Below are 72,089 nucleotides of genomic sequence, written 5' to 3'. Positions count from 1 at the left end.
ATCAAGGCATGGAGAAGGTGAAGACTGCAAAGTTGCAGATGTTGATGAGAGACTTTGAAACACTCAACATGAAGGAATCTGATACAATAGATTCATTCTTCACTCAGGTTATTGGGTTGATAACCCAGATAAGAACTCATGGTGAGATTCTTGAAGACATAAGGATTGTAGAGAAGATCTTGAGAATTTTACCCTCAAGGTTTGAATCTATTGTGGTAGCAATAGAAGAAACAAAGGATCTCTCACAGTTCACAGTAGATGAACTGAGTGCTTCTCTTATGTCTCATGAACACAGACTGAGTAGAGAAATAGACTCCTCCTTTGAGCAAGCATTCAAGACACAGATGTCTTTTGGCCAAGGAAAAGGTCGAGGCAGGGCAAATAACAGAGGTTGTGGAAGAAGCCAAAACAAAGGCAGAAATAATCCTGCAAGCACAAGCAGAAGGAGCTACAATCATAACCAAAATGAAGGTTCAAGCAAACAACAAGCTCATGGACAAAGGTATGAAAAATCCCAAGTCCAATGTCATTATTGTAAGAAATATGGGCACTACGCCAATGAATGTAGGAAAAAACAAAATGACATGAATAGTAGGCAGAATGCTAATTTTGCAAATGAAGAAGATAAGAATCCCAAAATTGTGCTGTTAGCATGTAACATTGCACAAGACAAACAAGAAGATTTTTGGTTCTTAGACTCAGGTTGTAGTAATTACATGACTGGAAATATTGAAATGTTTGCCAATCTGGATGAAAATGTGAAATCTGAGGTAATAACAGGAACTGATAGTAAGATATCTGTCAAGGGTAAGGGCAGAGTCAGTATCCGAGCAAGAAATGGAGAACATATGATTGTGTCAGAGGTATACTATGTACTTGTTCTGAAATGTAATCTTTTGAGCATTGGACAGCTCATTAACAAAGGTTACAATGTGTTCTTCAAAGATGATATGTGTACAATCAGAGACATACCTCCAAGTAAGAAGATCATTGCACAAGTGCAGATGACCAGCAATAGAATGTTTCCTCTCAAACTCAGGGCAGATTTGAAGAAGGAAGAAGTATTGCAGCTGTAACACAAGAAGTCTTTCAGGAACAAGTGAAATATGAGAATTGGTTGTGGCACTTGAGATTTGGACATCTCAATTTTGGAGGCTTGAATCTGTCGCACAGAAAGGGAATGGTAAAGGGATTGCCATTGATCGAGAAACCAGACAGCCTTTGTGAAGGCTGCATCTTGGGCAAGCAACACAAAGAAAGCTTTCTAGCAAAAAAGAGTATAATGGTAAAAGCACCCTTGGAAATCGTTCACTCTGATGTGTGTGGACCGATGCAAATACCATCATTTGCCGGAAATAAATATGTTTTAACTTTCATTGATGATTACACCAGAAAGACATGGGTGTATATGCTGAAACAGAAGAGTGAAGTGTTTGAGAAATTCCGTCACTTCAAAACTCTTGTTGAGAAGCAGTGTGGGCATTATATCAAAGTGCTCAAAACAGATAGAGGATGAGAGTACATCTCCAAAGACTTTTTGCATTTTTGCAGAGAGAATGGCATACAAAAGCAGTTCACCACGAGGTATACACCTCAGCAAAACGGTATTGCCGAAAGGAAGAATAGGACCATTCTTGACATGGTTAGAAGAACGCTGAAAGCAAAACACTTGCTGCATGAGTATTGGGTAGAAGCTGTCATTTGCGCAGTTTATATCTTGAATAGATGCCCAACTAAAGCTGTCATGAAAAAAATACCACAAGAAGCATGGAGTGATCAAAAACAAACTGTCACTCACATGAGAGTATTCGGTTGTGTAGCATATGCACATGTACCGGATCAACTAAGGAAGAAGCTTGACAGTAAAGGGGAGAATTGTGTCTTTATTGGCTATTGTGAAGAGTCAAAAGCATACAAACTCTATAACCCATCCACCAAGAAATCAATAGTAAGCAGAGATGTGTAGTTCATTGAAGATGAAGCTTGGGATGGAAGCTTAGAGAAGACAGTGAATGTAAAGACAATTGTGTCTCACGAAGAAGAAGAGGAAGGGACAGCAGCAAATAATCCTTCCTTGGTGGCTCCTCCTCCACCACAACAAGTACAACAAACCACACCACAAGCTGGAATTCAAATAGCCTTGAGAAGTCAAGGAAGTGCTTCTACAAGCAAACCACAGGGATCAGAAATACCCTCAAGTTCGAATGGAACTCCAAGCACACCAAGAAGACTAAGATTCAGAAATCTGAATGAGATTTATGAATAAGGAGAGGTAAGTAACAATATCGGTCTGAATTCATTATTCACTTTGTATTGTCATGTTGATGACCCAGTTCATTTTGAAGATGCTGTAAATGAAGATAAATGGATTGAAGCAATGAATGAAGAAATTGGTGCAATTGAGAAGAGTAAAACATGGGAGTTAGTGGACCTCCATGAAGGCAAAGATGCCATTGGAGTTAAGTGGGTCTATAAGACCAAAAGCAATGCTGAAGGCAAGATTGACAGGCACAAAGCAAGACTTGTTGTGAAAGGCTACAAGCAGCAACAAGGCAAAAACTATGATGAAACCTTTGCACCAGTAGCAAGGATGGAAACAGTCAGAACAGTGTTGTCTATTGCAGCACAACACAAATGGAAGATTTTTCAGATGGATGTTAAATATGCATTCCTGAATGGAGTGTTAAAAGAAGAGGTTTATGTTGAACAACCTCCAGGCTATGAAGTTGAAGGCCAAGAGCATAAAGTCTGCAAACTGAAGAAGGCTCTTTATGGGCTGAAGCAAGCTCCAAGAGCATGGTACAGCAGAATAGATGCTTATCTGATTGATAATTGGTTTGATAAGTGTGATGGTGAACCCACACTCTACATAAAGGAGAATGACAGTAAGATACTTATTGTTCTTTTATATGTAGATGATTTGATTTTTACTAGCAATGATGCTTCTCTCATTGTTGATTTTAAAGCAGTCATGAAAAGTCAATTTGAAATGACTGACTTGGGCTTCTTAAGATATTTTCTTGGAATTGAAGTAGACCAATGTGAAAATGGTGTTTTCATTTCTCAAGTTAAATATGTAGAAGCAGTGTTGAAGAGATTTAACATGCAGAACAACAAGGTAGTTGTGACTCCAATTGTAATGGGGTTGAAATTGAACAAAGAAGACAACAGCAAGGATTTTGATCCAAAACTGTACAAGAGCATAGTTGGCAGCCTTATGTACTTGACTGCAAATAGGCCGGACATTATGCACGCTGTGAGTTTAATCTCCAGATTTATGGAAAGATCGAAAGAGACTCATTAGCAGGCAGCCAAGAGGATTCTAAGGTATGTGAATGGAACGAAGGGGTTTGGTATTTTATACTCCTCTTCTGAAAGTTTCATGTTGACAGGTTACACTGACAGTGATTGGGCTGGAAGTGTTGATGATAGGAAAAGCACATCGGGATATGTGTTTTATATGGGTTCGGGAGCCATCTCATGGGCTTCCAAGAAGCAACCAGTTGTGTCTTTGTCAAAAGCAGAGGCAGAGTATGTGGCAGCAACAGCAGCAGCATGCCAAGCAGTGTGGCTGAGAAGAGTTCTCAGAGATTTGTGTCATGAACAAGAAAGGGGCACAATCATTTACTGTGACAATAGCTCAGCAATAGCATTGTCTAAAAACTATGTTTTTCATAAAAGGACAAAGCACATAGACACCAAATTTCACTTCGTACGTGAATTGGTTAACGATGGTGAGATTGTTTTGCAGCACTGCAGAACAAAGTATCAGTTCGCTGACATCTTGACAAAACCATTGGGAAAGAAAAGTTTTGATCATTTCAGGAAATGCCTGGGTATACAAAAAAACCCAACAGTTGAAATTAAGAGGGAGTGTTGGAATTTAATTCCAACTGCAACATAAACAGCTAGACAAAAATCTGATTTGTTGTAGATATTCCAGACTGTTGGATGCCTCAAAGTCGTGCTTGATATTTTCTACATTTATGTGCATTAAATTTTCAGCATTAAATTCCCCTGCAACAACCGACTTCATTTCTTCAAAAGGCATCACCGCTTGCTGCATTCAATACGCAGATAAGCTTTAGAAGATATTTTTATTATCTTATTATTTAAAGTCAAATATGTTTTAACATATAAATATAATGAACAACAGTTCTGTTTTAAGTTAGAAGAATGATAGAGAGTCTTTTTTGTAACGCACAACAGTGCTGAAACTATAATTTTCTGAGATAGTGAAAAATCGGTTTGTGTAACTGAAACGTTCCTGCTGTAATCCCTCTATCAAGAAGAAGATGCTCTTCAGCATAATCTTTTGTGAAAATCCCTCTATGTGAGGAAGACGAATTTGTATCAGTTAGTTTACTGTTTATAAATAGAAGTTTTATTTGCATGTTGCTGTTACACCATAACCAGAAAATAGTCTTGACATCAAAACAGAGTGTTGCTGATACACGAGTTTCAGCGTTGCTGAAACACCGTCGCTGATACACTGCAAATAGCAACTGACGAAACTGCGTTGCTGAAACACCAGTTTCAGCGTTGCTGAAACACCGTATTCCAAACGAATTTTATTTCCGCTATGTTAAAACAGAGTATTGTTCTGTTTTTTCAGTTTTGTTTAGAATTATCAAAAATTCCAACAATGTTCAACATCACTGTATGAATCTATTTGCCTGCAATATTATCTTATTGCTTGAAATGCTAGGAAAAAATGAAGGAGCAGAATGAAAACCACAATCACAAACTAGACGTGATGTTCTTTGGGGATTTGAGTGTTAACTTACTTCTAATAGAAAAGATGATTTAGTGAGGTCCAAGTTGCTACAATAATTCGAATCCTGTGGAGATAGATTCGGTGAAGAGCATACCGCCCCGCTCACACATATAATAGCGACATTGATCACGAATACGATCAATAGAGCAATTCCAGTTTCTATGAGGAAATATTTGCGCGCTAACTGTACCAAAGACATCATGCCAAATCATTTCATGCTTCTTTGATTTCATAACTATTTCTGTTTTCGGAAGAATTCACTCAACAGTACTTCTTTGATTTCATAACTATTTCTGTTTTCGGAAGAATTTACTCAACAGTACTTACATTAATTGCAGAAACAGAATGTGTTACTTTCCGCCAGAGAACCAAGGCAGAGTGACAGATAAGGCGAAAAAGATTAGAAAAAGTTTTATATAAATCTTTAAGGTTATAAGAAATGAAAATTTCTATATTTATTATTATTATTAATATTTTATATAAATCTCTAAGAAAGCAAAATTTATATGTTATTATTATTATTATCTAGTTTTAAGATCACAGTTAAGTTAGATATCATATTGGTGTATAAGATTTTTTGTTTTATCTGGACGGAGTGATTTGACTGTTAAGTTTATTAAAACATACATACTCTACCTTTCTGGTTTTGAACTGTGACTTTTTAAGAAATAAAATCTTTTAAACTAGTGTAAAATAAACATTTTCTTGAAAACAATGACAAAAGTTAAAAACAAGTTAAAAAAGAGTGACAATTTACGGCATAATCATAGCTCCAATAAGAGAGATGGCAAGGGCAGTTTCTCCTTGTCCTTTTAACTGAGGTACAAAGAGTCCTTTCAGGACCTCTTTGGCTTTAGGTTTTGCATATGCCAACTCTCCAATGTAACAGTCAAACATCAAAAATAGAAGAAGCGCAACGAACAACTCCAATTTTCTGATCTGAAATACCACGAATTATAAGATATATTCAATATAAAACACAAGCCAAAGATTAAAAGGGTAAGAAAATTGACAATGTAAGTAAAAGTTATGAAATATTATATGGATTGACGAGAATATAATTAGGTGGAAGAAATAAAGCACCCCATATCTCTGCATTGCGAGAAGAATAAGTGTGCTGACTCCAGTTAGGATAACACCGACCCATACAGGTATATGGAACAACATATTAAGAGCAGATGCACTTCCTATCACTGTCATGAATACACTGAAGCAGAAACAGTCAATTACTATTCTAACAAGATGAATACATTTTAAACTGATACATCAAAACAAGTATTTATATTATTCATATAAAACGATAACCTTCGGGAATATCTGCTGCTATTACAGCCCCTTCTGCTAGCAACCATAAGATGAAATTTATTTTCTTTGGGTACTCTTCTCTGAAATGTTCTGCAAGATGCTTGCCTAGTAAAAGTCCCAACAAATTCATGAGTGAGCATTGTACTTTACTAAAATACCCCGTTCATATAATTACCATAATTTTTAGAAATATGAAACTCACCTGTGGTGACTCCTAAACTCGCTGCAAGGGACTGAACAATAAAAGCAAAGATTGATGCCACAAGAATGATCCATAGTAGCTGCAAAGTACAATATGTCATGTTAAAAAAGAATATAGTAATTTGGAACTTGATAGCATAAGTGTAACATCTTAAAAAAAAAAAATTATTATGATAGATTCTTGATTTCAATGACGAAATTATTGGCAATACCTCATACTTGTACTGGGCTCCTGACTGCAAATCAGTTTCCACTGAGACACATTGTCATAACAATTTATTTAGGAAAATTCGATATGAATATATAGATAAAAGTTATGAGACACCTCAATGAATAATAATTTATATCAGTCCTTGTTCATCAAGAGAGACATGAGATAATTTAATTTATCGAAAAAGATGGAAGACAAAGTAAAATTTACATACAATTTCCAGGATCAAGGTACGCTACGCACACCATAAATCCAGGTCCAACATAAGCTGCAAATTTCCTCCATCCTGCCTTCTGTAATATTTGACAGACACGTTAGAAGGGAAAAATAACCCGCTTTCCTTCTGCCTTCATGGCATTTACTTGATACTTGTAATGCAGGTTATACTTAGAAAAATAACTTGAAGTTTAACGAATTATCATTCGGCAAAATTCAATCTAAGAAAACCAACGCTGGTGGAAACTATCACGTCAATGGTTGCACATAACTCTAAAGTGCATGATGGAAGGAACGCGTGCCATCTGGAGGGTTGAGTAAACCAGGGTTGATTTTTTTAGCTTCTTCTCCGACTTAGAGGAATTCATAGTTGTTTCTAACCAGCATATTGTTCCTTGAAAAAATGAACTATTTTGTCAATGTTTCTAACCAGCATATAGACAATTATCAGTAATTATATATATTGATAATCAAATGAATAGAAGATATCATTTTATCATAATTAGTATCATCGATATTTTAAAGAAATCAAATTAACTGGTTAACCACGACAACCACTTGATTATCGAATATCATTTGCCATCTTAAAGCCATATTAGATTTATGGAAATATAGAAATATGAAAATCATTTTTGAATCATGTTTACATCCATTACACTGAAACAAGAAACATTAACTTTTATATTATACCTTTAGTATATTAAAATGAAATAAGAAAGATTAATATTTATATAATAATATATTTTGAAGTCATTATAAATTTAGATATTAAATTGGTGTATGGGATTTTTTCATTAAAATAAAACTAATTATTTTCAAAAATTTGGTATATATAATCAATTTCTCTATGATTTTTTTTATAATCTATTTTTTTTTATGACTTTTTAATAACGAAAAACATGTCTTTAACCATTATATTTAGAAATATCTAATCATTAAATATTTCTATAATTTTAACTAAATTCTAAATGTAAAATTGTTCATGAAATAATAAATTTTCATTCTTTAAATACAACAGGCAACTCCTTCACAAACTTATACAACTACAACGATCAAATTATACAAACGGCAATACTCAAAACTAACCAATACAAACAAAATTAACCAACAAAAACTATCACCCATATCAATCATAAACATCTCACAGTTAGGCTACGTTTTAAATCCACAAAATGATACACAAAATATTCTAATGATGAACGTTATCACCTGCCTACACCACCACCACTGATATTTGTAGAAAAGATTTCACCCCAAACAAGATTTTGAAACCACAATTAATTATCACTATCAATTAACTTCCGTTTGTGATACGAACACCAAATTTGGATGTATTAAAAATAGAAAAAGAGTGGTGTAAATTAACTTCCGTTTGTGATACGAACACCAAATTTGGATGTATTAAAAATAGAAAAAGAGTGGTGTAACAAGGCTATAAAGTTTGGGAAATAGTGCAAATTTAGGTATCACTTTTATTAAAATTTAGCAAAAAATTTAATAAATTTAGATTATAGTCGTTAAATTTTGGGTCTTAGATTGTATTAAAAATAGAAAAAGAGTGGTGTATCAAGGCTATAAAGTTTGGGAAATAGTGGAAATTTAGGTATATTTTTATTAATATTTAGCAAAAAAAAATAGTAAATTTATATTATAGTCGTTAAATTTTTAGTTTTAGATTTTATTATTATTATTATTAAAAAACAATGTAAACACTATTTTAATCTGATTTATAAAAAAAACAGCAGAATCCAATAAAAAATAACTTTCCAAAAAGATTTCTAGCGTCTGTAAAGAACGCCTAAATACTCACGATAACGATAACACCATCATTACACCATCATTGGGTCTATGTACTATGCGTATTCGTTAACAGAATATACCTCTTTTTGCAGCTTCAGGTCTGTAAAATCCTCGCCATTCATTGATATATCTTCCCCATGGCTTGATGCGCTCTTTATTTCTACTCGGCTGCTCACCCCAACCTCTTCTGATCTCACCACTGATAATTCAGCCATTACTTTTAACTCAATAAGGTGTCTCCAATTGCGTGGAAAAAGTCACTACATTTCCATCAGATTTGGGAGGCGAGTGAGAACGATGCCCGAAACTGAAAGCTCGTTTGCAGTCTTTATGCCTCGTTCCATTATTTATAAGTCTCCTCGCCAACTGGGCAACGGACTGAATCCAAGTTCAATGAATCCAAGTAGTGAACGACCAATCGTTCGCGGAGGCCATCGAGTTTTTATTTCAAAAGTTTAAGGTTTTGGGTTTAAAATGTTTTAAGCAAACCCCTAGTTTAAATGTAATTGTATCACCATAAAAAATAGTTAGAAAATTATGAAAAAAATGAATTCTAAACATAAAATTTGACTTGCTCCACAAATCAATTGACATAGAATAGATAAATATTAATTATTAGCTGATTACACTGCAGGCGTGCGAAAATCTCTATATAAAATATATGGAAGTGCTTTCGTAGAAATATAACAATTATGATAGCAGACATTTCGAATCGTCACTGCTCTGAATTTTACAATTGTTTTACAGAAACGTTACGACAGCCCCTCTCCTCCATTTCTGTCTTTGGAATACTCCCATATATTTTAGATTGCAGAATGGACATTTCGAATCGTCACTGGTATGAATTTTACAATTGTTTTACCGAAATGTTACGACAGTCCCTCTCGTCCATTTCTATCTTTGGAATATTCTCATATATTTTAGATTGCAGCACGGTGAATATTATTCATTATAGTAAGGAATGAAAAATTATTAGAGTGACTTTTAAAAGGTGTTTTTTTTTTTTAATTTTAAGATTATTTTAGAATTTAATATTTAGTAAAATGGTAGTCCAGGGGAAACAAATTTTGAGATATTTCCAAAATTTGCTATCCACATAACTTTAACATTTCCATTTATTTTAGATTAGAAATGAAAATTCTTAATTATTTAATAATAATCAATAAGCTAATGAAAAGTTAGGAAAACGACTCTCATATATATTTTTCTTTTTTTTCTTTGGAATTTTTCAATTCATTCTACATTGGAATATTGATATGGATGAATATTTGTAGGAATCTATAGGGTAAGTTCCTCAGACAGAACACCAAAGGACACTGTTCACAAACAGATCACAAATCAATACACCAGTGTTGTTGACGTGGTTAAAACCCTCAAAGAGGGAAACAGTTCACAGCCTTAGCCAACCCGGTCACTTCAAGAAATTTATTAATAAAAGAATGAAAATTTACATAAGCTTCTCTCATGAACGATTTCCCTACAAATGACTCTCCATGCTCTTTAAATAGAGATCATGGACCAATCGGGTGTTACGCCACAGATCAAGTGTTGGTAATACAAAGGAGAAAATGAACTATCAGATCACTACATATCGTGACTGTCGGATTGTAAATTACAAAAGTACATAGTAAAGAAACACACTTTACCTAACTCTACACTAGACCAAGTTATACTTAACTATTTCCTATGTTTCAAAATATCTTAACAACCCCCCTTAAGAACAACTTGGGATAGGATTGAAGGATGTAAAAATATGACACAATAGGAGAAGGAAGGAGGCATTAGAGCCTATCCCCCCTTCGTGACAACTTCCTGAAATCTAGCCAAAAATCGAATTTTAGTAAACTTCGCCTCTCTTAGAGCCTTTGTAAAGATATCTGCAACTTGATCAATTGTTGAACAATATTGCACTTCAAGAACATTGTTGTGAATGAGCTTTCTGATGAAGTGCATGTGTAGTTCAATGTGTTTGCTGCGTTGATGTTGGACTGGATCTTTGCATAGTTGAATGGCACTTTGATTATGACACCAAAGTGTAATCGGGTGCTGCTACTAAAAGACAAACTCTGACAGGATCTGACGAAGCCACAAGGATTCCTTACTATCTTTTACAACACCATGATACTTTGCTTTCGCTGAAGAAAGAGAAATGGCACTTTGTTTCTTGCAAGTCGATGTAATAGGTCCTGAACCAAGAGTGAACACATAATCTGTAGTAGGCTTCTGATCATCAGGGTCACCAGCCCAATCAGAATCAGTGAAACCAACCAATAGAAGAGATGCTTTTGCACTGTAATGAATCACAAACTGAACTCTACCTCAAACATAATGAAGTATTCTTTTAGCTGTTTTCCAATGACTTTCATGTGGGTTTTGCATAAACCAAGCAATAAGGCCAACAACAAAGGAAAGGTTAGGACAAGTATGGGTCAGATACACAATTTTTCTGACAAGTTGATGGTATAGGGTAGCATCAACTTCAGGGGAAGTACAAGTGATTGAAAGTTTGGCTCTAGACTGAAAGGGAGAAGGGGTTGGTTTACAGTCTTCCATGTGAAAATGGCATAGAAGGTCACATGCATACTTGCACTGGGAAAGGGAAATACCTTCCTTGGATTGCAAGACTTGAAGACCAAAAAAATAATGCAAGTGTCCTAAGTCTGTCATTTCAAAATTCTTTTTAAGGTTGGACTTCACATGGTTTATAATGTTGGGATCACTACTAGTAAGGATAAGATCATCAACGTAAAGAACAAGAATGATAAGAGACTTGCTCACTTTCTTGGTGTACATAGTATTGTCAGAATGACACCTAGAAAATCCAGTTTCTAAAAGAAAGCTATCCGTTTTGGCATACCAAGCCTAAGGGGCTTGCTTGAGACCATAAAGGGATTTCTTAAGCTGACATACAAGGCTAGAGTCTATTTGTATAAAGTTGGTAGGTTGTTCCATATAGATTTCTTCATGCAAGTCCCCATGCAAGAAGGCAGATTTAACATCTATTTGATGGAATTCCCATTTGAAAGAGGCAGCAAGGGAAAGAACAAGGCAGATAGGGTTCATTTTGGCAACACAGGAGAATGTTTCAGTATAGTCAATGCCTTCAACTTGTGAAAATCCCTTAGCAATAAGACGAGTTCTATGTTTATAAACTTTTCCATATGGTCCATACTTGGTTCTGTAAACCCATTTGCATCTAACAAGTGTTTGTCCCTTTGGAAGGGGAACAAGATCCCATGTATCATTTGCCAATAATGAATGATATTCTTCATTCATAGCTGCGTCTCAATCTAGATGGCCTGAAGCTTCTGCAAAGGTTTTAGGATCATAAATAGCTTAAGCTTGAGCTAGTAAAGAAGAGGCACTATTGAACTGAGAACGCGTACATCGTTGATCTGTAGGATCACTGACAAGAGCACCTGCTACATCCCGAGTAACACGGACCCATTTTGGAAGCTGAGGAGCTGAAAGAGGATCTTGAGAAGGTGGGGGAGAATTTTCATCCTCGTTGTCATCATCTAAAGAAGAAATATTTTTAGAAGTAGAAGGGATAGAGAGAGGTGGCACATCCGCCGAACTAGGCTCGTAGGCCAATATATTTTTAGCAAACTTTATATCTCTTCTAATGATAACATTCTTGGAATTAAGTGGAATAAGTCAGTATCCCTTGACATCTTTAGAATATCCAACAAAAATACATTTTTCACTCTTAGATTCTAAATCTTTATGTTTCTCATCTGGAATATGGGCCCATGCTTCACTTCCAAAAACACGAAAGTGACTTACATCTGGTTTAATTGAGCTCCATGATTCTTGTGGAGTGATATTCTTTATAACCTTAGTAGGAGTGCAATTTATTATGTAATTTGCATAGTTAATTGCTTCAACCCAAAAATTAAGACTAAGTCCTTTAGATTGAAGCATACAATTAGCCATTTCCTTTAAGGTGTGATTCTTCCTTTCAGCTACACCATTTTGTTGTGGAGTATATGGAACAATATGTTGCATTTGAATTCCATTCTCAGTGCAAAAGTTGATGAATTTGTTGTTAACATATTCTCCGCCATTATCAGATCTTAGCTTAAGAGTTTGATGTCTAGATTGTTTTTCAACAAAGGCGTTAAAGGCCAAGAACATGTTAAATACTTCACTCTTGAGTTTTAAGAAGTATACCCAAGTGTGTCTAGAGAAATTATTAATGAAAGTTAAGAAATACTTGTAGCCAGAGAATGAAACAACTGGAAGTGGATGACATAAATCACTATGCACAAGATGTAAAGGGGTTGAGGCGTGCCAAGTGTCACATTTTTCAAAACTATCCCGATGATGTTTTTCGACTACACATCCGGAGAAAACACCATCTCTGCAAGATACCATTGGAAGACTTGTCACCATATTCTCATGCCAAAGTTTCCTCACTTCATCATTATGAGCAACAAATACCGAGGGAAGATTTGATGACCTAAAGTTGTTAAACTTATACAACCTTGTAGAATCATCAGTAATTCCAGTAGCTAAAATCTGTCTAGGATCTCTTAGATCCTTAATTATAACATCGTGAGGTGAAAATTCAATGATTTTACCTTCACCTGAATGAGTTATTTGATATACAGATAGAAGGTTGCAAGATAAGTTTGGAACACATAATACATCATTGAATTGACCATTGTCTATATGAACAGTTCCAGTCCCAACAACACTAAAATATCTATCATCACCAACATATATATTTTTGGTGTTACAATCATTTAAAGAAGAAGACATGGCTTTGTTTTTGGCCATGTGATAAGAAGCTCCAGAATCAATGAGCCACTCATGAGAATGAGAAGAAGAAGATACAATTAGTGCATATCGAGACCGAGATGCTTGACAACCACATGCAGAAAGTGTTATTCTTGAAGATGAAGTTGAAGTTGTTTAGTGCTTCAAATGGATGTTATGCTTCTTCATTGTTGCTTCCAAGGCTTCAATCTTCTTAAAGCATTTGGATTCTAAGTGGCCATCTCGATTACAAAAGTAGCAATGTCTATCAGTCTTCTTCCCTTTGTTTTTATTTGCCTTATCATTTGGTTGAAACGATTTTTCATTTTGAAATTGAAATGGTTTAGGACCCTTTTTTGGTTTAGGACCATTCTTTTTAGGATACTACTTCTTAGGATTCCTTGAATTTGGTTGTTGTTGGGTGGCTAAGGCTTTCTTAGAGGAGTTTCCAAGATTAAGAAGACCAAGATGTAAGAGTTTTTCTTATTCTCTTATTAAAGAATCACAAAAGGCATCAAAGGAAGGGGACTTATAGTCTTGTCCTTGAGAAATGAAGGCTTCTCGTGTAGAATGGAAGGCGGAAACAAACACAGAGTAGGCTGATCCTAACTTAGTAGGAATGAAATAAATAAGGTTATCGTATTCTTTTTTAACCTTAACACCTTCCAAGAGAAGTCTAAGTGTCTTGAACTTGGACAAAAAATCTTCAAAGGAAGAAAAATTATTGGGGTCCAATGTAAGCAACTCATTTTCGAGTTGATGGGCTCTAAGTTATTTTTAATTCCAAAAGCTTTAGTGATCTATTTGATTACTTCATTAGGAGTATCAAGTTTTGCGATATGGAATCTAAGGTCTTGAGAAATAGACATCCCTATCAACCCATGTGCTTGATCTTACCTATTTTCCCATTTCGTTGTCTTATCTTCATCTTTCGGTTTGGTTTCTTGCCCTTAGGCTATTCTGTAAAGACCTTTACTTCTAAGTAAATCTACAATGTAGGACCATCATTGGAAGTAGTTGGTGCTGTCAAGAATAACTTAACATAGACTTTCCATTTTAATAGAAACTGAAGCTATAGATACTGAAACTAAGTGTTCTAATGGAAAGATCTCGAAAAATTTGGCTAATTAGAAAAAACGGCTCTAAAATCGACTTTCGGATGAAGAAGTTATGGCTTTTTGAAGAAAAGTTGATGAAGATGCCGACGAAGTGCGAGAATGTGCGGAAATTAATGATAATGTTATATTTAAAAAAAAAAACTGCCCCCTTTCCAAACATAATCTAATTAGCTCAACAAAAAAAAAAGACTTGAAGTCAAGACCTCTATTCTCATAAAGTAGCTTTGGACCAAGTGAGCTAGATTAAAAAGTTAGTAATTTTTGAAAAAGAGGAGGGGATTGTTTTTTTGGTCACTGAAGCTTTGGGGTACTTGCTTACTTGAGAAAGCTCTTTTTTTGCCTACAAAACAAAAACATAAAACCCAACACAGACATACAAAAAAACAAACCTTACGGCTTGAAGTTAGCTTTAGCTGGAAACTAAATATTTTCCTCAATGTTTCTAATTTTCCGAGCTCACACTAAGGCACGACGGAAAAGAGCATACGCATGAGAAAAATTCCTCCTTTCAGTTTCTGATTTTCCCAGATCACACAGAGTCATGGGGCAAGGAGCATACACAAAAATGAAGGGTATAGATCCAGTAATTCAAAAACAAAGAGCTAAATAAACTACAAATAAACACTGTATACCTTCAGATCTTAAAAATGATGTAGCTAGGGCTACCAGAAACCTTTTCACGTCAAACGAAAGGGGTTCCTCACTGGAATAGACGCTCTTAACACAATAGAGCAGTCCTCTTGGCCCAAAAGCAGTGAGTAATAGTAGATCTAGGAAACGACAGTCGGATGCAGTTCTACCGACTTCAGATTTGGATCACCAATGGATGTGGCCGTCAAATAGCTCTGATACCATGTAGGAATTTACAAGGTAAGTTCCTCAAACAGAACACCAAAGGACACTACTCACAAACATATAACAGATCAATACACCAGTATTGTTGACGTGGTTAGAACCCTCAAAGAGGGAACAGTCCATGACTTGAGCCAACGCGGCCACTTCGGGCAATTTATTAATAAAAGAATGAAAATTTACATAAGCTTTTCTCATGAACGAGTACCGTACAAATGACCCTCCATGCTCTTTAAATAGAGATCATGGACCAATCGGGTGTTAAGCCATGGATCAAGTGTTGGTAATACCAAGGAGAGAATGAACTATCAGATCACTACATATCGTGACCGTCAGATTGTAAGTTACAAAAGTATATAGTAAAGAAACACACTTTACCTAACTCTACACTAGACCAAGTTATATTTAACTATTTCCTATGTGTTCAAATATCCTAACAATATTAGAGTGAATTTTTTTGAGTTTTTTTTTTTAAGAATATTCTAAAATTCGACATTTAGTAAAAAAGTCTCATAAAACAGACAAACTTTGATATATTTCCAAAACCTGCAATTGACATAAATTCATCACTTTCATTCATTCTAGATTAGAACATGAAAATTTTGAACTATTAAACACCAAGAAATAAGTTAATGAAAAGTTAGGAAAATGGCTTTCTTATGTTTCTTTCTTTGGAATGTTTCAATTCATTCTACATTGGAATATTGATATAGATGAATATTAAAGTGATTTTCTTGATTTTGTTTTTTTAACAATATTCTTGAATTTGACATTTAGTAAAAAGGTCTCCTAGGACATACCAGCCTTGATATATTTCCAAGACCTACAATTCGCATAAGTGCAAAACACTTCCTTTCATCCTTGATGTATTTCCAAAACCTACATTCGCATAAGTGCAAAACACTCCTTTCATCAGAGATTAGAACATTAAAATTCTGAACTATTAAACACCAAGCAACAAGCTAATAAAAAGTTAGGAAAATTAATCTCTTATGTTTTCCTCTTTGGAATTTTTGAATTCATTCACATTGGAATATTGATATGAATAATATTAAACACTAAGCAGTGATTTTTTAATACTCATTAGGTAACTATTAATTAGGCAATAACAGGTAAATATTAAGGACTATGCAGTATGTTAATAAGTAAATTGTTGTTTTTTTGTTTTCATCTCATTCATAATAAAATAAAATAAAATCAATTATTTATATAAAAATACATTGTAATGAAATTTTAAAACGAAATCAATTATTTATATAAAAATACATTATAATGAAATTTTAAAATGAGGTATGGGAATGCATTTTGATGAAGTTCTACCTTGTTATAGAAACGTGCTATGATGAAATTGGGGTAATCAAATTAAGTGAAAATATTAGTTCACTAAAGTTAACTAATTAGCTTGCTTGGGATTTAGTTTCGGTAAAATCTCAAGTTCAAATCTTCTTGAGAAAGGATAAAAAATGCAAAATTATTAAGAAAATGAAAAGTGTTTTTTAAGTATGTCCAACCTTAACAAAATCTATACCATCAACGACATCTAACAATTAAATGAATTAATTTTCCATTCAATATTGAAGTTGATCATTACCCAAATTCAACTTCTGGATTCACTTAATTGGAGCTTACAGTACTGTGGATACTCTTCTATTTAGTAATATGAAAATTGTGAGAATCAAAGTTCAAATCTTCTACGACTAAAATAATACAATTAGGAAATTATAGTAATTGGAAAAGCATTTGAAATTAAAAAATATAAACATAACTATAATTATCCATAAAATATAAATTTAACAAATAAAAAAGATGAGAAAAATGATATTTTGACTATTCAATTACAATTAAGGTTTATTATAGTAAATATAATTATCATAATAATAATAACATGTTTTGATTTTTAAAGCTTTTTCATTTTGATTTATTATTAATTAATAATTTTATTTAATGATAAAATAAATAAATATTAAGATGTGCAATTTTTTATATATATAAAAAATAATATTATTTAAAATTATAAAAAATAAATATTATTTTTATTCTAGATAATAAGATAGATAAATATTAACAATTAAATTAAATTATATATATTTAGACAAACATTTTATTTAATTTTGTTAAAATAACTATATGATGATGATTAATGTCTATTAAGACCAATGTGATCTATGGAACTTTAAGAAAGTAACAAATTAATTGAGACTTTTTAATATTTTATTTTTGTGATCAAAAGGAAGGGAAAGAAATGCACATTGGTAGTATGTTAAATATTTTGGAAATGAGAAGAGATGTGAGTAAGAGCCAACAAATTCAAGAGAAAGTATTTTTCATCTTCAACCCTCTTAGTATCGCAAAACTAACATATTCTTTCATCCCAAGGTGTTTTGGGGATGGACCAACAACTGATTTCACTTCAAAGCTCGTTATAATTAGTTCCTGTCTTCTCAATGTTCATATTCTTATTAGCACTCGTCAAGGCAAAAATATAATTTTGGTTAGCCAGCGTGGGGTTGATCTCTTCCTTATAATACTTTAGCTTTGCTATCCCCTTAGATATTTATCATCCCACAAGATATCCTTAAATTTGGAGGTGATGTTGTTTTTAATACTCTTCTTCTTCTCCAAGATGATGTCCTCCTTTATCCCCTGATGGTTGAGCCAAGATTAGGTATCCTTGTGTCATCTTCACTTGAGCCAAAGGTGAGGGTTTTCGCTAGAGTCAAAATCCGTTTTGGAAATACTCTTTGATGTTGCAAAATTCTTATATATCATGTACATAAACATAGCCATGCTTTTAATGGGGGAAAGATTAGCTTCAATTAAGAGGATAAGATAGGGAGTATTTCCTTTAGCCTTGAGGTTACAGGTTATAAATTGTTTTTAGATCAACTCAATCTTCTTCCAAGTATCTGAAGATATAGTGCAACCTAAAACATCACAACCATATAACAAATAAAAATTAACTTCATATAAAATAATAATAATTGTTATAATGATAAATTCATTTAAAGTATAAATTAAAGTTTTTCTTGTGGAACTAATTTAATATATTAATTAATGATTCTATTTTTATTTTTATTTTTAATCGAAAAGAGTAGGAGTATTGTATTGACTCGCACCCATATGCGGCCAAAAAGCTGTAGATTTACAAAAATAATTCAAAGCCACCTATGAGCATCATAATTTGCATTTTGTTCTACGAAGCCCAAATTTTTCATCCCCAAAATTACAAAATTCTCCATCACTTCTTGACTACTGTTATATATCCTACAATATTGATTCAACATATACTTACATTTATATTTTGACATCAAAAAATAAGAAAAAAAAGACACATGGGTATCAATTTATGACTCACCATTTCACTTCAAAATCCTCTTTTATTCATCATTTCTTATCATTTAACCTTTATATTTCCTCCATAACCCTCAAAAACTAAATGAAATAATGCCACTGTCATTATTTTTATCTTGAAATTAATTTTTGAAATTGTTATGTTAAAATTGAATTTTCCAGAAAATTACAAGATGCTGTAACTTCCTATAGTTGCTCCATGGTTTGACATGTTGCATAACAGGATTGAAAATTTGAAGATTGTGGGCATGAACCTAAATGTACAGAGTTGGTGGATTATCTATTCACTTCAGGATTTGAAGAATATAGGTGGATGGTCAACGCTGGTCAAACCCAGCTACTTTAGCAGAAATTCCAGATTTTGTGAACAAAATTTTCTATTTTTGAGATTTTTGCCTAAATGGAGGATCTAATCCAATTCGACCTCCTTTGATGTAATTGATAGGATATTATTAGGATAAAGAGGAGTATGAATAGCTTCTTTTTGTTATGGATATTTATGATATATAACTCAAAGGGAGAACTATGTTATTAGTTAGTTTTGATATATGAAAAACTTGGAAACACAGTTAATGTACTTTTGATTCTCAAACTTAAATATAGAGCTACAACATTGTATTCATCTTATGCTTTCAGATCCAATAATTTTCTTCATTTGAGTTAGCCTACAATGTGCTTGCAAAGTCTGGAAGGGCCCCCACTACGGAGCTGGTACACTCTTTTTTAAGTTTTCTTTATAAATTGCATAGATAATTTTGATATCTAGAATTTTTTATTTAATTCATGTGTTAAAATTTCATGCAATTGAAAAATTGTTAATTGAAGAGATTTGTAATTGTTGTGAAAATTCATTGTAAGAAGTCTCAACCAATATTCATCTTGAAGTTGACAAAAATGTTTCCTATTTTATGATTTCAATTTTAGATTTAGTTCATAGTTCAATTTCCATTGATTAAGATTTGTAATTGCAGAATTCAATCTATATTTAGATGAATGAATCTTGTAAGAGGATAAACTATTATTGACTCCCAAAGTTACTTATCTCATTCATTGCCTTGACTAGTTGAGATTTAGAAATTGTTTTGAATTGTTATGACTTAGGATTGGAAGGGATTCTATAGACTAAAGTTCTTGTAAGGGAATGGTAGAATCTTCAACAAGTAATTAATACTCTGTTTTATCAAATAGGAAATCATATTTCAATCTGATTTTTTTTCATCTAAATCAATGTTTAAGCATTTGAAAAAGATAAGCAGACACCTCTTGTAAGATAGCATTGTTAATTTCGCTTTACTAGGTCATCATTAGAACACTAGGTCTTTCTAGATCTATATACATTAGATAAGTGCCTATAAGTGCACCTACTCGGGTTGACAAAAATAATTAAATCTTAACATACCTTAGCAAGTAAAGCCCAACATTTTGGTGTTGTTGTCGGGGAGGTGCAAACTAGGAAGATTTAGAAAAGAATACAAATCTAAAAATCTTAAATAAACAAAACAACAAAAACACAGATTTAGTTTTAATTCTTTAAGCCATGATTATTTATGTCTAGATCTAAGGATGAAAAAGGAAGATTCATAAAAAACCCCCACCAAACAACTAGCCCTCCATTGGGAGAAGAAACTTTAGAGAGGATTGAGTACACAACACCAACTGGAAAAGTTACTGTGGAAAAACTTGAAGAAAAACAAAGATCAGGCCAGAGACTTACTCTCATTGAAAGACAAATCCTACTAGCTTATGAGGCAAAGAAAAGATATCTACTGGAGACTTCTACAATAGGGAAACAAAAAGAGAGTAGTACAAGAATCCAACAGCATATCCTTGAATAGGTTGTTCCTCAAGAATCAGAATAGGAAGAAGAGATATAAACCTTAGACAAGTCACATATCACAATGGCTGAATATGGAGGATCCAGAGGACCTACTAGAGAACAACTCAGAGAATATGAGAGAAAAATGGAAGAAAGGAGAAGAAAAAGAGGGAATGAAGAAAAACAAGGAAATAATACTCTATTTGGAGGGAATCAAAATCCACCAGAGGAAGATGAATCAACATTTAAATTTCCAATTCAAGATAGAGGAGAGTACATGGATGAGGAAATTAAAATGAAAAATATCCCACCATATGCATTAACAAACTTTTATGGTAGGGCATCTGAAGACCCTGATTCATTTTTTTTTTTAATTTGATATAGTATGTCAAACCTATGGATATACAGATGATGCTCACATACTTCAACTTTTTCCTGCTACATTAAAAGCAGCAACACTTAGGTGGTTCATGGGATTAGGTCAACACTCAGTCACTTATTGGGATAACATGAGAAAAATATTTTTGAAAAAGTATCAACCTTACTGTCGATCAAAAGACTCTAAAGATGAAATCTTTAGAATGAATCAACAAGAAGATGAGACCCTAGAAGAATACTTGGAAATATTTTTATATAATCTACAAAAATCAAAACATAGAGCCATGTCTGTTGATCTTATTTGAAAAATATTTCTTAAGGGCATCCGCGAGGAACATCTAGATGACCTCAATCTCATGGGTAAAGGGGACATTTCTAATTTACCTTTTTATGAGATTGCTTACTTGTGTTAGAAGTACTCCAGAAGTGGGGCAAGAAATGGAAGAAGATCCATGACATTTAATATCACTAAATCTACCACAGGAAATATCACTAGAGCTGAACTAGGCAATCTATTGGAAGATTTCAAAACAGACCTTTTAAGCACTTTGGGAAATCAAATAGGCACTTTGAAAGAAAAGAAAATACAAGATGAACAAGAACAAGAGTTATCTATATTCTGTCCCAAATGCAGATGAAAACATGCCTTGAAAGAATGTCCTATAGATAATGTGCAGATTTGTGGGTTTTGTACAGAAAATCATACCACTAAGGATTGCACAAAGATGAAAGTTTTGCAGAACTATAATTTGGAAGCCAATGCAAAGATGGAGAACATATATTTCTTGGGAGCTCGAAGGCCATGGTAGCCAAGACCTCCAGGTATGTTTCAAAATCCAAATCTAGCAAATTATAACATGCCTGTTCTAAATTCTTGGAATTCCCTATGCCTTACCAAAATTGGTCAAATCAATAGCAACAAACTTATCCACAATAGGGATGGAGAGGATATTCCTATCCTCAGCAATTTTCTCAACAACCACCTCAGCAATATCAACAACCATTTCCTCAGCCATATCCTCAACACTATCAGCAACAATATTCTCAGCCATATCCACAACAATACCCTCAGCAACCAGTTTCTTATCAACAACAAAATCCTTAGCAAACCTTACCTACTCCTCCACAGATAAATTCACCACAGCTACAATTACCATCCAATCAGCCTCTTAAACCCACACAGCTACCAACTCAACCCATAGCTAACCCAAACAGCTGAATACATAGACCAACTTACGGCATGGATGAGGGACCATCGTATCCAATTCTGCCATTGCAAAACATTGAACTAAGGTCAGGTCGAATTCTGCAAATGGAACCTCCACTTGTTCCAACACAGTCACAAAACGAGAATCAAATTGATGAACAAGAAATACAAATACACAACAAACTAAATGATCTAACACATAACAAACAAAACAATCCAGAACAGGGTCAAGAAATCAAAACAGTACAGTTACGTCCATTTCCAAAGTAGTTACTTCAACCCAATTGACCCATACCATTGCCACAATTCGATGTTCTTGATGAATTGAGAAATGTGTATGTCAAAATGCCATTACTCCAAGCAATCAAGGATATTCCAATTTATACCAAAGCCATTAAAGAACTCGGTCTCAAAAAGCCTTCAAAGAAAAGATTTAATCCACAAACAACACATGTTATTGGCAATTTAGCTGGCTTAATGTCAAATGCCATTTCCATGGAAAAATATATTGACCCAGGCATACCTAGAGTCACAACAATTATTAAAAAAAAATCAATTCCAAACACTGTGATTGACTTAGGAGTTGCAATAAATGTTATGATATTGGACACAATGAAAATTTTACAGCTAACAAATTTACAATCAACACCGATTGTTTAGGAATTAGCAAATCATTCTAAAGTCATTCCTGAAGGGATATTGGAAGATATAACTGTTTCACTGGACTCTTGGGTGTATCTAGTTGATTTCCTAGTTCTCCAGCCAAAGTCAAATTTAGGAGGACACCCTCTCATACTTGGTAGACCATTGTTGGCAACTGCAGATGCATTTATTGGGTGTAGATCGGGTAATAAGATCATTCCCAGAGGAACAGAGAGGAAACAACTTACCTTATACCCATCAACCCAAGCTCCAACAGTAACACATAACCTATGGCTTGATGAAAAATACAATGATAGGGAGGAAATACAATATGTTTTAAGCATCAACCAAATTTATGATTTCGGGGAAGACAATAATGAAGATTTGGTAGAAATGTTTGTTTCTCAACTTGAAGTTTCGGAGGAATTGAGAAATGAACAATACACTATTGCAGATCAAATATTAGCACAAAGCTTTCAAGAAACTTGTACCATGTATTCTCTGAAAACATTATTTGAAGATATATTTCCAATCAACTCCATTACAAACACACAAAGCAAGACTGTAGAAATCAACCCAGGAAAAACACTAAACATTGGGGCATTTCTAGAAACATCGCAGGAACGAAAATTGCTTGATTTGCTGACCAAATAACAAAAAACATTTTCTTGGGACTACACTGACATGCAAGGAATTCAGCCAGAAACTTGCACTCACCATATCTATACAGACACTAGTATTCAACCAGTGAGGCAGCCACAAAGAAGGATGAACCCCATGCTTAAAGAGATTGTAAGCGATGAATTGCAGAAGTTACTGAATGTAAAATTCATTTACCTCATTTCTGACAGCCATTGGGTATCTCCACTAGTGATAGACCCTAAGAAAAATTGTAAGTGGTGAGTTTGTGTTGACTACAGAGAACTGAATAAAGCCACCCTTAATGACTATTTTCCATTGCCATTTATTGACCAAGTTTTGGATACATTAGCTGGAAAAATGTCATTTTCCTTCCTCGATGGTTTTAGCAGTTACAATCAGATTAGCATAGCCTTAGAATACCAAGACAAAACAACATTTACCTATCCCTAGGGCATGTATGCCTACAATGTGCTACCATTTGGCTTGTGCAATGCTCCAGCAACATTTCAGAGAGCATTGTTAGAAATTTTTGTTGATTTGGTCCATGAACGTATTGAGGTATATATGGATGATTTTTCAGTATATGGTGATTCCTTTGACCATTCTTTGCAAACTCTTGAGAAAGTTTTACAACGATGTAAAGAAACCAACTTTTCTTTAAGCAATGAAAATTTTTATATGATAATGAATGAGGGAATAGTCTTAGGACATCATGTTTCTTCCGAGGGAATCAAGGTAGATCAAACCAAAATTCAAATTATTGTCAAGCTGCCAATCCAAACAAATCAAAAAGATGTAAGAAGCTTTCTTGGTTATGCAAGATATTATAGGAGATTTATTGAAAAATTTATTAATATAGATTTACCTTTGTTTAAGCTTCTTGAAAAAGATGTATCTTTCAATTGGAATGGTAATTTTCAAACTTCTTTTGAGAAACTCAAAGAAAAATTATCCATTGCTCCAGTTTTGAGGGGACCCAATTGGACTTTACCTTTTCACATCTCAACTGATGCATTCGATACAGCAGTAGCGGCTTCATTAGGGCAGAAAGAAGATGCTTTAACTTATTCCATTTAGTTTATCAGTAAAAATTTGACTCCTGCTGAGCTCAACTAAACAGTAACTGAAAAGGAAATACTTGCAATCATACATGTGGAGAACAAATTTCGTCACTACATAACTGGGTATGAAGTCCTTGTTCACACTGACCACTCTGCCATTAGATACTTAATGAGAAAACCTATTACTAATGGTAGGATCACCAGATGGTTACTCTTATTGCAGAAATTTAATCTCATCGTACTGGATAGACCAAGGAAAGTGACCCAGGTAGCACATTACTTTTCTAGACTACAAAATCTAGGTGAAGTTGTTCCAGTTGAAGATTAATTTCCTGATGAACACTTGTTTGCAATTTCAGTGTTAACCCCAAGGTATGCTAATTTAGCTAATTACTTGAGCACAAGAAAAGTACCTCCATCTTTCAGCTCAAAGGAGAAGAAAATACTCATCAAGCAAAGTGCAAGATATTCATGGGTTAATAGCGATTTGTTTTATACTAGTTATGATATGATTATTAGAAGATGCATTAGAGAGGATGAAATTATTGACACACTAAAATCATGCCATGATCAACCTTGTGGTGGCCATTTTTCAGCCAAGAGGACAAAACACAAAATTCTTAGCCTTGCCTACTATTCACCATCAATTTTCAAATATTCAAAGAAGTATGTGAGAAGTTGCGACAACTGCCAATGCATGGGCAGACCAACCACCTCCAATGAGATGCCACTACAGCCACAAGTACATCTAAAGCCATTTTAAAAATGGGCTTTAGACTTTGTTGGACCCATTAATCCACCATCCAAAGGTAATAAGTACATCCTTTTATTTACCGATTATGTGACAAAATGGGTTGAAGCAAAGGCACTTGTAAGGGTAAGTGGATAAACAATAGTCAATTTCCTTTTTGAAGAAATCTTTGTTAGATATGGGGTGCCCAGAGAGATAGTAATAGACCGAGGGACTTAATTCACTTTTAGACTGGTTCAAGAAATCACTAACAAGTACAAAATCAAACACAGAAAGAGTACACCCTACCATCCACAGGCCAATGTCCAAGTGGAATCTACAAACAAGACACTGGAAGGGATCATGACTAAAAGAGTGGCAACAAACAAGAAAGATTGGGCAGATAAGCTCAATGAGGCACTATGGACATATAGAATCACCTGGAAAAACACAACAGGGTTTACACCTTATCAGCTAGTGTATGGAAAATATGTCATGCTGCCAACAGATTTTCAAATACATACTTACAAATTGGCTGCAAACTTAGGAATAGACCTCTCTAAAGCACAACAAGAAAGAATCATGCAAGTGAATTAGTTGGATGAGACGAGACAACAAGTAGTGGAAAGGACAACACTGATACAACAACAAAGGAGACAGTGGCATGATATGTTAGTCAAGAAGAAAAAGTTTCAAGTTGGTGACTGGGCATTACTCTTTGACTCAAAATTCAAAGACTACAAAGCCAAATTTACAACCCATTGGATGGTCCCCTATGAAATCATTGAAGTATTTGAGAGTGGATCGGTCAAACTCACTACAATTGACCAAGAAGGACGAACACTTCTAGTAAATGGACACAGGCTAAAGATTTATCATAAGCCTGTCAGTAAAGAAGATTTCATGAAGACAGTGACATAGCAAAATGAGGTTCAGATAGTATAGTAGTCTGTTGTAATATCTATTCCTTAAGTTATCTTTCTACTTTTGAATTTTCAAAAATAATTAAAAGATTAAAAATTAAAAAAAAAAGAATAACAATTTAGATGTGAAAACCAGACTCTCGCACACTCTAAACACGAATTCTTATAGGAAAACCAAGAAATTGGCCAGTAAGAATTCATTCTTTTTCATTTGTATTTCCAAATAAAATACTTTGTTATTTACATTTCACAGTGATGACTTGAGGACAAGTCACATGATCAGCATAGAAGGAGAAAAGTTTGAACCCTTTCATACTTTTTCATCTCCTTATTTTCATAATTTTATTACAGTAGAGGAAGGAATTTGTTTTACTTTCATTTTTTAGTAGACGTTTCAACAAAGCATTATTTTTCAAGATGGGACCTGTTAAGAAGAACACATCAGCAAAGGCACCTGTTATATGCAAATTTTTCAGGATGGGGCCTGTTAAGAAGAACACATCAATAAAGGGACCTGTTATATGAAATTTTTTCAAGATGGGACCTGTTAAGAAGAACACATCAGCAAAGGGACCTGTTATATGCAAATTTTCCAGATGGGACCTGTTAAGAAGAAGAAGGCTGCACTTAAGAGAGAAAAGGACTACACCATCATATTCTGCTATGCCTGAACACATCAAACAATTCAAACAGAGTTAGCTTTCAAACAAGGAAGTATCTTAAGACTGTAAGAATTTTAATTTTAATACTTTAATTTTTTTTTATTAATTCCAATTTTTAAATATTGGTTCATGATGTTTATTGATTTCAGTTTCTATTATCCAGCCCATCCTTCTGTACATAAATCCTTAAACCTGATCCTGAAAAGCCTATACTCTTATCCTGTACATACCATCCACTTCAACCACTTCAATCTATCAATAATATGTACCAACAGATCCACTAAAACAACCATATTCAAGATCTAATTAAACAATTAAAAGCCACAGAGTAGAAGCTACAGATCAAAATTTTGAGGTATAGGTCCAGGTCCAATGATTTGTTATATAAAAAAAATTATGGTTTTTAACCTAGAAATTAAAAGAAAAGACACAGTACATATGTTATGATGATCGAAAAGGGTAGTGCAGTAAGATTATGACAAAATGTCATCATAATAGAGATTAATGACTAGTTAGAGGGAACCTTAATGATTTGTAGGAAGAGACTATAATGATCCGTAGCCCTCATGGTCTTAGTCAGGGTTGATACCATACCATCATACCCAATTTCATGATTTGAGTTAAACATGACTGCTGGTCATAACAAACGGGCCTATTATTAAGAAAAAGTTGTGTGAAGGAACCAAGGGCTCATTACATGATTGAATGATGTATGAAGGTAGTAAAGCTCATCATAAACGCAAACACTGTTTTGAAAGAGGTAAAGTGAACACTGTGGAGTGTTGTCTTTTTTAAAAAGAATTCTAAATACCTGATAACCCTCTCTGAGGTATGCGTATGATGTTACGAGTATGTTGACAATAAAAATGTCAACATACAAGTAAGAAAGAACACGGCATGCAAGATAATTCTACAGGATCGGTAAAAAGGGAGTTTCCAATCCAAAAATAGCAGCATCTTCCACTTAAATAGAGACAAAAACGCATATGCATAACACTCAGGATAGCATAGGCTTAGGTAGTTTTCTTGAAGAAATTTTGGTAAATTTTTTTTATAGCACAGGGTAAAAGAAGTAAATTTTTCTCACAACAACATTTTTCTTACAATACAGGGTAAAAAGAGGTAATTTTTTTCTCATGGAAAATAGAACAGAGCCAGAACAATTCGTCCTTTGCAAATTTCATAGAGACTGCATAGAAATATTTAGAGCAAAATAGTGGTTAACACTCTTAGAAAAAATCAATGGGCACAATGAGTTAACAGCCATGGAAGTTGCCTCTTCATTCACTGGAGAAAGAGTCACTATAGGGAACCTATCTTTTAGAGTCTCAGAGGATACAATTGCATAGGCTATGGGCATAAGTCCAGAGGGAGAGAAATATTTTAAAACAAAGCAATTTAAGGAGAAAACCTGGACACATTTTTTTTAATCTAGAATAAGGGTATCAACAGTCAATTGGAAATCAGGGATTCCTAGGAGTTGTCTCATTCATCCATCTGATGAAATAGTCTATGCAATTCAGAAATTCATAGCATGTGAGGGAAGATATAGTATAGTGTTCCTTTATCATATCAAACTGCTAATGCATCTAAGGGGAGACTATGTTATAAGCTTGCCTTATTTTATTTTGCAAAGCTTAACTAAGATGTTTAACACTATACAAAAAAAAAGAAGTAACAAGGATAGGAGCCCATATCATTTTGGTTTGGTGAAAATCTTAATTGAGTTTAAATTGCAAAAGATAAGTGTGTCATGGAAAAAAAATTGGTGACTAATGAATTTATAGCAGATGAAGAGCATGAAGGACAGCAGAATCCAAAAGAAGGGCAACAACATCCAGAGTTATTGATTAATGTGGATGATATAGAAGAAGAATTTTCAGAGCACATACCTAGTATCTATTCTCCATCTAGTAGCAGTATAAAGACAAGAAGAATGGTAAGAGAGGAAATTGAGAAAGATGAGTAGGATAAATTTTTTACCACCCACACAAGGAAGTCCAGAAAGACTAAATTTGATCAAAGAGAGAAAACAGTGGAAGAAGATGATATTTTACAACAACCTCAGTATGATTATATACAAGGATTGGAAACAAGAGATGAGGAGAAGGAACCACAAGAACAGAAACTTTCAGGTAAGAAGAAAAGGAAGTTGGAAATGAAGTTGAAAAATTACAGCAGCAACTTATGGAGTCTAAAGTTTTGGAAACGGTGGTGAAGAGAGAAAATGAAACTCTTAGAACTTAGAGCAAGAAATTTCAAGATGAAAATGAAAAGTTGAAGAAGAAGTTCAGGAAACTCCAATCCTACAAGGTTCAAATTGGTAAGAGGGCCTATAAACTATACAAGGACAAGAAGGCAATCAAAACTAATTACCAAAATTTGAAAATAGAGTACAAGGCCTAAATGAACATCAATGCTCTACTCCAGGAAGATGAGGTAGAATCAAAAGCAGAAAGAGGCGTTTGATAAGTTAGAATTCATTTGCATGAGGGCATGCAAAATCTTGAGTTTGGGGGAATGTTGGTATCAATTTATTACTGATCATTTCACTTAAAAATCCTCTTTTGTTCATCATTTCTTACCATTTAACCTTTATATTTCCTCCATAACCCTTAGAAACTAAATGGTATAATGTCATTGTCATTATTTTTATCTTGAAATTAATTTTTGAAATTGTTGTGTTAAAATTGAAATTTTCTAGAAAATTACAAGATGTTGTAACTTCTTGTAATCGTTCCATGGTTTGACATGTTTCATAACAGGATGGAAAATTCGAAGATTGTGGGAATGAACCTAAATGTAAATATATGGTGGATTATCTATCCACTTTAGGATTTGAAGAATATAGGTGGATGGTCAACGCTGGTCAAACCCAGCTACTTCAACAAAAATTCTAGATTTTGTGAACACAATTTTCTATTTTTGAGATTTTTGCCTAAATGGAGGATTTAATCCAATTCACCTTCTTTTATGTAATTGATATGATCTTATTAGTATAATAAGGAGTATGAATAACTTCGTTTTTGTTATGGATATTTATGATAAATAACTCAAAGGGAGAACTATGCTATTAGTTAGTTTGATATACAAAAAACTTGGAAACACAGTTGATGTACTTTTGATTCTCAAATTTAAATACAGAGCTTCAGTATTGAGTTCATCTTATGCTTTTAGATCCAATAAATTTCTTCATTTGAGTTAGCCTACAGTGTGCTTGCAAAGTGTGGAAGGCCCCCCACTACGGAGCTAGTACACTCCTTAAGTTTTCTTTATAAATTGCATAGATAGATTTGAAATTTAGAATTTGATATTTAATTCATGTGTTACAAGTTCATGCAATTGATAAATTGTTAATTGAAGAGATTTGTATTTGTTGTGAAAGAGCATTGTAAGAAGTCTCAACCAATATTCATCTTGAAGTTTGTTATCTTCTGATTTTGATTTTAGAGTTAGTTCATAGTTCAATTTCCATTGATTAAGATTTGTAATTGCAGAATTCAATCTATAGTTAGATGAACGGATCTTGTAAGAGGATCAACTATTATTGATTTCGAAAGTTACTTATCTCATTCATTGCCTTGACTAGTTGAGATTTAGAAATTGTTTTGAATTGTTATGACTTAGGATTGGAAGGGATTCTACAGAGTAAAGTTCTTGTAAGGGAATGGTAGAATCTTCAGTAAGTAATTAATACTCTGTTTTGGTAAATAGACAATCAGATTTCAACCAGATTTGTTTTCATCTAAATCAATGCTTAAGTGTTTGAAAAAGACAAGGAGACACCTCTTGTAAGAGCGCATTGTTAATTTCACTTCACTAGGCTATCATTAGAACACTAGATCTTTCTAGATCTATATACATTAGATAAGTGTCTCTAAGTGTACCTACTCGGGTTGAAAAAACGAATTAAAGCTTAACTTACCTTAGCAAGTGAAGCCCAACATATGCCTCCATTGGTGTTGGGTTGTTGAGATCAATTCCAATAATTTCTTCATCCAACCTTGGGCTTGTATCAACTAGTTTGGGCTTAAGGTGCTCAATTTACAAACATCGGGCATCAACTTCATCTTCGAGTTAACAAATTCTCTCATTTTTTTCCAACTGTTGTTCCTGCATCTCGAGAGTCACCTTCTATTATTGATGAATACACCTTTAAATTATCACCAACCCTTATTTTATTTCCACATGATGTTTATCACCGAGACCCCATTCATGGTGGAAGACTAGAATTGTAGTACCAAGAGACAATAAGGACTACATAACCAAAAGAAGAATTAATGAGCTCTTGTAAGGTTGTATAGTGCCGAAGAAAATAAACAACCTTCAATCACAACCAATTCACAATAAAAAATGCTACTACACCACCCTCCGTGGCAACCACTTCAGAAATATCCTTCTTTCTTAATTCACAAATTATGCTAGCCTCACCAGCAGCCAATTCATTTTCATGACTACCCTCAGGAACCACCATCGTTCCTATTACATAGACCCTTCTACTAACCAGACTTCCCATACTACCCTCACCTTGCCACTAGGTCCTTAAGATGGAAACCCCCAGGACAATGTCAAACTGATTTTTTTGACAGAGGATCATATTGTTATTGCTTCTTATATAGAGAAGTCAGATCCTAAACCTGAAGAAGAATAGATGAACTCTATTTGTGCACCTTAAGTCTCGATGATCTTCCATAATTCCTCTGATCTTGAAAATGACCTCCAACTTGTCCAGCCTCAAATTCCCTCACGCAAACTAACCACCCCAGACCATATCGATTAAATACCATTCATGGTCATAGTAATTTCACATGTTTGCGTCTTGATTTCTGTAGTTGTAGAGACTAATCCAAGGAGTATTAACCACGACTCCCACACTTATAATCAGTCTTATTCCAAGTGTAGCATCTGTCGAAGGACAACATTCATGCGACATCGTAAACCATACGTCACTCTGAGGAGGGGCACCATGAGGTAGGAAGAGGGGCCAAGGGATATGAAGGCCGATGGGAGAGGATGATGAGGAAATGTTTTCCAAGGTGGCCAAAGTAGGAGGTGAAGGGGGTTGGGGCAGTTGAGGTGGAAGGGAGACTAGGGGGTAGGGCGGGAGAAGAAGTAGAGGGCAAGTAAGGGGAAACATGGGAGGAAGGGAGTCAAGCTAGGTGATATTGGGCAAATGAACTCCATGTTTTCATTCTTATGATATCTCTTTTTCCTACAAAAATCGACCTTATTTATCAATATTTTGATATTCATATTGATCATGAGGGGATGGTAACCAATCCCACTATGTCATTCACCTCACTTCTTTCTTCTTTCATCCTAAATTCCAAATTGGCTTGCTTTCAAGTTCCTTATTATTGCCTCTTATAATATGGAAAAATTGTATTTCTTCAAAGAGAGGTATCATTCCCTAGGTTCTCTTGATGATTTGGTTTAATTTATTATTTTGAGCTATTTAATTATACATCATATACTTTATAGCCAACATGGAGTCCCCTAGGATATACATATCCCTGATTCCCTTTTTTTGGGCGAGAGAGAGATCAAGGAACCATCCATATGCCTTGGCTTGATTATTTGTCTTCATTCTGAGTACTGAGACAAATCTATTGTCTATGATTCCTTCAGGATTAATGAGAATTTCTCCTCCTCTTATCACTCTAATTGATAATTATATTTCGTAATAATATAAATTGATATTAATTTAATATTTTTATAAGAAATATTAGATATTAATGGAAAAAATAAAATTATAACAGATTAAATTAATATTAATTTTATAAAAAAATTATTCTCTCATATTTATGTAAAGAGAAAAACTCTAATTTATATAAATAAAAAAACGGCATAATAGATGTTCATTTCATTTATAAGTTGTGTTGGCCCATTCATATGGAATTCTAAATGAAATTTGTTTATATTTAGTTATAGTTATAAGTTTGCCGAAAAATAGAAATGGTTCAATGTAGTCCGCTATAGGCTCACTCTAACTTTTGGTATCATTATGAAAAAGCTAGGATAAAACATTGATAATAAGGAATTTTAGGATCATGTTTCATGATTATATTATATAGTATGTTTCTTCTATTGTTGAAATAAATATATGTTTCTAAGTTTAGCTTAACACTAGCTTCCAAGTGGCCACGTGAAGTAATGTTCTTGTCTTTGTAAATATGTGATATAGATATATATAAGATATATATCAGTAAATTGAGAACTTCATCATAGAATGGTTATCCATTTGATAAGTAACATTAAGTATCAAAATATTTGTACCTTACTTACTCCACCAATTGTTGTGCTAGATTCACTGGTAGGTTTAGACACATCATTTCAAAGAAATATTCAGTTCCTTTACCAATTCCAACTCTAAAACCAAGTTTAGACGCAACATTTTAAAGAAATCTCTGGTTTCTCCGCGAGTTCCAAATCTAAAACCAAATCTTGTTATATGCATCTTGAGCCTCCCGAGAAGGTTTCCTTTATGAATCACCATAGAAAAATTTCTACGGAACTTTTTTATTTATTTCCACCTCACTTTGCATTTGAGGGATGAATTTTCTTGCAACTATGGTGAAAAGCAAATGAACAAGGAATTCAAAACGATTTTTTTTTTTTTGTCGTCAAACAAGTTTATGGTTATAGTGAGCCATAATCCTTGGCCTACGCTGACTAGTGTTGTGATATTTTACATCTCATTTCCACTCTAGAATATTTCGAATATGCCTTCAAGACTACTTTCTTCCTAGAAATTCCCAATTCCAATTAAAACTTCGAGTTATTCTTATACATCCTTTGATTGTGTACATTCTTGCGTGAGGTGAACAATAATTCCTTTGGCTTGATGAAATTTATAGCATTTTCCTAGCCCTATAAAATTCTTTTTCAAGAAAACAAGCTATGTGGAATCTAATAAAGCATAGAATTCAATTGCTGGTAGAAGATTTTTTGATAGAATTGTATATAGGATTATTATCATGTGTGATATTTCGAGTGGACACTCTAGTCATCATCATGAACCAGAGTATGGTCCTTAATGATGAGTGGACAGTGCATCCAAAACGTCAGACGAGATAATAACCTTATATACAATTTTATAAAATCTTCTACAAATATGAACGAATGTGGAAACTTTCACTCATATATATATATATATATATATATATATATATATATATATATATATAGTATTAATAAATAATATTATAGATTATAATAATAATAAATATATATCGATAAATGATAAATAATAGTATAATTAAATATAATTTATTGATAAATATTATTGTAATTAAGGGTGAACGAAGCTATTGTTAAGATTTAAAATCCAATAAATTTAGGTTTTCTTGATTGGTAAATTGAAGTACTTTGTTATAAATTTGCGTAATAATAAAAATTGAAAGTAATTACAATATTCCATAAAATAATAATATCAACACACAAGGAGACCAAATATTCTCATGTAATGATTAGAGCTATGCTCTCTTCTATCCTTCCACAAATAATATTAACATGTGGATAAGAAACATTCCTTACAAAAACTTAAGATATATTATTGAAGCATGATTGACTCAACCTACTTTTATTACAATAATAAATACACAAAAAAATAAAATATAAAATCTTATCTTATGAAATAAGAGAGAACCCTATGCTTTCTTAGAACCTTCAACAAAAAAAACTATTTTTTATTTCATCTTCCTAGTAGGGTAAGAAACATTCATTACCTTCTGACTAAGCAATGAAGATTATATTACTTTTAGCTTGAGTAAGGAATATTCCTAGAAGAAAAATGGAGTCAACATTTTGTACAAATTCATTCACAAATCAATTTGTATTCCTCCTACAAAGCCAAATTACAAGACACATAAATAGTGGTCATGAGATCCAAAGATTCCAAACAAGGAACTTCTTGTTGAGAAAATATCTCAACAAATTCCAACAACCAACCAACCTAATCTATCAATTTACTAATGTAATCAATATTTCCAAGTGCCCCCTTTAATTCTTACATTTATTACAATTCACATGCCTCAACTGTCTTACTGGTCTTCCTCGACACTTATGGGAACTTTTAAGTCTCCGGACAATGCTCTTTTCACCACCATAATATTTGAGCTTCACATTCAACTCATTTAAGACATAATTGCTTCTAACCATCTTTGATGAACTTTGTATAATTGATGCTTCTCCATCTTCCCAAGGACAATCTCGATATTGGATTGTATCTATCAGTCAATTATGCAACTCACCTTTCTACACACATAGATCTCATAACAAACCCTATAACTGATGCTCTTGAAGCCCGATGCAATTGACCTTTCTACACACATAGATCTCATAACAAAACTTGTAACTGATGCTCTTGAAGCCCAAAGCACAACAAGATCCATCACCGTATAACAGATTCACACAATCAAATTAGAGATGCGTTCTCTCGACACTAAATAATGTTGAGAATTATCAATATAATTATATTTCATTGTTCATTAATTAGTCATCACTAACACTCTATAACTTAATAAACTACACCATTAAAAAAAAAATTCCCTACGAACAACCTCTTCTCCTTTTTTTTTTGTACATTAATCATAATCTCTAACATCCAAATTACAATATTATATTCACCCAATAATAACCTCCCATATCCAAATATAACCATCCCTTCACATTTGACATAGTCCCTTCACCATGTAAATGATAAGTAAGTGCAACGTTTGTTTCATTGTTCCAACCCTGAATTCAATTTTATCCTAAAACACAAAATTTATGCCGACCGAGATCGTGAAGTGATTAAGGCTACAAAAATTAGGCCAATTATGGACTCGAGTGTATCAACCCTGGCAAAAATTTTCCACTGCAAAAGAAGAAAATGTTAAGAGAAATGTATGTGATTGTCTCTGTCTTCGTCTAAAATTTAGTTCTAGTTGCCTCTTCTTTGTGCAGTTGGCAGGCTGTTGCACTTAGCCTAGGTTTATAGTAGCAGCCAGTTGGATTTAATCCCGGGTCTGTTAAAAAATAACTCTCACCAGTTACCGATTATCCTAGATTAAAAAAAAAACAACGAAGTAACAATGGAGATAGAAGCAGTGAAAGTTTGAAAGTGCTACTGCTATGGAGTAATGCCCACCTCCTTTTGGTCAATGATGATGCGAAAACCACCCTTCATGTGCGGAGTCAAGTAGTGAATGAGCTCTAGAGTTCCCACACCATGGCGCCTAAATATGAACATGGAAATCACAGTAGCTACAACATACTTCATCTGAATAAACTCCATTTCTTTGCCGAGACACACCTGCAGGCCACCATGGAAGACTGCAAACTTGAAGGGACTCTGCGAGATGAAATGGCCGTCCTCGTTCACCCACCTCTCTGGCTTGAATTGGACACAGTCGGTGCCCCAGATGGCCTCCATTCGACCCATGGCATACTAATGATAAGTCACGTGATTTCCTTTTCCCACAAAAGTCTTGTCTGACAAGAAAAATGGATTCTTCAAGAGAAGCGAATAGATGATGCCTCTGGCACTGTCTATTCATTGCATACAAGGTTATAAAAAAAATAACACACACATTTACGCAGGGTAAAAACAAAATCCACAAAAGAAATCAACTCACACACATCTATACTAATTTATGTACAAAAGAAACATTTTAAATCTCTTCCATTTCCCTGGGCCCTCTCTTGAGGGGTCAAGTACATACAGACTCTGATATTAAGAAGAAAAATGGAGCAGACATTGTGCACAAATTTACTCACAAATCAATTTCTATTCCTTGCACATAGCCAAATTACAGGCCACATAAATAGTGGTCATGAGATCCAATAGATTCCAAACAAAGAATTGCTTGTTGAGAAAATATCTCAAGAAATTCCAATAACCAACCAACCTAATCTATCACTTTACTAATGTAAACATTAGTTCCAAGTTTCCTTATCTTCTCACTAAGTGGTGAATGTTATATTAGATTTTTAGATAAGTTGACAACTCATACTTGAGGACAAAACATTCCTTGGGTGCTTGTTGGGTTTTAGAAGGACTCTAGAGTAAAATGACAATAGTGGAAGTGGTAGTGGTAGATGAAAAGAAAGGAAACATGGCACAGGCAGTTGTTGTAGGCACGCTTACAGACAAACTCACTTCTATCCTCATTAACAAAATTTTCCAAGAGGTATCACTAGTTACTACTTTTGGAGATGGTTTTCAATTTCTTTGTGATGAACTTAATTCCCTTAGAAAATTATTAATCGACACCTAGTTGTTGAAGGACATCCAAGAGGGGAGGATCTCTAGTTCAACATCAAATTGGCTACTCATCTAGTTGAGAAGATTCTAATTGAAGCCTAGTACATTGTGAAAGAATGTGTTTCATCTATAACTTGTAAATTTCATAACCTGATCCATTGTTATACAATGGGAAACATGAGTAGGAAATAGAAGAAGAAAATAAGTAACATGGAATGGAGTGGTAAACCATTCAAGATTTTTGAGTCCATGCATGCTATGATTAATCATCTTAAAAAGTCCAATAAGTTAGAAGACAAGGAACCATAGAAGGATAGTATTACAAAAACATACATAGTGGGTATGGAAAAATATATTAGTGAAATTACTAATCTTATATTCCAAAAAGGTTGTCCTAGAAGCATTTCCATTATGAGCATGGAGGATAATGGAAAACTCTTCCGCTTGTGTGTAGTTGAGATATACGGTCCTAGAAGCATTGCCATTATGGGCATGGGAGGATCAGGGAAAACTCTTCCCCTTTTGTGTAGTTGAGATATACAATTTGTGCATAACTGCATTGATATTTTTTTAAAGAGAAAGTTTAGATGTGTATATGTGTTTATATATATTTATGTGATTGAATGATGTTATTATTATTTTTCTTAATCAAATTTATTTATGGATAATGTGTTATAAAATAGTTATATTCAAGATTACAAAAAAAATCTAGAAAATTATATTATATAATTATTTTAAATTTTTATGAAAATTTTTTCATTATTTTTAATCTTGTTTTTTTTATTTCATTTATTAAAAATTTGATTTACCATTGTTCAATGAATTGTAATATTCATATTTTTTAATGAAAATTTATAGTATTTCTTCATTTTTAATTTCTATTTTACTTATTTTATTAAATTAAACATATAGACATTAAATTTTATTTATACATTTTAACAATTTAATAGTAAAAAATACAATTTTTAAAATTACCTATTTTTTAATATTTATTTTCATATTAAAAATATTAATTATATTTTTTAAAATTTTAATAATATTTTATAAATCTGTAATAATAATAGTAATAATTTAATACTGTTTTTTTATATAAAATTCAATTAAATCAAATGGATATATAAAATTTTCCCGTTCGCACCATATGAAGTCCTCATCGTTGAGCATTCCATACAATGCAAACAAGAAAGTTCTATATTTCAATTTGATTTAATTGAATTTTATATAAAAAATTAGAATTCAATTATTATTATTAAAAATTTATAAAATAATGTTAAAATTAATAATAATAATAATTAAAAAAAATATAATTAATGTTCGTAATATGAAAAAGATAAATAGTACGTATTTCATCGAAATTTCCTTTTTAATCACGATCAATCCTAGCTTCTTACAATCATATACTTGCCTAAAACCAAGGAATGTAATGTAAGTGTTTAACACTTTTATGAGAGATGATTATACTCTTTCTTGCATACTCAAGATATGCATATGAAAAGAAATATACACCATTTATGTTTATTCACTAACATTAGAAGATGTAGCTTTTATGTTCTTTACCAATAGCATAGTTGCATTTGTTATTCATTCCAATCAGGTGCATCTATACATTTTACTTGTTCGAAAACATAGTTGACAATAAGGACTTATTAGTAGGTAAGTGAAGTGGAAGGTTATAGACTGTAATGTGAATTTCCCGGAGAAGCCTTAAAATTCAGTCTTAGCCTAAGCTTGAATTCCTCCGCCATCCCCCAGGTATGCTAGTTGTTAGTTCTCTCACAATTTAGCACAGGTGCAATAGTAAAGTGATTTGATAGGGACAATAGTCACATGACTTTATATTCACATAATAACTCCATGGTTTTTTATGACAAACATTTGTAGTTATATCTTTCGTGAGACATGAAAACCATAAGACACTTTGTCTGAATGGGGCAATGAAATGGCCACAGGTACAGAGATGAAAATTTGGGCAATGTGAAGACACCTTCAATAACATTTAAGACACTGTAAAACGATGGCTACAAGGAAGTCATCTTTGAGAGAAATAACAACTCCACAAAATTATATAAAAAATTATGAAATATCCACAACAAATTGTTACCGATTATTACAAGGTATTAAAGATATCACGATGTTGAGAAGGAATAACTACACAAAAATATATTAAAAATTATCAAAATAGTAGTCAACTTCAAACTTGAGATAAATCCAAGGGAACGCATCACAAAGCAGCCATCAGTTCGAAAGAAATAAATTTTACGTTAACTGCTTTTCTAGAATATATCTGAGATGTCAAATCACTGGTTGTTTTAGCATCAACGTATGCATGCTCGCAACAATCTACATGACATGTTTCTCTCAAATATTATAGTAAGAGAAACAATATATTGGTCAACTCTCATGAGATAATTGGTTGAAGATGGACATCTTTACCAAGGTTGTTGAGGATAATGTTTAATTATGTTATGTAATTGCTCACAAATTAGCCAACAAATTTTGTGTTCTAAGTTATCAGAATTAGGGTAGAAAATTAATGGATGTAGTAAGTTATTATTCAACAAATTGTTAGGGCAGTAGATTATAATCAAATAATAGATACTCCAATTATAAATATGTTTTCTATATAATAATGTATTCAATGCTCCTATGGAGATTTGAAATTTCAATGAGAGTTCAGCTCATGCATTGAGAATCAGACTTCTCTTGTTTTTGTTCATTAGTTTTTTTTTATGTTTTCATATGTATGTTTTTGATAGATTTGACATGTGGTATCATAGCTAGGTTAAGGGAGTTTATTTATATGTAAAGTGTGTGTTGTTGGCACGAGGTTTCAAAATATTGTGAAGACCATTGGCAAGAGTTTTCATAATTTCGTGAAGCTTGTGTAGATTCAAGTTATTGGTGGGAGTGCCCAAAAGTTAGCAGCAATGGAAAACAACAACAACAGTATGAATATTCCTCAGCAACAAATACCAGTGTTTAAAGGTCATAACTTTGGTTTTTGGAGCATTAATATGAAAACATTGTTTCTCTCACAAGATTTGTGAGATTTTGTAGAGAATGGCTATACATAATCAAATTCTCAGACACTTGTCTGCTCGATTCAACACCAAAGAACACAACTAAAGGAAAATCGTAAGAAAGATTCAAAGGCTCTCTTCCTAATCCATCAAGCAGTGCATGATTCTATATTTCCAAGACTAGTTCGAGTAACAAAATCAAAGGAGGCATGGGGTGCTTTGCAGTGAGCATATCACTACAACAAAATAGGCAATTTGTGCCAGATTTAGTACGAGATTTTAGTGCATTTTTTTCTCAATTGGGATGAGTATTCTTCTGCTAAATCTGACTCTTTTGTACAATTTTTAAGGCATCATTTTTTGCACCAAATTTTCCATATTTTTTTACGCCAAATTTTGAATCATTTTTTGTATCATATTTTCCACTAAGATTTACATTTGGTTTTACAACAGGTTTTGCTTCTAGTTTTATGCCATTTTTTGCATCATTTTCTTCTTCCTGTTTTGTGTCATTCTTTGCTTCTAGTTTTGTATTGTAATTTTCATCGAGTTTTAAACCATCTTTGCATCAAATTTAGTTCCCTTTTTTGGCATCTAATTTGTGCTAGTTTTTACATCTAGTCTTATGTCATTTTTTGCTTCTAATTTTGTACTTATTTTTACATCTATTTTTGACCCAAATTTCCTGCCTTTTTTACACCGTTTTTTGCATCCAATTTTTCACCATATGTTGAATCTGATTTAGTGCCAAACTTTGCATCTATTTTTGCATCATTTTTTGCAATCACTTTTGCATTTTATTTGTATCCCTTTTTTGCATCCTATTTTGCATCTAATTTTACATCATTTGTTGTATCCAATTTAGCATCATAGTTAACACTATTCATTTGCATCCAATTTTTCACCTTTTTGAGCATCTAAATTTGCAACCTATGTTGAACCATGTTTTGCGTCCACCTTTGCATCCCATTTTGTGTCTAATGCTACGTTCAATTTTGGGCATTTTTTTGGTCTACTTTTGCATTTGTTTTTGCATCAAGTTTTGAATCATTTGTTGCACCGCATTTTTCATCCAATGTTGCATCTCAATGTTGCATCCAAATTTGAGCCATTTTTATGCCCATTTTTGCACCATGTTTTCTACTTTTGTGTCCAATTTTGCACCATTTTTTATGTCCTATTTTGCATCATTTTGGTGTCTAATTTTGCATCCTTTCTGGCATCTAAATTTGCATCTTTTTTTCTACCACATTTTGTGTCCACATTTGCATCTCATTTTTCATCTAGATTTTAGTTTGAATTTTTATTTAGTTATGCATCCTCTTTGGCATCCTTGGTTTCACCATTTTTTAGTCCCATTTTGCATCTTGTTTTGTCTTTTCTTACATCCTTTTTGCACCCAATTTTGCATCTTAATTTTACACCATTCTTTGCATCCTTATTTTGGTGTGCACTTTTGCATCCTTGTTTGTGCCCAATTTGGTATCCTTTTATATGTCCTATTTTGTTCCATTCTTTGTTTCTAGAGTTGCACCCTTTTTTAATTCTACTTTAAAACCCTTTTTGTTTCATTGCTTGCATCTTTTTTTGATGGATAGTTTAACATCCAATTCTACTCTCAATTTTGCATCCATGGTAACATCCAATTTTGGCTTTTTGTTTAGAGTTTTACTTTTATTCCAATTTATGACCACCTTTATGGTTCATTTTATTAATTTCAATTACATAGTGTGTCAGGCGGAAAGAGTCGATTGTGCGGACACAACCAACCTCCCTAGGAGCCTAAGACTCTCTAGTGACAAACAAGACAAACAAGAGCAATCCTTCTCTAAACATGCATTTACTATATAAGGAATCAAGTGTTTAGATCCTACCTGTAGTCCCACGCTGTTGTAGCAGTCCAGCTCCGCTGATCCAGATGAGCTCCTCCTTCACTTTGAAACCTGCATCCACTAACAATCAAACGATTAAATAGCACTTGATAATCTCATAGAATAAAACATATTTAACACATAGACCAAGGAGTACATGAAACAACTCATAAATAACAAGTTATTGAGAAGAATGGACTCATTTGCATTAATAGGTAACAAAAGGAACAAATACAACCTGAGCCTTGGTGTTGTGCAAGTCCCTCCCAGGGTCCATCAAGAGTTCTCCTTTACTTTGACAAAGCTCACCCACTTCCAAATAGAACAAGCAAAGATGGCAATCTCTCCTCACAAGCTTCTAAATGGGAGTCCTAATTCCAGCAGCATCTACCCATAGAAATGTATAGCTTCCAACCTCCCCTCCTTCTGGCCCAATGCCTATATTTATAGTGCTCAAGAGGAAGTTAATCAGGTCCACCATCAATGGGATAATCCCCTCTTTGGATGGGATAGCTACCTTATTGATGGGATAAGTTCCTCTTTGGTAGGGGTGCATGAACCATCTGGAGGCACTCAATACACGTCGAACAACCTTCTAGAATGCTCTAGAAATGACCACAAGTAACTTTTTAAAGATGAAACTTGTGCATTTTGACCTTTACAGGGGGACGCACCTGCCCCTTTACATACAGAGCGTCCAAAGATGCAGCTTTTGTGAACATTGGGTGCGTACCCGCAGGTAAGGTTGAGAGAACCTGCGTACCTAGAGATAAATACATTTAAAGACTTTCTCTCTTTTTGGAGTTTGACATGGAGAGCAGAGGCATAAGACTTGCCTAAGAGGATAGCATGACTGTTGATAGAGCCATACTAACTGTAAATAGTCATGGTGACATTTTTTATTGTAACAGATTGCCCCCTAAAGTGCGAAGCCTGTAATAGATTAGGGTTTTGTATTATCTAGGAAGGGTGAAGCGCTTTATCATTTCAAGGATTATCTCGTGGAGAGCCTGGTCAGAACCTGCAATTTTCAACACAAAATACATGTATAAGATTATATCATCACTGAGGTAGGCATTCCCATACTTAGATCAAAACTTTAACTAACAGACTAACTATTCTGGTACAAGAATGATCTTGCAGTACATCATAATCATAGACTTTTGTAGACACAGTATGGGTGCAGCCATCTGTTTATGATTAGTCTACTTAGATAATGAATACAAAACTCCTCGCAGCCTGGATGGTGGAAACTAGATCCAGGGTCTTCATTTCTACTTCCGAATTGGTACGATTCTAGCCATGCGAATAAATGAGTTGATGTCGAACATGGTAGAAACCACTTGATTACCAGTCGATGATGTAAACTGTTAACAAGTGTGAGAGAGACCACCAGTAATGTCAATGGTTCTCAAAGTACCCAGTACAATCCATGAGATGTGAATGAATGAGTTGATGTCGAACATTTCACGGAATCCTTCGATCGAAAGTCAATGATGTAAACTGACGTCAAAGGCGAGAAACCTGCCATTGATGCATGCAGACTTCAAGGTACTGACGATTTCTAAGTCATCTCTCTAGATAATGTGCTGATGTCGATAGAAAGCGACCCGTTGCAGGCAAGCCCACAACACGAAATCATTGTTCAAGTTGAAGAAATGTTGTTGTAAGGACTGACTCAGGGATGGTCAAATGGATGACAAGTATTTTGCAGATGAAAGTTTTGCTTGCAGACCTCTTGAACACATAACGACACGACAGATGGTTTGGTGATGAATAACTCAAAGTTAATCCCCGGAACCCGGCTGAAGACTTTCAAAGTGGTTTGATCAACTGTGAGGTAAAGGATTTCCCAACCCAGGTGAATGAAAAGTGTCGTGTCCAAGAGTGGTAATAAAGTTTCTTCTGAGACAAAAGATAACAAATAGGCTCATTCTTCTCTCTTTTCCCCCACCATTTCTGGCAAGTACCTCTTTATTTTTAACAAGCTTGAGGAGGATAACATATGCTTGATTATAAGCTCATCCTTCGGACGAGTCCAACCTAGTTTTGATTCGAACCCTAGGAAGGAGTGGTTCGTTCCTGTTTGTAATTGAACAGGTCCTTTACTGTGAAATGTTTAACGAGCCCAGTATAGGAAAAACTCGGCGTTTTTCAATTTTAGAGAGTCTGAAAAACTTAAGAAGACTCCAAGTTGAACTTTTTCGTAGATTTGTGTCCCTCAAGCCCGAAAAAGTATAAAATAATACCTGGGGGAACCGCTTGATCTTGCGACCAAGGAGTACTTTCATAATTAGTGCCACTGACCTGAAAAGTAAAAAGCGATCAAGGACACGTCGTTTTATTTCCGTATCGAGTTTGAAACGACAAAAACCCGGCAATCTTTTCCTGATTTTACGGTCAGAAAAGAGCTATAAGGGGACCGTCTTTTAATTCCATTTTAACGAGTGTAAAAGAAACGCTCGGCAATATTTTCATATTTTAGGAGTCAAAAAAGGGCTTAAAAGATGACTCTGATATTTTGGTTCGTGAAAAATGACAATTTTCCCTCTAAATCCCTTTGTCCTGCACAAAAACGACACATTACTCATACTTGTTTATGATAGGCAAAAAAACATTGAAAAATATCCTTCCATGGTGAAAAATGAACAAACCTAGCATTCATTCATCCAAAAAACCTATAAAAAGACTTTTTACCATGTCATTTTTACCATTTTACTGTTGAGGTTGAAAAAAGGGCTTTTGGCAAGAAACTTTCCGTGGTCGCTGCGGAGAATCCGACCGTCAGAATCGAACGCCGTCTCTTTCAGGTATTTCACAACATCCTCCTCTTCAATTTCATCCGATTAAAATTGTGTTTTAGGTTTTAGTTTTGATTTTTGGGGGGTTTTGGGTTTCAAAAATCGCTCTGCGGGGTACGCAGGTGCCCTTAGGGTAACCTGCGTCCCCCGACTTTTTCCTGTACAGGAAAAAGATCGGGGGACGCAGCCCACCTTCAGGCCAGCTGCGTCCCGACGCTCTGTGTTCTAAACGCAGGGTGCGTCCCCCGCGAAAGGCGGAAATTGAAACCCCAAACTCCACAAACAACCATTTAAATTTTCCCAAATCAATTCTAATATTTGTTTCTTGGTGTGTAGGGCACTCACCATGTTGGATTGGAGAGAAAGAGAGCACGAGGACGTTGATTTAGCCGCAATTAATCATCAACCTTCCATTGATGCCCTAAAAGCATGCAGACTATATAAATACTGGGCCATACCTGGCATGAGGGCTCAGGTGAGGTTCTTGGAGTGGCTGGTTGAGAGATGGAACATTCATGAGGAATTATTTTACATCGGAGGGCACCAGCTCGAGATAGAGCCCTCTGACATATACTTTCTCACTGGCTTGCCAAATAGAGGCAAGCAACTCAATCTAGCCGGGACTAGGCCGGGTGGCCAATCCCTTGCTAGTCTCCGTGCAGATTGGTGCACACCCAATGCACACCATGCGAAAGGCGTAGAAATCAAACACATCTCTCTGCGTGAACTCAAGGTTATAGCTTTCACGGTTACCAGAATTTGCGGTGCAGCCGCTTTACATATTGCCACCGGGTCCCAAATGCGGATGGCGATTGACTGTTTCCAAGGCACCATTTTCAACTGGTGTGATGCTGTGTCGGCCAATATGAAGGGCCAACTGACTAGGGCAAAGAACGGACAACTGAAGACCTTTGGATATGGGCCTCTAGTTGTGAGCTTTGCCTTAGAGAGAGTTCCGATGCTGATCCCTCAGCAACTCACTGTTGAAATTTTGGGTCCTCGGGAGCCAAAGCTGATACGATGGGTTACGGTGATGGCCCGGCATCCTGACGAGGGTACGGCAGTTGTTCGATTCCCTGATAGTTATTTTCGCTGGTTAGAGGACCAGGTTTTTTCGATCCAGGACTTTCCGTATGCCGGAGTAGATTTTCGAGGTGATCCGAACATGGTTCTTCCACAAGGAGAACAATGGGATGACAGAGGTACTTCATTTTTCACAAGTTTTCAAATTATATATATTTTTTTTTTTTTTATATATATCGTCTCAAAACTGACAGTAAAAATTTTCAAAATGCAGATGTTGGTCCACAGCGCCCAGCCAACCTCCGGTCTTTTGAGAGGAGACATCCAGTTGCACCGGTACCGGCCCCACAGGACGCGGCTGCAGAGTCACTAGCTGAGTTGGAGCAGGATCTAGAGCGTCTGACGGTGGATATACCTGAGACTACCATAGATGATATTCCTATCAGACTTCAGCGCTATGTAGTCGCAGTCCCTGGGCCGTTTAGGAGATTTTTGTGTAAGGTAGCCCGTGCAGTGGTGTCGTATAGGGAGCACCACCAGTGATTGGCTAGTCACTTTTGTAGACACATGTGACATTTTGGCTTTTTGTACTTATCATTTTTGCCGATCATAAGGTGTTTTTCAACCTATGATCGAAGACGATGTATATTTTTTGACACACTCCTATCTATATATATATCACTATTACCGGCTTATCTGTCCAACATTCGAGAAGCAATTGCATCTGCTAATGTATTTAAACACCTCGGAATATGCTGATATTCAATGTAATCAAATTCACGTTCCAAGAGACGCACTCTCAAAAACAACCTTAATAACACAGGATTTCTAATGGCATATACTCTATTAAGCTGTAATACAACAAGTTCAGAATCTAACCTCACTATCAAACGTCGAATTCCAAATGAAATAGATTCGGATAATAATTCAACCACTGCACTGTATTCTGCAATGTTGTTCGTCGTTTGACCGAGGCTTACCCCATGCATAGAAACTAACTCGTCAGAGGGCGAATAGATAACCCAAGCTGCGGAAGAGATATTCCGTGTACTACGACAAGCACCATCAGCAAATCCAATGTATGTTTGGAGAGGCGTCGACATCTGCAACATCAAGAGTAAAACCAAGATAAGCCAGAATAACGACGAAAAACACACTCTCTAAGCTAAGTACACTAACCAAACTAACAAACACACTAGCTAGAAAGAAAACCTAACCTAACTAAAAATTCTCCATTCCCACCATTTAAGCATAATACCTCTTTAGGTAAAGTCCATTTCTGGGTTTACCCAAAGAGTCCCCATCAAAATCTACCAGCTCATAAGCCCCTTTTGCTAGCTTTCGCTTTACAATGTAGGGTCCATGCCACATAGGAAGGAATTTTCCAGCACCTAGCTTATCGTTAGCTTGATCATATAATAATACTAGGTCTCCCTCGGAAAAACTTCGAGGGGTCACATTTCTATCATACTGAGCTTTCATTCGCTTCGCGTGAGTCTCGATTGCCAATGCAGCGTCACGTCGAGTCTCATCTAATTTAGCTAAGTATAATAAACGTTTCTCCTCTTCGGAAGTAGCTGGAAGTAATTCGACAGCCATTTGAAGTGATGGGATTTCGCATTCAATGGGTAACACAGCTTCCAAGCCATAAACTAGCTGGAAAGGAGTGAACCCTGTTGAAGTTTTCACTGAGGTTCGGTATGCCCATAGCGCTGAAAATAACATGTTGTGCCAATTCGACCGATGAATACCAATGGTTCGTCGGATCATGATAACCAGAACTTTGTTGATAGACTCAACCAAACCGTTGGCTTGCGGATAATAAGGAGTAGAGCTATCGTGGCGCAAACCAAGCTGGCTTGTAAGCTCAGTCATCATGATGTTTCGAAAATGGCTCCCATGGTCAGTAATGATTGCTTGTGGGACACCAAACCTAGTTATAATATGATTGAATACGAAAACTGCAGCTGTTTTGCCGCTTGCGTCGAATGTAGGCATCGCCTCGGCCCATTTAGTAAAATAATCAACCGCGAGGATGATATACGCATGCCCCCCGGCCGAGTGAGGGTTACAAGTAATAAAATCGATACCCCATTTGGCGAATGGACCAACGGCAATTATAGGGTGGAGAGGAGCAGGTGGTGCGCGCATCTTGCGATCAAACACTTGACAATTGTGGCACTTCCGGACTGCAATGATACAATCTTTAAACATAGACGGCCAGAAGTAGCCAGCGCGCAACACCTTCTGAGCTGTGGCATACCCAGACATATGACCGCCACATGCTCCAGAGTGACAATCATTCAAAACCCTCTCAGCCTCTTCGTGAGTTAAACAACGTCGAAAAACTAAGTCCGCCCCCCGGCGATAAAGTGTATCTCCAATAATTTTGTATTGCTGGGATTGAAACCAAATTTTTCGACGTTCCGCCTTTGAAACTTCAGGCCGAAAGGTTTGGGTTTGGAGATAGATGATTATATCCCCGTACCATGGATCTACAGTATTGATAAGAAACAAAGATTCGTCCGCAATGGACTCTTCTGCCACAGTCTCTGTGTCAACACACGGGAAATCACACATCAATTCTGCAAAAACTAAGGATTTCTTAGACTTGGACTTCTCGAACTCCAAGTCGAACTCTTGCAGGATAACGATCCATTTAGAGTATTTTCCCCCTAGCAGTTGTTTTGTCAAAATATAAATCATAGGGTTGCAATCCGAAATAACTGTAGTTTTACGGAGAAGAATGTAGTGACGAAAACGCTGGACAGCTTGAACGGCTGCCAGGGACAATTTCTCCACATGTGAATATTTTAGCTCGGTGGGATTTAAGGTCCTACTAAGATAATATATCACATGTTCCGCTCCGAATTCATCTTCTTGAACTAACACCATTCCAATGGTGGAATGCGAAGCTGCGAGGTATAAGAAGTAGTCCTGGTTGTAGTTGGGAGGATGCAACAACGGTGCATGGGTCAACGCGTGTTTAAGTGCATCAAAAGATTGTTGGGCAATCTCGTCCCAAAAGAATTGAGCGTTCTATTTCAACAACCGTGTAAAACCTTTAGTGACCTCGGCGTAGTTTGGAATGAATCGGCGTAAAAAGTTTGCTTTCCCTTGCAAACTTTGGAGTTGGCGCAAACTCGAAGGAGGAGGCAATTTGATGATAGCTTCGACCTTCGAGGGATCGACGCGAATGCCGGCTTTTGAAACAACAAATCCCAGCAATCGACCCGTCTCTATACAGAAAACACACTTGTGGGGATTCAACCAAATTCGATAATGCCTACACCTCATAAAGATTGCTCGTAAGTGGACAAGGTGATCAGCTCGATGTAAAGAATGAGCAGGCAAATCATCGAGGTACGGTTGCACAATGTGCTTGATGTCATGAAATGCATAAGACATCGCCCGTTGAAAAGTGGACCCGGCATTCTTAAGCCCAAAAGGTAATTTGCAATAAGCAAATGTCCCCCATGGATAAATGAATGTCGTTTTTGGTTGGTCGGCAGGTAGAATATTGATTTGATTATAGCTCGAAAAACCATCCATAAAGGAAAACATTTCACTTCCGGCACAATCATCAATAATTTGATCGATATAAGGCGTAGGATAGTTGTCTTTTGGACAAGCTCGATTTATATCCCTATAGTCGATACAGATTGTTATTTTTCCTTGTTTCTTGTTGACCGGAACAATATTCGATACCCAATCCGTTAACAGGATCGGATAAATGAAACCTGCTTTCAACAGCTTTTCGACTTCTGCTTTAATCGCAGCCGCTTTCCAAGGGTGAATCTGACGCAACCGTTGCCGGACGGTTTTAGCATCTGGGTAGGTCTTTATTTCATGAACAACAATGGCAGGGTCGATTCCCAGCATTTCCTCGTAAGACCAGACAAACACGTCGCGGAATTCTTGGAATAGGGCCTTGTAAGTTTGGATTTCATCTTCTGTACATGCGGCACCTATATGAATGTTCTCCTCAATTCCGGGCTTCACTGAAATATCAATGGGAATAGTACGAGAAATATTCCCTAAATTCAACTCAGAATCAGAATGTTTCGTTGGATTCTGAGCGTCTTTGACATATTCAGCGGTAAAGATAGATGAAAAATCATTTTCAAAAGCATCATCCTTAGGTAAAAATGAAGATCTGTGATGGAGATCTTCCCATGGTAGATCGTCTACACTTAGGATTTCACGAAGTTGCTCGTCAGATGACACGACTTCAGGAAACGCTATCCGTTCTAAGGTTGATGTGAAAAGTGATTCTTCACTGACCACATTCATTTGGTCGACTTGGGTTGAACGCGAGTCGGTAAAAGACATGACAGCCTCATAAGCAATTTCATATGGACTCAAAGGCATAGCATCACCGAATGAGTCTATCTCAGATTCAGATGGGACAATCCAAGGATCATCGTAAATAATGTTTTCTGATGTAATCATATGAATTGATGCAAATGAGGGGTCTGCGTTGATTGGAGGGAAAGGAAAAGTTCCCAGTAAACCAGAATCTTTAACTAAACCTACGCCAACGTCCCTATAAGGGATTGTCGTCTTACCGACATGCTGGATACTCTCTGAAGAGGCTGGGTCGGATGAAAAGTATGTCAGCTGATCAATAGTCACGATCTTACCGTTATATGGAAACTTAATTACTCTGAAGACCGATGAAACGACCGCTGTCATAGCATATGACCAACTTCGACCCAAAAGAAGGTTGTAGTCTAGAGGGGCATCAACCACTTCCACATCCAGACTAGCGGTTTTACCTTCTACCCCTATAGGCAATTCCTGTAGAATACCAAACGGACGGAACCCACGGCCATCAAAGGCCTTAAGGATGGTCGGGGATTGGTTCAAAGAAGGAGAACCAAGAGATCTCCAACATTGAATCGACATAATACACGTAGAAGCTCCATCACCAATCACAGTCCGATGAATAGGCCTGTTTTTGACTATCACTGGAATTTGGAAAGCCATTTGATGGGGGAGACGCGGTGTACTATTTTCTAGATCGAAGATTATCAGGTTTGGGTCCTGAACATCAACAGCTCCGATAGCCGACAAAAGTAATTTTCATTGTGCTGGGCATGATTGCAGCACTTCTAAAGCCGACATTGCTGAGGGTGAAACAGCTAAGTCCTCAACAATGTTGTAATTCTGGGCCGCTCTCGCATGTGGATTGAAAGCAGACCTTCGAAGTACACCCTTGGCGGGCGGTTTAATTACTAGGTCCGGGTTAGGTTTCTCGATCTGTAGTGGATCGGAACCAGGAGCTGAGGTTGATGGGTTAGAGTGAGAAGATTCTGCTTCCTTACCATCAACAGGATTCTTACTACCATAATCTTGCGATCGAGTCGCAATCCTCACATGAGACATCATCAAAATTGGTTCTTCACTGGCATTCGAGGAAGAACCTATCATCTTATTCTCCTCCTCCGGAAATGGATTTTTTAACACAGCAGGAGTGGGAGAACCTTTGACTATTTTCACAACCTCGGCCCGATGAGGGAAATCTCTCGTAAAATGATCCTCTTCACAAATAAGACAAGGATATCGAGGTTTGCGCTTTTCGTCATTGGTTTCCGACTTTTTCGTTTTCTCCTTCGGAGCCTTGTCTGCTTTAGCCTTCTTCTTTCCTTTTTTCTTTCCACCATTTTTTGATTTGGCCGTAGATGACTCTACAGCGTGAATATCGGCGGTAAGTTCGGGAGAAGACTCTCCTGTCGGGGAATCAGGCAAAGTGATTATGGGAGTAGTCGAAGCCTTGGAAGACTTCTTCTTGCTCTTTGTATTCACGATACCAATCATACCATCAGCGGCATGAGATCCCGAAGGAGCAGCAGCGATTTGATTCGATTTTGGAAGATCCGGAATCTTCTCGTGTAACGTACCCGACTGAGTGTAAACCAAGTCAAGGTACTGTGCCTGAGCAATGACTTGCTCCTCAGTAACTACTCCGGCCTTAGCTACATCTTCAGTAATCTTCGGTAATAATGATTTAACAAACCATTCAGCTAAGATTTGGTTCGGGATAAAAACTTTCACTAACCTTCTTCGACGTCTCCACTCATGAATGTGATCATAAATATACGTGGACGTCGATTGTTTTAGTGAAGTTAATAACTCCGTGTCGTTATCGTATCTGACCGGCAACTGAAAGTGAGTTAAGAACGAGGTAGCTAACTGGCTAAAATTGTAAAAAGAGGCCCGTCATAACTCAATGTACCACTTGGCCGTGAGAGCAATGAGTGTACGCTGGAAAAGACGTAAGCGGATCGAATCATCCGAGATAGAATTTGAAGCACACCAGAGGTGGTAAGTCATCACATGATTGGACGGATCCTCTCCAGACTTACCTTCGAACTTGGGTATATCACTGGGCAACTTATTTGGCATTGGTGGCCAGAACTGAAGATATTGAATTGGATCATTCGTTAGGTGCGTCAAGTCTGGTAAATCCAAAGTTGCGATAAACGGTAACTGCCGGTTAGGATCTCTAAAACTCTGGGTCACAAGACCAGTCCCAGGAGGAGGATATCCAGGACAACTAGGAACAGGAGTCGCATTTGGGATATTATATCCTCCTGGAAAACCAGGATTAACCGGACCGTACTGGGGTTGTTGAGGTTGTTGATAAGTGTACCCAGGATACGGTTGATACTGGTAAACTGGCTGTTTAACAGCTTGCCCAGGTTGGTACTGTCCCTGGTACGGTTGGTGAACAAATTGAGGTTGAGTAGTGACAACCGTACTTATACCAGGCTGACCTGTAGGCATTTGGACCGTGGTTTGAATCGTAGATCTAGACAACGGTAAAGATGTCTGAGGAGTGGTTACAGAGACAGTAGAAACCGGAGCCGTCGATACTCCAGAAGTAAGTATGGTAGATGTGGCGGTAGTTGCAACAGCCGTTTGAGATGGAGTACTAGGAGCGATTGGCGACTGAGTAATTACCGAAGTTACAGAAGTTTGAACATTTGACTGGACAGGTTGCGGTTGCTGGGGTGGACCAGAAACTACGGGTTGTCCAGCTTGAGGTACCAACTGCATACTTGGCTACAACACCTGTTGACCCTGTGATGGATCCCACACTAACATTCCGGGGTATTGACTCGTAACAAGTTGAGGATACTGAGATCCATAACCGGATTGAGGATAGGATTGATAATTGTAAGATGCAGTTCCCATACTTGGAACATATGACTGACCTTGAGGCGGTTGATAACCTTGACTCGAGTATTGACCTTGAGGTAAATACGGATACTGGGGTTGACCTTGACCTTGAGGTGCGTACCCTTGAGGTTGATACCCTTGGGGTTGATACCCTTGGGGTTGCCATCCTTGAGGTTTCCATCCTTGAGGTTGATATTGATACTGAGGTTGACCCTGGGGTACATATTGAGGCTGGGGTTGACCTTGAGGCATGTATTGCACCATAGGTGCATACTGACCTTGAGGTTGCCCCCCAGACACGATTTGTGTACCTTGAGGTTGCCCCCTAGGCGTTAACTGAAGCTGCCCCCGAGGCGGTAATTGGCCACCTTGAGGTTGGGAAACGGGAACTGAACCTGACATCATGTAAATGTCTCCTACACCCAATGGTACATTACCACTGTTTCCAGCTAATAACCCATGATCAACGGGTTGAGGAGATGCCCCCGCAAAGGTACCAGAAAGTGATTGATACCCGGTGGGAACAGAAGGACCGCCGTGTAAGAAAGATTCAGGACTTTGAGTAAACACGGACGACTGACCAGACATATTTACAGGAGTATAAATACCTCCAGGTGGAAAAGGAGTACGAGGTGTAGAAAAACCTACCCCTGAGTTGTCTAAATAATTGGTTAACGAAAGGTACCAAGTAGTACTTCTAGGAGGACTGTAAAAGATGGATTCACGCTCCCTTATATCAATAGTCAGTTGATCTTCAAGGTTAGAGACGCCTATTTCTTCCTCTGGAGCAAGTTCTTCTATAGCAATCAAACCAGTAGGAAGATTTTCGGTGATAACTCTTTCTATTCTCGGTGAATCTGGAACACGAGAAGTCGGAGTAACAGGTTCAGATATTTCAGGTTCTTCGCCTGTATCACTAGCAGACGAAAAACTACCAACAAGCTCAGAAACTGTAACAGCTTCAGGATTATAACCTGTCTCTAAGCCTTGGTAATCTGAATGGACTACCAAGGAATATTCTCCTTCTTCAGGTGAACCTACTCTACTGCCACTAGGAGGAGTTACATGGACCTTTAAACCTTCTAGATTACTGGGGTCGTCTCGAGGAGGTGATCCCCTAAGTCTACGGGATCTTTTCAACAATTCGGCCACAAAAACAACTTCAGGAGACTGGCCCCGAAGTCTACGAGACTGTCTCGGTAATTCCGCCACAGCTAAAAACTTTTAACTACTACACACGAAAACAAAGTAAAATCTCAAATCAAACCACCTAAAGTCTCTAAAGAACCAAACAAATTTGAATCACACGCCTAAAGAATCTAGGGCATCAAACCAAGCACAAACAGTAGCCTTCCAGACCGAAAACGCTAGTTGGTGATGAAGCCCAACATCGCCGGATTCAGTACAAAAGTGGCGGGTGGAACAGTCACCCCGGCAACCTCCTTAATGAATAGACCGGCACAAGTTCCTCCACTTTAACCGTCTCGAGTGAAGTGAACCCCCCGGAAAATCCAAGTGAGTCTAGCCGACGTCTGCTCCAGGTACAGTGAGATCTTCCCTCCACCGTCACCTCGGTAGAATCCTAAAGATAATGGTCACTAAGGTTACCAACCGCAACAAATGCACCTGGGGGAACAGTCTACACTCCGACAGCACGCAAGGGCAGAGTATCAAGCTCAATCCCCTTGCCGGTTCCTTGACAATAATCCAAGGTTTACCGACAAGTGACCCCTGGCTCCTCGACAATGGTTAATCCGAGGTTTACCATTTGTAATACGTGCGTGTCTGGCGTTGTTCCCAACGAGGGGGGATTGATCCCCTCACTGGTTCGGACACGAGCTCGTGCTTCTCCTTTAAGAGGAGCTTTCCCAGAGTACAAATGAGATAATTGGATTTATTCTATCACAAGATAAGCTACTTGTTTGGTTTTGTTGTCTTGGAGAGTTAATTACTCACCTACTCCAAGACACTAGCCTGATCTAAATTGGTGTTTCAGAGCCCTTGTAAATAAAAGTTACTACGTCGATTTTACTTTAAGCGTTAATTTTATGGTTTTTCTTAAAGACAAAAGGTAGCGGAAGTGAAACCAATGGTGTGTAGACTCGACTCAAACCACTACAAAGATGCACCTAAGATGATTTGCGCTACTTTTCCTTTTTCAATGAAATTCCTAACTAAGAGAGTTGAGAGATGCAAATTTTATACAAAACAACTTTCTTAGTAAAGACAATCAAAGAAACAATTCTCTTTATCTTTCCAAGCATACAAACATGACCACTCTTTACGTGCACGAAAAACTCTTTTTCTTTCAAAACTTTTCAAAGCTACTTGAAACAAAACTTTTCAAAGGAGATGTTTTTGTATTTTCTCTTTTTTAAATAAAGCATATAAATCTATCTTAACAAAAATCAATCTTAAGCTGTAAAATCTATGAAAACTTCACTCACAAGCAAATCAAAAAGGAAATTACTCTAAGAAAACCTAACGAGGCAAAAGCCTACAAAGATGATTCTAGGTTGTTTTACTTGACCAAAATCAAGTCAAGGACCAGCTAATGCAGAATCAAAAGACTAGTCAAAACAAAACTCAAATCTTTTTGTTCTTTTTGTAAAATGGAATTCAAGACTTAATCAACAAGCACTTCGAAATTTGCCCAAGAGACCAATCAAAGGTAAGTTGCTCTCACAGGTAGACTTTATGACAGGCCTGACTTCTAAGAATGCTGACAAAACCAGAGAGATCTAAGGCTTGACAACTTCTACCGCCAAAGTCACTACAAGACCTACTAAAAAATCAAACCCTAGGGCTTAAACTTCTATGAAATCCACTAAAACACTCAATGCTATCAAAACAATTTCAGGTGAAGATCTTTGACAAGAGACTAAAAAATCTGGGCAGTAAAAATTGAGAAAAAGCAAAATCTAAGAGAAAAAATGCAAAAAATGGAATTTTCTCAAATTTTAGCAGGGGACGCAGGCAACCCGTTAAAATAGGTGTGGGCCCGCTCTGTGCAGACAGCGACAGTGCGTCCAGGGATGCACTGTGCAATACTCAGAGGGTGCGTCCTACTGGAAAATTCAAGAAAAATTAAAATGAATCTATCCCTAAGCTAACCCACCCAAAAACAAAGTCACAGAGCCAAAAACCAGAAAAATAAACCAATTTTCTCAGAGCAAAGTTCATACAAAGGAAAAGACTTTCACATCAATGGAATCCCCAGTGGAGTCGCCAATTTGTCAGGCAGAAAGAGTCGATTGTGCGGACACAACCAACCTCCCTAGGAGCCTAAGACTCTCTAGTGACAAACAAGACAAACAAGAGCAATCCTTCTCTAAACATGCATTTACTATATAAGAAATCAAGTGTTTAGATCCTACCTGTAGTCCCACGCTGTTGTAGCAGTCCAGCTCCGCTGATCCGGATGAGCTCCTCCTTCACTTTGAAACCTGCATCCACTAACAATCAAACGATTAAATAGCACTTGATAATCTCATAGAATAAAACATATTTAACACATAGACCAAGGAGTACATGAAACAACTCATAAATAACAAGTTATTGAGAAGAATGGACTCATTTGCATTAATAGGTAACAAAAGGAACAAATACAACCTGAGCCTTGGTGTTGTGCAAGTCCCTCCCAGGGTCCATCAAGAGTTCTCCTTTACTTTGACAAAGCTCACCCACTTCCAAATAGAACAAGCAAAGATGGCAATCTCTCCTCACAAGCTTCTAAATGGGAGTCCTAATTCCAACAGCATCTACCCATAGAAATGTATAGCTTCCAACCTCCCATCCTTCTGGCCCAATGCCTGTATTTATAGTGCTCAAGAGGAAGTTAATCAGGTCCACCATCAATGGGATAATCCCCTCTTTGGATGGGATAGCTCCCTTATTGATGGGATAAGTTCCTCTTTGGTAGGGGTGCATGAACCATCTGGAGGCGCTCAATACACGTCGAACAACCTTCTAGAATGCTCTAGAAATGACCACAAGTAACTTTTTAAAGATGAAACTTGCGCATTTTGACCTTTACAGGGGGACGCACCTGCCTCTTTACATACAGAGCGTCCAAAGACGCAGCTTTTGTGAACATTGGGTGCGTACCCGCAGGTAAGGTTGAGAGAACCTGCGTACCCAGAGATAAATACATTTATAAAGACTTTCTCTCTTTTTGGAGTTTGACATGGAGAGCAGAGGCATAAGACTTGCCTAAGAGGATAGCATGACTGTTGATAGAGCCATACTAACTGTAAATAGTCATGGTGACATTTTTTAGTGTAACATAGTGAAATATATTACTGTCTATAAATATCATTTTACTATAGGATTTAATGCACAGTTAGATGGACTTAAAACCCTCTCAGTTAAATCTATAAACCTAGGACAAACTGATTAAGAGAAAGGTTGTTCTAAGGCTCAAGATTCTTATTAGATCAAGATGTAGAGTACAGATTAAGAAAACTAGAAGGAATTCTTGTGAGTCCTCACATGAAAGTCTTGTTGGAGTTTTTAGTGTAGCTCGGAAGTTCTCCTAGCTAGCTCCAAGGCTTGGTCTTACACATAAGGGAGAGAACAAAGAAACCTTCACAACATAATATCTTGATAATTGAAACTATCAAAAACATATAAATATTATTGAATAAATAAATATAAACTAAAATCTCTTATATTCATTAGTTAAATAGAATAATTAAGGAATGAATAGGAGCATATGGAAGGAAGAACAACTCATCTATATTGATAAAGGAGTTGGAGGAAAGTTACATCCCCCAACTTCTAGCTCTAAAACTCTCCCTCTCAAGATAGATATCAACAGTGTGACAATACAATAATTCCCATCCTTTTCTGAATGGACAAGCCTCCAATATATAGGAAAGTGAAGGCTATGAAGATTTCCCAAATTTCTCATTAGTTCAATTTGGGCAAAAGATTTTGGGTGAATAGTGTTTCCTCATATAAAAATGGCCTTTTAGACTTTTTAGATGCTTTTGTGCTTAGGAAAAATCTTCCCCATACTTTATGGTTCTTTCCTACTTTTGTATGATCTTATTTTTTAGGAAAAACTAAAGATGAGGATAAAGATATCACATTCCACCATATGAGTTTCTGAAAGTGAACAAGAATGTCGAATTCTAGTTAACTCGAGCTTTTTCCCTCGTGACTGAGTGAGAAGTTTGGTAACAAAAGTTAAATGAAGGGGACAACTTGTTATAGACTAGGATAATGTGGTCCTCATGGTACATAACTTGTATTATAGTCTTATATAGTCTAGGAGAAAGGGTAATTTCAACCAACAACATAGGATTCTCCCCCAAGATCATGAGGAGGCATTTTCATGTATAACACATTTAAGAAGATATCACAATTCAAATTGATAATTTAATATTTGAAAACAAATATAAGGGTAATTGAAAAAATCATCAAAAAGGTAGCAGTATCCTCATATATAACAGTTCTCCATAAAAAATTCATTGAAAATTTTCAATATACATATATGACTACTAAATCAACACTTATTGCATATATCATTATTCCAATGTAAACTCAAAACGTTACATCAAAAAATAGTAATATCATCATACATAATGATTCTCCATCAAAAAGAATTAACATTTTTTAACATGTATATAAATTAACAAGATAATACTAATAATATCCTCATCATCTTTAATCAAATCAACTAAGATTTAAAAATGTGATTATTCTGAGGTAAATTCACAACATCCATTAAAAAATAGTAATATCATCATACATAATAATTCTCCATCAAAATAATGTTGATAATTTTCAATATATACATAAAATAGCAAGATAAAAAAGTTAATATAATCATAATATTTAATCAAATCAACTAAAATTCAAAGTATGATTATCAAATAAAAATGTTTCATAGATATCATTATTCTAAGATAAATTCACAGCATCCATAAAAAAATAGGAATCTCATCATACACAATAATTCTTTATAAAAAATGAAAAAAAATTTCAGCATATACATAAGGTAACAAGATAGTACCGATAGTATCATCGCCATTATTCGAATCAACTAAATTTCGAATGTATGATTACCGTATTAAAGCATCCCAACTAAATATAAAAAATAATGCATGGCTAGTTAGCACCACGGAAGTCATAGTCGATGTCATCCTCCTGATCATTTCCATGATCATCATCCTGACCATCCTGATAGTATCATCCACATAATCATCACCAAATCCATTTCCATCCTCATCATCATCGTCTCTAATATATGATGTAATCTAAACATAGTCTGTATCATCATCTTCGTGGTCATTACCTCTAGCATTCTGGAAAAAAAAATCAATATTACATGTTAGTACTAATTTTCTAGCACAATGCACATTTATATTACAATTCTAAGCATAAAATGAGGTAGGACATAGTAACATTTAATAGTACTAAAAAATAAAATGAAAATATGGTTTAAGATATATTAGAGATCCAACTAAGATTACACTTATAATTCACATTAAGTAGTAGAAGCTTTTTTTAATGCATATGAAGTAGGTACCCATTTTTTCTTCATATTATATTGTGAATGCTTCTTATGATGTCCATGCAAAATTGGTAAATTTAGAGTTATTGAAAGCTTTATTTGAAATTACAATTGTAATTCAGATTAGAAATAGAAGAAATTTTAACAAAAAAAGAATGTCATGTGGAAAAGTAAATTGTTTTTAATGAAAAATAAGTCACATACAATATGAATGTCGCATGAAATATTGAGTTGTTTTTAATGCATGTACTTTTCTCTATGATCAAATGGATCCTAGTGTCCATTCAAGAACAAATGCTCACAAATAATTAATTCATTTTATCCATTATCACAGTTAATTCATTATACCTAGTGACGAAAATGATTTCATTCAAATTGCTTTGAACTCCCTAAATATAATGTAAAAGAGAAAACTCCATGACCACGACCACGGCCGCAACCCCCTCTGTTGCCTCGTCCACCATCAGAGACAATGAAATTGGAGTTATGACCACGATAGCAACCCCTCCCTTCCCTCATGTCCACCATCAGAGTCATTGAACTTGGAATTATAAGTACTCATGTTTTCTTTTCTCTAATTAATCCCAAAGGAATCAAAACATGATCAATATATCAAGGACTCCATCAAGGAATAGATATATTTCAGGCGAAGCTCAATAGGATTTGCCAAAAGAGTGTGAAATAACGCTTATCTATATTTTATGAAATAACTCGAACGAGTGGAGTGAATGGTGGGAAACACTTACCAGGGAAATGAAGATTTTTGGTTCTTCCTTATTTCTATTATTTATTTTGCTTCTTAGCATGGAGGTAAGTGTTTAAAAAAATCTAAAATTTATTTTAAATTAAAAAATATAGATATTTGCTTATGTTTTTGTTTTTTTAATATTATTTAGTTTTAGTATTTTTTTACTTTCTAAAAATATATATTTATTTTTTGGTATTTTTTTATAACAATTTTTATTTTATTTTATTTTTATTTTTTTATTATTTTTTTTTAACTGGATTTTAAGCTTTCAATTCATGCTAAGTTTTTTATTTTATGATAGAAGCTTAAATTATATATAAAAAAGTAACTTAATGCCATGTGTTGTGTCACTGAGATGGGTATTATACATCTCTTCCTTGCTAAGTTATAGAATGTGCTTGGGCTTTCTTAATGCAATAAAATTAATTTTGCTTTTCATTATATCCTGAGATGTTCAACTTGCACCTAATAAAACAGTAAATTTAAAATAGGTTTTCCTTTTTCCTTTGTAGATCCTTGTCCCCATTAATCTTGGTCTTAATAGATTAATTTTCTTATGGTGGCCTTTAGTGATCACTCCCATTAGTTGCATTCTTTTTAGTTTAATGTTAGCGACATTTCTTCGGTTTGATAACATGTTATTTAATTTATGAAAATGTGTTATTTTCCATATTATTTTTAAATACTAATATTAAATATGTTGGTTTTGAGCATGGTTTTGAAAAAAGCTCCCAAAACGTTTATAGATTGTATTTTATAATGTAATGATTCATGGCTTGATGAAATTATTTTGAATATTTTTTTTTAATGATTCATTGACTAATGAAATTATTATGGATATTTTTTTAGTATATTAACTTGTATGTGATGAAGTCAAAAGTAACCTCTTTTTGAGATTTTCATTGGTCAATTTCTCATAAGGCCATGAAGTTCACCATTCGTTCCCAGGTTAAGGAAATATAGGAGTCATGAAGTGGCATTGTCCAAGCACTTAAATCTTAAAACATGTTTTTTTTAGTCACATTATACTTCCTTTTTGTGTATATTCTCCATGAAAATAGTCTCATGGAACACGAGGGGACTCAATAGTAAAGGAAAACAATACTCCTAAAAGAAAAATGATATGCAAAGCACCCATCAATAAGCTTGATATAAGAAACAAAAATATTAAGTGAGGTTCTACCTCATATAATTAGCAAAAGGTGGAGGAATTTCCAAGTAGTAGCGATTGATGCTTAGAGATACTTGGGTGGAATAACAATTATTTGGAATGATCAACACATCAGGGTTACCAATATGTTTACCTCTTTTCACATTATGACAATACAATTTTAGTTAATTGACATCGAGGACTGCTACCATGTATCCAATGTTTATGACTCTAATATCGCAAATGGAAAAACTCTATTTCTAAATTCTATTTCCAACACAAGTAATTTACAATCCCCATCTCCATGGATTATTGGGAGTGACTTCAATATTATCAAGTGTCTCGAGGAAAAGAAATGAGGAATCACAATGTTTACTGAGAGATTTTGTAAGCTATACCATCAAAGCCCTAAAGCAGTCTCCATTAAAGTTCTCAAGCAATGAATCTCCAACCCACACATGTGGATCAATGAGATGTAATAGATGTTTGTGTGGTGAATAACTTAATACAATGTTCTAATAACTCCACAAAGTTAAGTATTTCACTCTGTCACATAAATTGACCGTAGTGTGACAAAAGTAAACCAAGAACATACATGACATCCGTAGGAAACAAACAATCTCTAGATCATGAATTATGTGCTTAAATGATGAAGTGAAAATGTAAGGGGAAAATAGGAATTCATGATTTAACCATCACAAACATGTGATCAAGTGTGATTAGGAGTGTATATATTCATATCTTTTCCAAAGAGGGGGTGAATACATGAGTTACCATTCAATGGGCCTTGTTACACAGTAATTTGTCACTGCCTTCCTGTCAGTCATCCTGCTGTGCCAATCACTAAGTTCATGCCTTCTGAACTGGCCCAAAAACCCATTTTTCTAAAGTTTTATTCATCAGCGCGTCTGTTTGCAAAATACCCGCGATGACTGGCGCTCCATAGTGTATTCCGTGCGCTGTCAGCTCGGAAGGACATCACTTTTCCGCGCTGGTCGCCAGCGCGCCTTTCCCGTGTTCTTTCGCGCTGACATGACTGTCCCAGTTATGTACACGCGGCGACATCGCGTCAGTTGCCTCATAATCCGCGCTGATCCAGTTTGGGCGAATTTGTTCAAACAGCCAGCCTTCCAGATTACTCCAGGCTTGGTTGTTAGCTTCGTGAATGTCGACTCCCTTCTATGGCATGTCTGTTCGACCCTTTGCAATCACTTCCCTTGAAGATAAGCTCATCCTTCCACCCTTTTAGGAGGCTCCTTCTCCTACATATACTTCCACCATTACCATGAGCAGCTAGTTAGACATAGCTTGGATTGTATAGAGCTTATAGTGCTCAGATTGCTGCTACTATAGGTATTTGGTGTGCTAGGTGTGGAAGTGATTGATTGCTTAGGGAAGGTTGTTTTGTGTTGCTTGTGTGTGAGAGAGAGTTGTTTGTCTTGGGAGAATCATCCTCAAAGGTGAATGCTTGGGATACATGCTGACCGGCCCCTCCTGAGAAGGTTACTGACGTCAGAACATTTGGTTGTACTCTTCTCTATTCTGATTAATAATAGATGACTGCTATTATTGTTCCATTCTCATTTGTACTTGCAATGGTTAAATGTGAATTACATCTTTTCTGACTGATGTATGGTTGCTTTTACTAGATTTCACGCTTGTGTTTGTTTCCTCTTCGTGTGTGCAGGTATCCATTCGCGGAGGTCGCGGAGGATTGTGACCAGCCAAAGTGAAGGAGCGAAGGCAACATCTCTTCGTCAAACGACGGTGCGGGAATCCAAGTAGGTGCTCTTTACCTCTTGTTTAATTGTAATTAGGAACATGCATAGCAGCATTGTTTGATTGTTGCTAGACCCTTGCTGGGCTAGTAGGGATCGCCTCTATCCGTAGAGGGGATATACCTCTCCAACAATTTGGCGACTCCGCTGGGGATCAGCCTTTTTGTCTCTTGAGTCCACTTTTGTGTTTGACTTTGATTGGTCTCTTTTTCCGAGATTCTGGGATTGTCTCTCTGCTTATAAACTTTCTGGGTACATCTGGGAAGTGTCTTGATTGTTAGAAGGCTCTTGCCTTTGGTTTGGGAAGTTTTGCTTTGGCTTTGCTTGTTTTTTATCCTCAGCGCGTTTTAATTCAGAACAGTCGCGCTGGCATCGCGCCCTTGTTCCTTTGGTATCCTTTTCATCGCGCCTTTACGACTAACAGTCGTGCTGACCTCGTTTTTAGAGACAGCGCGCTTTATTCGTGTCCTTACGCGCTGGCATCGCGCCCCCGCTTCTTTGTGATCTATGCCATCGCGTCTGTATGGTTTCTTTCCGCGCTGACCTCGTTTTTTTGAGACAGTGCGCTTTATCCTTGTCCTTCCGCGCTGACGTCGCAAAGTTGCTATAGGCCTCCTCCTGTCAGCGCCGAGTTGCTGAAGGCTACCTGCGCTGGTCCTGTAAAGTTCATTTTTGACCAAATTAGCCTCCTGAACCTCTTGCTTTGACTATCCCTTCTTCTCTCCACCTGCTTTGTGACTTGCTTTTCACTGTCTGAACCCTGAACTGCTTTATTGCGGAGTCTGGATCCATAGGGTTCCGTTTTTGCTTAGTTTTTGGTTTTGCGAATACCTTCCCTTTTGCTTTCGCTGCTTGGTTTGTGTTTACACCGTCACTTTTTCGATTGCTGAATGGTTTTGAGTCTCTAATTGACTGGTTGTAACTCTCATCCTTCGGGTGTTTGCCCTTTTCTGTTGATTCTGCACCCTAGCCCTAGGGTATCTAGTGGCCATGTGTGTGTCAAGCCTTCCGTAGGGATCTTGTTTGCTTGTTTGACCAGCCAACTTCAGATTTGTTTATGCACTTGTTCAGTGATTGTTGAAGTGCTTTGGGTTGTGTTTCCGAGTGTTTTTCGCTTTCTCCTTGCTTGCAATCCTTGCTTGACTTGCCGAGCTTAGATCACATAGCTCGTGCAGAACTTAGTTTTCCTTTTGATTTGGGAATCTTTGTTGAGTGTTTTGGGAACTTTGTGTGCTTTCATTGGGCAATTGCATTTTGCTTGGTGTTCTGGTTCCTCCAAATTATTTTAGATGCTTTGTGTCACTGAAAGAAAATCAAACTAGTGGCTTTGCTTTTAAAAATTGAAAAGGAAAAGAATGTTTCATTGATTTGCATTTTCAAAAGAAAAAGTTTCCTTTCCTCGCTTTTAGTTGCATTAGGCTATTTGATTGATTGTGTTCGTTTTGTTTGATTGAAATCTCTTTGCCCTTCCATAGCTAGAATTCATCGAACAAAATGATTCTCTTTGGCATGTAGTATGCATCTAGGTAATTGTGAGAGAACATACGATAGGACCTGAAATCGAAACTTAATCTCAAGATCAACTATAAAATGAACCGAATGAATCTAAAAACGCATTGGAACTAAACGCAAACATCTAGAGGTCTAGGTTAGAGACGTGTTCCGGCATCTTTAAACATAGTCACTGTTGTTTCACATTAGGTTGGGTGATTCCTCCTTCTGTGACTCGATAGTGGTCTAACACGGACTGCGCTCCCATGTACCGTCGCGTATATACGGAGACCCCGCTAGGCTTTTATCCTTTATCCATAGGAAGCCGAGTCTGCCGCCTTGTGAACCGTAACGCACCGAACACAGCATTCGGGAAGATTGACTGCAGTACGGAAAGTCCTTGGCTCTCATACGAGTGCTGAGGTGTATAAGCAGTTTTACGGGTTGCTTGGTAAACCCTATACCTAGAGTCTCCAGAGCAGTCACTTTTGATCCTTTTCGGACTCCCTAAATGAAAAGGTGCCAGTGAGCTTCTTGTCACTTCGTGCTCATTAAACATTCGAAGGAGACTAGAGTCATCTTTTCGTCCTTTTCTCGACTCTTGAAACATGAAAAGGTCAAGTTCAGTTCCTGTGTCTTAAAAATTTATTCGGCCACGATAACATCACCTGATTAGATCTCGTGTGCGTTAGCTTGAGTAGGTTTCATTTTCGTTTGCTATGGCAACTTTTCCAGGATTCACTAACCCAGGTTCCCCATCTGATGGGAATCCAGGACAATTCCCTCCTCTTGGGAATGTTGGTGCTCCGTATATGGCGACGTTGTCCCTACCAGGGTTAACTGTCGGGTTGCCTGTGTGGTTGTTTTCAACCTCTTTGGTCCCTACCGTATCGGCTGTTAGTCCATCAGTCCCTCCACCTGAACGACATCATGTTGATCCTAAGGTGGATCTCTCCCCCTCGACGCCTACTTCTACGTCGTCCTCTTGTACTTCACCTGGTGAAATTCTCGATGTGAGTAACCAGGTGGCTAAGAAGAAGAAGAGGAAGACCAAGAAGAAGAAGTCCCCTCAGGGAGAGCCTACTCACACAGTCCCCCTCTCAAGTCCAGCTATCCACTCCAGTACACCTGAAGTCGGGTCACCTTCTGCTCCTCCGCGGAAGGTTAAGTTTCCTTGTCGATTATGCAGGGAGGACCATCTGCTTCGTGATTGTCCTGGCATTCCCAGGGTATTAGAAGTTTGGTCCCATGATCTGGCCCGCCCTTCATCGTCCACTAATGATCATGGCGATGCTACCTCATCAGTTGGGAATGGTAAGGAGAAAGGGAAGTTTCAAATCCCCTGTCGACTTTGTGAAGGCAAACATCCCCTTCACCGTTGTCCCCTCATGGATAAAGCCTCTGTTGTGTTGGAAAGTCTTGCTGCTCCTCTGAATCCATTTCCCGCCGGTTATCAACGTCTTTCTACAACTGTAGATCGCGCCCCTGTTGACAAAGAGATCGCTTCAGATTCCCCTTTTGTCCAGGCCCCTCTTCCCGAACCTGGTTGTTCCCAGTCTGTCCCAGACCCATCGTTGGTCGGAAAGGGTGTTGATTCGAGTTCACCTCCTCTCAAGCACTCTGTTTCGGAAGAGAAAAATTCTCATGTTCTTCTCGTCTCCTCAGATTCTCCTGAGCTTGATAAAGGTTCTCCTGAAACCTCTCCGGAGAATTTAGATTCGATTCTTTCCGAGCAGGGGGGCAACCATATGGTTCCCCCACCAAGTAGTTCGGTCATTTCCTTTGATTGGAGTCGTTTGACTACCCCTCCCCTTCCATCCCACGTGCCTTTCTGGGTCACCGCCTATGCTTGCAATAAGGCGCTGCCTGGCACTATGTTAGACGAAGGAGCATCGGTTAGTCTTATGCCCGTTACTACTTGGCGAGCTTTGGGTTCCCCATCGCTTGTACCTGTCGCACCGCATCTCACCGCGTTTGACGGAGGAACGAGTCAGCCATTAGGGATCCTTCCAAAGTTTCCTATTACTTTGGGGGGCAAGACTGTCTATATAGACATCTCAGTTACCCAAGGTTCTTTAGACTTCAGTCTTCTCCTTGGTCGTGATTATGTGTATGCCATGGGAGCCCTTGTTTCTTCACTTTTCCGTGTGGTTTGTTTTCCACACGATGGAAGAATCGTGACGTTCGATCAATTATCGTTCGTTCGTCCACAAGCCCCTCCGGCGCACTCGTCCTTCCCTCCTGGCTTTCATCCACAAGTTGCATCTGCCTCGCCGCAAATCAACTATGTGGCCACCTACCCTGTGCCCGTACCCAGTGATAACACCATCGTGCATAGTGTCCTCGGGGCATTAGGTCATGATTTCCAAGATGTCGGCCTTCCCTCCGGAGCCACTCTCTTGGGGGCCTTCACTTCCTGTTCATTATGATGAATTCTGGATGGAGCATAGTTCTTTTCCGGTGTCAAGCTCCTTAAAAAAATGAAACTGGGTCTGGTCGGAGCATAGTTCGCTTTCCTGTGTCAAGCTCCTTAAAAAATGCAACTAGGTGTTCGAGCATAGTTCCTGATCTTGTGTCAAGCTCGTTAAAACATGAAACAAGGGTTATGAGGATAGTTCTTTTACTGTGTCAACCTCATTAAAAAAAATGAAACAACTCCCTTTTCAGATCGAGTCTTTGATTAAGATCTCGTAAAATGCCAGTCGAGTCTTTCCACGATCTCGAAAGTGAACCTTCATTCCATCCACTTTGTCGAATGCAATGAAGCTTGGGGGGCATGTACCTTGATTTGCATTATTATGCTGGGGGCATGCGAACTTATAACAAGCATAGTTTTTCGTTTCAAGCTTGTGTAAACATGAAACCGAATCCAAGCAAAGTTCTCCACGGTTCAAGCTTGTGTAAAAATGAACCCATACCTGATTTACATCTCGTGATTGCCTTTTATCTGCTAATTTCTGTTAGATGAACCTCGGTTGTTTCATTCCATTGCTACCATCTCTTTCGCCGATCATATGCTCTCACTTGGTTGTTTATCCTTTCCTAAGGAACCGCAGCGATGAGTGGTTTTATTAGCCAGCCTCTTGACCATTACATGTTTTGAGCAGTTCCACCATTGCCGGAACCAGTTGCTATCCTTTATACCACTCGTTCCTCTAGGACGAGTCACCTTTAAGCTCTTTTCTGACTCGTAAAATGTGAAAAGATTGCCGAGTATTTTTCCCTTTTTGACTCGTTAAAGAGAATAAAAATGGAGGTCTGCTTTCAGCTCTTTTCTGACCATTTAAAGATGAAAAGATTGCCGAGTCCCCCTCTCGACTCGTTAAAAAAATGAGAGGCGGTTGCCTTTAAAGCTCTTTTTTCGACCGTTTAAACTAAAAAGATTGCCAGGTGTTTGTCGTTTCACACTCGTTATTGGCTCCAAAACGACATACTTCTGACCGCTTTTTTACTTTTTCGGGTCGAAGTTACTATTTACGAAAAGTACTCCTCGATCGTAATGGTCGGGCGGTTCTTTCGAGCATTGTTTTATACTTTTTCGGGCTCGAGAGACACAACTGTACGAAAAAGGACCCCCCTATAGTCTTCTTTTCTGCCGTCTTTTCAGACTCTCTAAACAAGAAAAGACGCCGAGTTTTTCCTTTGTCAGGCTCGTTAAACACTTGATGACATCGGATATTGTCGAAATGACATTCTTCAAGCATATGCTATCCCCGTCAAGCTTGTCATCCAAAAATAACCGGGGTACCTGCCAGAAATGGTGGGGAAAATGGAACTGTAATCATAGTCGTGTCGGCAGTATGTCGCTCTTGAACATGGCACTTTTCTGCTTCGTGTCTGGGTGGGACCATCTCATCTTGTTTTTCACTGGCCTCCGTGGGTTTGGGTTATCCTATTCGACCTCTCATCTGCTCATTGCCATCATTATACCCTCTGCTCATTTGATGTCAAATACTGCCAAACCCGCTACAGTGCCGCCGATATGTTCAAGAGAAGTTGACCTCTGCAATAATACAACCTCATCTGCTATCTCACACAAATCATTTTTTCCTCTGTCTCGCGTCGATGATGTGGGAATCATTATGGCCCACCTTCGATCAAGGTCACTTCTTGTCGACTTCAGCTCATTATCCGGGAAGGTGACTTAGAGACTCCCTTCAGGTGCCTTAAAGCCTGCATGCCTCAATGGCAGGTTCTTCGTGTTCGACGTGAGGTTTACATCATTGGCCTCTGATCGAATGATTTCGTGGGTGTTCGACACCAGCTCATTGATTCACATGCCACGGATTGTACCTATAGTACCTTGAGGGCCATTGTCATTACTGGTGGTACCTCTCGCGTCTGTTAACAGTTTTCATCATTGACTGGTAATCAGACGATGTTCATGCGTGTTCGACTTCAACTCATATATTCACATGCTTGAACTTGTACTTTGTTCGGATCGGGACGGAGCGCAAGACCCTGGATCCCTGTCTGTTATGGTCCAGGTTGCGATTTTGTGGATGATCATTACATGACTCATTGATGGATGGCTGCGCCCATACCTGAGTCTTCATGGATGGCTGCGACCATACCTTATCATTATTATGGTCTCTTTAGCTGGGTGGCTGCGTCCATTCCAACAGACCTTTTCGCATGTCTTTTTGGATGGCTGCGCCCATGCCTAGACTGCATGTATTTGATTATCAGAGATTTTCGGTCCTTCCTGGTGGTGTTCCAGTTCGGCGTGTGTTGTAAAGCATTTCACCCCTCCCACTCTCTCGGTCTTCATGCTTTAGGGGGCATCTGTTACATAGTAATTTGTCATTGCCTTGATGTCAGTCATCCTGCTGTGCCAATCACTAAGTTCATGCCTTCTGAACTGGCCCAAAAACCCATTTTTCTAAAGTTTTATTCATCAGCGCGTCTGTTTGCAAAATACCCGCGATGACTGGCGCTCCATAGTGTATTCCGTGCGCTGTCAGCTCGGAAGGACATCACTTTTCTGCGCTGGTCGCTAGCGTGCCTTTCCCGTGTTCTTCCGTGCTGACATGACTATCCCAGTTACGTACACGCGGCGACATCGCGTCAGTTGCCTCATAATCCGCGCTGATCCAGTTTGGGCGAATTTGTTCAAACAGCCAGCCTTCCAGATTACTCCAGGCTTGGTTGTTAGCTTCGTGAATGTCGACTCCCTTCTATGGCATGTCTGTTCGACCCTTTGCAACCACTTCCCTTGAAGATAAGCTCATCCTTCCATCCTTTTAGGAGGCTCCTTCTCCTACATATACTTCCACCATTACCATGAGCAGCTAGTTAGACATAGCTTGGATTGTATAGAGCTTATAGTGCTCAGATTGCTGCTACTATAGGTATTTGGTGTGCTAGGTGTGGAAGTGATTGATTGCTTAGGGAAGGTTGTTTTGTGTTGCTTATGTGTGAGAGAGAGTTGTTTGTCTTGGGAGAATCATCCTCAAAGGTAAATGCTTGGGATACATGCTGACCGGCCCCTCCTGAGAAGGTTACTGACGTCAGAACATTTGGTTGTACTCTTATCTATTCTGATTAATAATAGATGACTGCTATTATTGTTCCATTCTCATTTGTACTTGCAATGGTTAAATGTGAATTACATCTTTTCTGACTGATGTATGGTTGCTTTTACTAGATTTCACGCTTGTGTTTGTTTCCTCTTCGTGTGTGCAGGTATCCATTCGCGGAGGTCGCAGAGGATTGTGACCAGCCAAAGCGAAGGAGTGAAGGCAACATCTCTTCGTCAAACGACGGCGCGGGAATCCAAGTAGGTGCTCTTTACCTCTTGTTTAATTTTAATTAGTAACATGCATAGCAGCATTGTTTGATTGTTGCTAGACCCTTGCTGGGCTAGTAGGGATCGCCTCTATCCGTAGAGGGGATTTACCTCTCCAACAGGCCTTATTTTTCTTTCTTTTGATTCTTCTTATATATAGTACTTAGGGAATAAGGTTTTCATAAGTTTGGCACAACTCATAGATATAACATTTACATGAATTTTCACTTCAACCTTAGAGTTTAGAATTATATAGGTCATTATAGTGTATCTTTAATGATTTTGGCTTCACTTTTTTATTGCCTTTCATCACAAAATACAAAAGGGGAAATATTTTGCTACAAATATATGAATTCTTAATCATAAAGGCATCATGCGATGAAGACAAATTAATGATGTTATTGTCTATGAAAATGATGGGTATTCTTGAGAAAAACTTATGCGTTTGGATCTCTCCTCCCTAATTGAGAGGGAGTGAGGGTGGACACCATATTATTCATGTGCCATGTACTATGGCTAGGACTAAGAGTCGTAAGCCTAATAAAGACACCAGTAGGGAGAATGGTGGATTTGATAAACATCTCAGACCAATATTCTTTGAGAATTTGTACTTTGACTAGGACTAACCGCCATAAGTCAAGTACATTAATCCAATATAAGAATAGTTATGAGGATTGAAATTTCCTGGTGTCAAATATTATGAAAGTGGATTAGGAAATGATCATGTGAGGGCATAACTGGTGAACATCCTGCTGGGGTAAGTGCCTAAAGAGGCAGTGGAGTCCAAATTTATGCCTCCCAACATTGTGCTTTGATCTAATGGAGAGATAGAACTTGCTAGTCAAGGCCTTGCTATTTTGATAATGTTATCTATGATTATTTAAATCATTGTTGATTCTTATCAATCCAAATCCCTTCTTATATCAATATCTCAACTTGAGAGTACTTTTTGTCTCATTATGAGTACCTCCCTAGTTTAGAGGGAGTGTCATCATCTTCATTATTGTCATCATCACCATCATCATAATCACCATTATTTCCATCATTGCATTATCGTCATAATCACCATTCATGTCGTCATCATCATCATCATGATTATGGACATTGTCAACAATTGTTCATAATTATAGATGTCGTAAGAAATATCGTCAACCCAAAAAATGTTATGAGTGCTCGGAAAGGGTTGTTAGGACACATGATATATGCAAGAGAAATAACAACATTATTTTTTAGAGATGATCGATGATCATCATCATCATTATAATTTTCATCATCCCCATCATCATAATTAATGTAATTTCTATCCTCATTGTTGTCATCTTTGTCATGAACATTGTAATCATCATTCATGCCATTATTGTTGTTGATGATGACCAAGATGAAAATAATGATAATGATGATTATATGATGACGAATTGTAAGACAATGCCAAAGATAATGATTATGATTATGACCATGAAAACATTTAAAAATTGGGAAGATTGGCCATAGTCATTAGCATTGGCATCATCATTTTCATTGTAACCCCCATCATCTTTATCATTATGTCATTATCATAATAATCACAATTCATGTCATTGTCATCATCTTCATTATCATCATCGTCATAATTATTGACAATGTCATCATTTGTTCATAATTATCAATGTCATAAGAAATATCATCAATGCAAAAATTATGATGAGTGTTGGAAAATGGATGCAAAAGTGAACAAAAAAATGTGGGCAACAATAGACGTAAAATTGGATGAAGAGTGAACACAACATAAATAGGTGAAAAAAAAGACAGAAAAATTGACACAAAAGTGGATGAAAA

General features: G+C 36.6%; 1 protein-coding gene and 1 pseudogene across 1 annotated transcript in view; both read right to left on the bottom strand.

The window, feature by feature from the left end:
- Window positions 1–8,807, bottom strand: part of LOC149159938 (metal transporter Nramp7.2-like) — an 11,590-nt gene extending 2,783 nt beyond the window's left edge. The window contains exons 1-9 of the mRNA XM_089433581.1: window positions 8,591–8,807; window positions 6,709–6,787; window positions 6,496–6,536; window positions 6,285–6,363; window positions 6,083–6,187; window positions 5,861–5,970; window positions 5,532–5,716; window positions 5,105–5,171; window positions 4,788–4,961 (exon numbers count right to left, since the gene is read on the bottom strand). Coding sequence (XP_089289707.1) covers window positions 4,788–4,961; window positions 5,105–5,171; window positions 5,532–5,716; window positions 5,861–5,970; window positions 6,083–6,187; window positions 6,285–6,363; window positions 6,496–6,536; window positions 6,709–6,787; window positions 8,591–8,725 — 975 coding nt within the window. The 5' untranslated portion in view covers window positions 8,726–8,807. The remainder of the gene's footprint in view (window positions 1–4,787; window positions 4,962–5,104; window positions 5,172–5,531; window positions 5,717–5,860; window positions 5,971–6,082; window positions 6,188–6,284; window positions 6,364–6,495; window positions 6,537–6,708; window positions 6,788–8,590) is intronic.
- A 26,958-nt stretch (window positions 8,808–35,765) lies between these two features.
- Window positions 35,766–36,077, bottom strand: LOC149159937 (cytochrome P450 pseudogene; annotated as a pseudogene).
- Between the last annotated feature and the right edge of the window lie 36,012 nt (window positions 36,078–72,089).

This window comes from Pinus tabuliformis, chromosome 5_2 (assembly GCF_031772625.1).
Source record: "Pinus tabuliformis cultivar Carrire ecotype Pingquan chromosome 5_2, CPIR1, whole genome shotgun sequence".
In the NCBI taxonomy this organism is placed as follows: domain Eukaryota; kingdom Viridiplantae; phylum Streptophyta; class Pinopsida; order Pinales; family Pinaceae; genus Pinus; species Pinus tabuliformis.
This window is presented reverse-complemented; position numbering and strand designations above follow the sequence as displayed.